Genomic DNA, 60948 nt, shown 5'->3' with positions numbered 1-60948 from the left:
CCAGAATGGTCAAATTCTCCCTGACCCAAAGAAAAGGAGGTCTTTCGAGCACAGCATGTGTGCAGTGTCCCAAAGCCATTTAGACTGCCATCAGAAGCACATGTGTTTAAAAGACCTGGCAGGAACATCTCTCATCAGCTCTGCCTTGTACACTTTCCGTCACCTCTGCTTTTCTGCTTCCAGACTTTAACTGTTTGCACTGAAGATTTTCCAGCCTGGGTCAGCGCCTCAGGCTGGGGTTTAGTTTCCAGTGTTTCAAAAAGGCACAGTTCAACTGTTTCACAGAACAAGGTTGGCAAAACGAGCTGTTTTCCCACAATGTGGAGAGGTTTTTCCTACCGCTCCTAACCAGTTCTGGCACCTCCAGGCCTTGGAGCGAGAACTGACAATTTGTTAGCGGGCTCGTGCGGGTTCAGGTTGGTGCATTTATCCATTCTGGGAAGGTACCATGTGTTTCCCTGAGTCCCTAAAAGGTTACCGCTCCTGAATGCTTGTTGAAGCATTGCTGCTGCCTTGTCCGAAGTGATGCTCTGAGCATGGTAGGCACAGACCATACTGGGCAGCTCGTGGGGAGCTGCTGCCATGGTCCTTGTGCATTAGGGGAGCACAAGGACTAAAAAGAGGTGCCCGGAAAGGAGGCTTCCCCTAGAACTGGGAAAGTTGTCTTAAGTTCATACCTGTATTACCATTTTTCTGGGACCCCTGCATCAGTCCTGCCCATGGAGCAAGGCAGAGGGTGATACCTGAAGGGAGGTTTTCACGTGTCTCAGAAGTGTGTGTGGTTGAGGGTTTTTTCCCCTGGTTTTTTGGTCCAAGATGCATGGCAGGGTGCTTTCTGTGCCCTGCTCCCCTTCTTCACGCTTTCTATTGTAACTAAAGCTTCCTTTGATACATTTTTTCATTAAATATGTACTATAAAATACCCATCTAAACTGCAGCTGTAGCCGAACTGTCTTTTCTTAAACAGAAACACAGACTTCGGGGAATTGCCCCAAGCAATCAGAAACAGAAGGGCTCCAATCTCCCAGATTGACCAAACTGTCCCTAGTTGTGATCAGTAGGGTCATCTTGCCCATCTTCCTCCTCTGAAAAGCAAGAAGGGAGAAGAGGGAAAAACGCATCCCTGCGAGTGTGGTGGCGTGGGGTAGAGACCAGACCATGGTGCCAGGGGAGGACAGAGCTTCCAGCCAGGCAGGACGGGCTCCACCGCCGACCCTCTCGTCCCAGTGCACGGGAACTGGCTGCCCAGATGCAGACTGGTATGTGGCAGTCGAAGCCCGTTCACAAAGAAGTGGCTGGCACGGGGACTCATCTTTTGTTTTCTAAGCAATGAGAAAGATCAAGATTTGTGCTGCTGAGAAAGGCTGGGAGATGTTTAGGATCCTTTTTTTTGGCTGGGGAGAGGAGGCACTGTATCAAATTAAACTTGAAACAGAGACACAAACGAGGTGATTAAGGCATTTCCGCCATGCTTCCAGGGGAGCTGCTGGACGGCATCCAAACCGGGGAAAGGAACAGCCTGAGTTTATCAGCTGAACTTGGAGGTTAGTACAGATACTCGCACTGCAGGGCAGCCGAAGGGCTGGCTGACCGACACGCTGGCCCTTGGCCATCCCTGCACCAAACCTATGCCAGCCAGCGCAGAAGGGAAACTGAGGCACGCCAAGGGGAAGCGGGATGCCTGGGGCCACGTATCATCCAGCAGCAGAGAGAGGAACATTATTTAGATCTCTTCTCCCGTCTGATGCCCCTGGCCTGCTGCCTAGGGCCACTGTTTGCTTGTTACGTGCACTTGGCTTTCAGTGGGAACAAGGACTGGCAGGAGCTGGCGATACATCAGGAGTGAGGCTGATTAACCCTCCTCACTTCAAAAAATGAGCAGTGAGAAGAGCATAGCAGAAGCATCTGCAGGCAGATGTTCCCGCAGCGGCTCTCCCCCGTGCTCTCACTCACAGCACTGCATGGGGGGGGTGCAGGTCTGTCCCCACCCCGTGGGAGCCCCGGGGACCTCGGCCAGCCCGGGCATTGCCTCCAGGACTTGCCGTTAGATGACAAATGCTTCCTTTTGGGGATGGGAAGGGGTCTGTCCTCTGCGCTGCCGCTCTGCTGCCTGGCAGGTCTGGTCCCCAGGCGTCACCCAGCATCTGCAACAGCATTTGTGCTGCATCCCACCCTCCCGCTTGGGAGCAGCTTTGCTGGGCTTCCTGCGAGGACCGCTCCGCGGGGATGTTCGCAAGCTGCCCATGGGTGAGATGAGGAGCCACCGCGCTGGAAGGAGCACAACAGTACGAAGTACCTGCAGGGCTCAGCCCTGCTGGGATCTGTCCTTAGAGCCGTGCCCCGTGCCAAAGACACCGCCTGACTCTGCACGCTGCTGCAGCACCGCCGGCCCTTCGTTGGCTTTGCTCATAGTGGGGGCTGCAGGAAGGCCGCGCTGGACGGACGGATGGACAGACAGACATGCAGCGATCCGGGCTGCTCGCAGGGATGTGCAGGCTGTGGCTCACTTGGCCGCGATGGCAGGGAACTCCCTCTGTTGACTTATCCTGAAGTTGCACCCCTTAATCCAGTGGTGTCCCTGACTCCGGTAATAAATAGCACCTTCCGTAAATGTCTTTAGCCCTGACTAAACCGCAGACTGGACTGATTATTGCTGGTTTTGTAGCCTTTACAGAGCTGTTTTTATTTATAATTGCACCCCGCTGGTGTGTTCATAATGATTTTCCCTGCTGCGTCCCATGCGGTCCAGTGCTACAAAGCCACATTTTCATAGTAGCTGTTGTTGGTTTTAATCACTTGTTATTCGGATGATATATTAATAGCAGTATCTCTGTGAGGCTTTAGAGTGTTTTCTTTTTCAAAACATTTACAACAAAAGCTAAGTGTTAGCCCTAATAAAACGTGTGTTTCATTTGGCTCCCTCCTCCAGCGATGAATCCAATTAAATGAGCGCTCAGCAGAGAGCCCATCTCACCCCATCCCATCCTACCTCAGCCCCAAAACCTGCTCCTGAGCCTCTGATTAAAAGGTGTTTGAGACTCCAGCGGGAACAGGGGTGCTTGAAAGGCCCCACGTGGTTGGAGGGCTGTGAGTTTGTAATTGCCTACGTGTAGACTGTAGAAGCCTGTAATAAACCGAAATATACTTTGCAGATGTTCATTTGCGCCTTGCGATTCTCCTAAAACCCAAATAACCCATTATACCTTTTTTCACAGAGAGAAGGGGCAATGAGGCTGGGTGGTTTGATGCTCTTGTGACGAGAAGCCACTGGTGAAAACAGAAATAAAAGCAGAACTGCCTGTTGCCTCCTGAGCAGGACACTATCGCCGAGCTTGGCATATGGATGGGGAGGAGTGGGGCAGTGCTCTTTATTTTAGCCATTTATGGGAGGAAAAAGAACACCCAGCAAAACTTATCTTTGCTGGAAGCGGTTTAAATGAAACATTTAACTAGCTGAGGCCGCTGCCTTTAATTTCATTCAGAAGGGGACTGTGAATGGACTCCTCGCCCACTTCAAAAGGCCGTGGCAGCATGTCCTCTGTGGTGCGGGTCATTCATGGACACTACAGGAGATGTGAAAACATCTGCTAGGTCCATGCCTGCTCCTTTCAGTACAGTTACTCCCCTTGCTAATAATTGTCTGTGTTCTGTCATCTAGAAAGGGACTTTGTGTGCCTCCCAGGTATTCTAATGCTAATTTGTTTAGTTAAAAAGGAGAAGAGGCTAAACAGATGTGAACCATTTGGTTAGGTTGTAGTTCATTTGTTAGGAAGTGCAAAGGATTCTTGGCAGGATATTAAATATTACCTTGGCTGCTCACAAACACTTCATATTTCAAGAGAGGAAGGGAGGTAGGGGCTGCACTCCATAAATCAGCCTTTTCAAAGAGACAGAAAAAGGCAAACATTTGATAAATCTGTGTCATTATACTTAGAGATCAAAGGAGGTTTTACATATGTATTTATGCAACTGGCAACCTAGGAGACAATAATAACAAACATAGATCTCTGACAGCTTTACAAAAATAAAAATTAGCCGGTTCTAATCTGTAATTATCTGGGAACTGAGCGAGGTAGGAGGTTGCTAGCAGTAGAGCTTTAAGTTGCTAATGTTGAGACAGTGAGCGAATGTTAAGTCATTCATAAATACATTAGGAAGTTCTGTGGGCAAGAGATTGCAAAAGCCACCGGGTGGTAGCTGGGCATGCCCACTGCATGTGCAGACCCGGTTTTATACACCGAGCCCAAAATAGGCAGGCAGGTGTTATCAGAACCAAAAGTCAGCAGGGAAAGCAGTGTTTCACCATGTGCTAATTGCCTTTATGATTTTCCAGCAGATGATCTACCAGGAATCTACCTGAACGATCCCTGAAGACAGGAAGATTTTCATCCCTGGTCTCTCTCCTGCTTGCCAGAAACTTACAGATCCGTGTCTGATAGCTTCTGTAGCCCGGCATGCCTCTGTGTTGGCCCGGATGAGCCTCGCCACTATTCTCAAATTAGACTGACTCATTTTGTACAGCTACATAAGTAAAGAACTGGAGCCAAAGACTCAGGTGAGTCAGGGAAGAAGCTTGAAAAGACCCCAGAAGAGGTTTGCAAGCAGCAGGAGTAACAGGAGGACTAACAGGGGCTGCAGTGGGTATTGCTTTAATCCAGGACAGAATTTAGCAGAGGAATTGAAACATCTCCAGAAGCAGCAAGGGCCGTCTCATCGCTCAAAAAACAAGGAGAAATCCAGTTACATGAAAATAATTCGATGGACAAAGCAATGCAGCCACAGAAATTAGAGAAGGAGAAGTAACATTATGTCATCTCGCCTTTCCTTTTGGCCAGTCACTGGGCTGATTTCCTATTCTCTTGTGCTGTTTTAAAATGACTTCAGCAACTTGGTTTCTGCTTGTTCCCATGGGAAACTTCCACAGTCTATAGATTTCGCTGGTAGGAAACTCTTCTTGACAGTCAGACTATATTTTCCTTTACTCAATTCCATCACATCACTCCTACTTACGCCTCCTTGGAGCACCCTAAACGCTCTTCTCCATTGAAGTCGGTGGAGTTATGCGAGCAGTAAATTTGGCCCGTGGCACTTGGAGAAATAGATATTAAAACCCCAGGGACGAATTAGGGGGCGAGGGGAGGGAGGGCAGTGGGGGAAAGGAAATGGTTTCAGGTTGAGAGAAACAAGATCTCTTCTTACATCTGTACAGCGGTGCTGCCCGCTGCCCCGGTGGGAGCACGCCCAGGACTCAGCAGCAAAATGCTGCAAGAGGCAGCGATGTCCCTGGGATGTCCCTGAGCACTGGTGTGGTTACAGAACCACATCTGAGGGCTCCAGAGCAGTACGTGGCACTTGGGCTTATGTGCAGAGACATTGAATAAAGCCCTGGGCGCTTTCCTTGCCAGTGGCTGACCTGTTTTGAGTCCCAGTGATGCCACCTGCAGTCACCCCACTGCCTTTCACCCCCAGGGTAGCCCAGCCTCGCCATTTGGCTCTTTGCAGCTGGGATGGTCACTGGCTGCCGGTCCAGCAATCCTCACCCACGTAACACTCGCTGCAAGCTCTGCCTCCGCGGGTTAATATTAGCGCATGCATTTTTCAGGATAAAATCCCAAATGCTCTGGGCCCTTTTCCCCAGCTCTTACCTCACTATCGTGACATTAATATGAGTCCAGCAGATGTGTGCAGTGATGGAGCTGCTGCAGTACAAAAGGAGAGGAGGCTGCTGACAGACGCACGAGATTTATACATCGGCAATCCTCAGCTCCCTTCTGCTCCGAAATAGCTACAGTCCACCAGCCCACAGGGTCCACTCCAAAGGACACACATGACAGAGAGGAAGAGAGGGGACAGCACCGAGGACTTCTTAGGGTGGAAGAAGTAGAATGAAGATATGCGGGATCTCTCATCCTGGGACCCTGCAAGAGGGCAAGGGCTGGGCACATGGACCCATGACTGGGGAACATCTCAGAGTACTGCAAAAGACCAATGAGAACAAAAAAAACCATTATAGGTATATACACGTGGCAGAGGACACACGATAGCATGCGGAAGCCCTATATCAAAGCCCTACTTCTCAGTGTGCTAGGTGCTGTATGTTCCCAAAAAGGAGGTGGTATTGGCTGGTCACCTCCTCTCTGGCCAGGTCACTGTATACCGCAGCACTCCAGGGTTACACGCTCCAGAATGTCTTATTTTCCCGTGAACATGCACTTGATTAACATCATGAAATGGTGAATTTTCTCCAAACAGAACTATGACCATGTCATGGAAAACACCATCCTGTCTGGATTGGGACCGAGAGCACTCTAGTTTGATTTTGGGTACCTGCTCCTATCTCTCGCTCCAGCAGGACTGGCCGTGTCCAAAGCTGTGTGTGCCCTCTCACTGACATACAAGTCTTTGTACTTCAGAAGAAAGAAAGAAGATGCTGAGCATTTCAGAACTGGCCTGTTCAGTGGCAGGAAAATAACGGTTGCTAAAAGGCTGTACAGATTTTCTCGTTGGGAAGAGATGAGGCAACAAGGTGAAACTCAGCATCAGGCCAACAGGATAGGATCAGCACTGGGAGATGCTGCCTTGTGTCAGACTCCAAGAAGATGCTGGAAAGCACATGACTGCAGCTGCAGGGCACATGGCCTGGCAAGAGTCAGCCAGGGGGGATGCTGGCAAGGTGAGCCCGCAGACCTGACCCTTCCTCTGTCCTCACTGGGGACTTTGATCATCTCGGCTTGAAGGTGTGCTGGGCTCTCTGCTTTCTGCCCTGTTTTAACAAGTGTGTTTTGCAGAGCTGGGCACCCTCCAGGCTTATCTCAGCGGTGCTCCACTAAGTGCCACCATGACCCCTTGTCAGGAGCTGCACCTCCCCAGTGCTGTCTGTGTAATGAATCAATCATCAAGAAAAGGGATCCAGAGACCGTACTGATGCAGCTCAATTAGTTTATTGATTAACCAGCTAGCACGACAGCTACTATTATGATTCAAGGGCTCTGCAGCAACAGCATGTAGCAAACACAGTCTTGCATTTCTGTTTGTGCCCATTTCTTTCCAACCCCGATTTCTTCACAGTCTAGCCCCTGTTGCTCTGTTGCCCTCATCAGTGGGGCACAACACACGTGCTCCTGCAAAAACTGCTGCATGTGGGACATTAAACAAATTACAAGAGCCAAGAGCAAGAGTGCGAGCCTTGCCGGAGCCCTGCTCTTGAGGTGGCAGCAGGTACGGAGGAGACCTGTGCCCTGCCGAGCAGACGTGCAGGCTCCAGCTGGAGGCAGGTGGGGCAGTCTGGAGGATGGAGCCATAACTGGTTCCCAAGCCACTTGCCAAAACCTGCCCCCCTTGTACCCTCTGCTCCAGGGAGAGCTCAGACGAAGCGATCTCAGCCATCCTCCTGACCCACCTTTGCTCGGATGCTGTTTCTGTTCACTTACCTGTTTGGCATTCCTAGTGAAAAAACTCCTGACGTCCAACTGTTGAAGATAAAATTACAATAAAACCTATATTAGGGCTATTTTTGTTAAAAAGCCAATCCAACTTTTACAAGCTACAGCTGACATATATTAAGGGCTTAAACCAAACTTTCTGTGACATTTTGTTGATGTTATCCTGGCTGGTGCTGGTGGATGTAAGGAACAAGGAGAATTATTCCATCTGAATGGTTTTCCTCTTACCTCGTGGGTGTAGGAACTTGCAATGGAGCAACCTCTGCGCACAAGCAGCAGGTTTACTGTTTTGAATTGTACAAAACACTGAGTAAAGAGATGAGTAAATCCGGGCCCAGGAGAGCCAGCCTGTGTCACCTGTGGAACAATTGCTGCCCACAACTGTGATTCATGCATTGCCTAGAAGTGTCCTCTCTAATTCTCTTCACAATTACCAGTCTGGGCCAGCTGGCAGAGCTTTACCAGTACACAGAGAGAAACTAGAAAGCAATTCCTCCTGCAACTGCGTTTCTGCTTGGTTGGTATCGCCCTTCATACCACAGAGAGCCCAGCAGTGCCATCTATTTTATCTCACAGCAGAGAAATGCTTTGGAATTGTTCGCTGTTTGATTCCATAGCTGAAGCACAAAAGATCTCTTTGTGTCATTCCAAAATCTGCTTTGCAAGTATCTGGTCCCAGGAAGGATGGGGACCAGTGGCACTGATGGGGGTTTGGGTGGCCCAAGCACTATTCTTAGCTCTGTCTTAACCCACTGAGCAGCTTTTGGAGAAGTCATACACCTCTCAGGGTCTTATTTTCCCTCTTCAATCTGCCTGGTTTAATTAGTTTGTAAACTCTAGTTTGTAGTTTGTGATTTTACAAGATGCTCACACCACAGCCAGTGTGATCGGAACAAGTCACTTTGGCGCGACACTTTTCATGAATTGATGTAAAGCTGATATATGAAGAAGTCAGCATCATGCTGTCGCTTCTGACACACAAGAAAATCAAGGCCCTTGGTGGGGAAAAGATTTGCCTTTTGTTCAGGAGCAGAAGTTTAAAACAAAAGGCAGAGTTTCCAGCAAAACCTGGCTCTGCACTTAAAGCAACAGTGGTCTGAAAGCAGGCTAATTCAGTACAAAAATTTATGCATCTTCTGACAAAAACATGGTAGAAATGCTGCACGTATGCATCGCAGCTGCTAAGTTACATGTTTGCTGGATGAATGCTGACTAAGGTGCTTCCACAGAGTGTGCAAAATCCCCACCGTTCCTTGGAAAACACTGGCATGATCCGGTCCTGGAAAGGAGGGTCCCAGAGCTGATGATGTGGTGGGAAGGGTCTCCTTGGCCAAACACTCTTAATTCAGCTTTCACAGGCTGTTGTGTTGTGCTTGGTCTCTACATGTTACTCCCAATATGTGGCCTGTGACATATCTCACCAGGTATTTGTACAGGCAGGGATTTCAGAAAATGCAGCGCTATGAAAGGTGTGGCTCATCAAAAAGCCAACACACATCAAAAGAATAGGTAAATCCAAATACTTTGAGGAGGAGGAGGAGGAAATGACCGAGATGCCCCCAATACAGTGGTGTCCCAGTGCCCAAACCCCAGCTGGCAAGTCCCTGCAGCCGTGGAGGGAACGGGGGCGGGGTGGGAAATCCCAGCCTGGCCAGGGACAAGGCAGGAGTATGTGGACTTTCTTACTTCTCTTTCTGTCCTGCAGCCTCCAGAGGAGGGACACAGCCATCGCACCGGGGTGTGCAGCTGTAAAGTCTTGGGGACATGCCTGCCAGGTGGGACAGTTGGGTTGTCGTCATCCTAATCTAGCTGAGACACGAAAGGAACTGGGGGAAAGGTGGATTGAAGGTATAATCCAGAATTGCATTATCTTGTCTTATGGTTCTCTTTTGTGTCTGTACAGCAGCTAGACCTCTGAACCCCTGTCTTTAGTCTAGCAATTAAACTTACTATTTCATCATTAAATCTTGTTTAGCGATAAAGCCGAGTCTGATGAACATTCTCGAGTGGAAACCGTGGGGAATGGACAATGCATGGGGTGCCTCAGCCGAAGGCCACAGGAGCCAGAGTGCTCCCTGTGTGAATCCAGGGCCTGGCTCACCCAGGGTGGGGAGAGAAGTGCCCGTTAGCAAACATTAGCCAGAGAGTCTGAGAGCCCAACCATGGTCTGCAAATTGAAATGCTCACAGATGTCCCTTCCTTTGTGGTTTTACAGCACTAGATGATGCTGGAGACCCACTTTGGTGAGGCGGAACGTACACCTGAGCGAAGTCTGCTTAAGATAACGTATTGGAGCTTGATAATGCTCCACCGTCGCATTGGATAGAGGTGCTGGGCAGGGGACAGCGGCTGATAAAAGCCTCAGCACCACCGCCTCGCCTCCAGACCTTTCATCCCCAGGTACTTTCCCCATCACTTACGGGGATCCCGTCACCCACCCCCAAGACGCAGCCACCGATGAGCCAAGAAGGTGAGTAGCAAGAACATCTCAAAGGACTTCTGAGCTGGCCGAGGACCCTTCCGTGATGGTGTTTTAGCCCGTGTTGGATTAACGCTCACCCAAGCTGAGGGCACTGCTTATGCCTGAGGTGAGGGGAAAGGGTGACAGTGGAGAAACGGGGCGGGGGGGGGGGGCTGTTCATCTCCAAATCCGTGCTTTAGCACCATCGCAGCGTTCCCGTCGTCCTCCCTCGCCCCCAGCGCTGCCCGCGGGCCCGTACGGGCCCCTACGGGGCCCGTACGGGCCCGCGGGCAGCGCTGGGGGCGAGGGAGGACGACGAAGCCGCGGCCCCGACGGTGCGAGCCCCGAGGCTGTGGTAAATGGGCACGCCCCCCTTCCCGCGCCCGCTGCCGCCTCGCCAGCCAATGAGCGCTTCTCCTCCCTTCCCCCGCCCCGCCCCCGCCAGCCGACCGCTTTCCCGATTGGCTCCTCCGCCCCGGCTCATTATGCGGCGCAGCGCCGTCGCGATAGGTTGGGGGCGCTGCCCGTCGGGCCGGCCCCGCCGCTCCGCCTCCGCCGCTGCTTTTGCCTGCGCTGCCGGCGGCGGGAGAGCGGCGCTGGGGCGGGCGGGCAGCGGGGAGGGCAGGGCGGCGTAGCGCGGCGTTATGGGGCCGTGCTGAGGCTTCGGGGGTGCCCATGCGGCGCCGGGCAGAGCCGAACCGAGCCGGCCCGACTCCAGCCATGCATCCCGGCGCGCCCGCGGGCACATGGGGCAGCGCTTGAACCGCTGCCTCGATGTCCCCGTCGCGCTGCCGCCGCTGAGGCGGAGGCTCCTGCTGCTCTTCATCATGCTCTTCCTCTGGCTCTATATGTTTTACTCCTGCGCCGGCTCCTGCGCCGGGCTGGCGACCCGCGGTTCTCCCGCGCCGCCCCGCGCCGCCCCGCCGCTTCCCCAGCTGCTACCGCCGGTTCCGGGGGAGCCGGCCGAGGAGAGCAGCCTGGAGGAGCAACGGGCAGCGCCCGACGCCGTCAGCCCCATCTCCGCCTTCTTCAACGGCTCCGGCACCAAGCGGCTGCCGCAGGCCATCATCATCGGCGTGAAGAAGGGGGGGACGCGGGCGCTGCTGGAGTTCCTGCGGGTGCACCCCGACGTCCGCGCCGTCGGCGCCGAGCCCCACTTCTTCGACCGCAACTACGAGCGGGGACTCGCCTGGTACAGGTAGCCGCCTCTCCGCCTGCACCGCGGGGCTCCCGGGGAGGAGGAGGAGGAGGAAAGGGGGGGTGGGGGGGTGGCGGGAGCTGGGAGAGGGGGGTGTCCCCCGTTGCGCCCCGGCGGGGCGGTGCGCGGTGCGGGGGTTGCGCGGGGGGCGCCCGGCTCGGGCTCCGGAGCAGGTCGGGGGGAGCGCCCGGGGCGAAATGTCAATGTTCCGCTAAATACAAGCACCCCCGCCCTCGAAAAAGCAAGCCCGAAAAAAAACCCCACCCAAAAACCCCAGCCCCGGCGCGGAACTTGCTTTCCCCGTTAGCCCAAGCGGCGGCGGGGGGTTTGCAGGCTTTGTGCTAGCCGCAGCGTATTTCATCTTGAAATAAAGGTTAAATATTAATTTAATAATTTATTTTTTTTTTTGTAACACTCTTATTTCGTTGGGCTCCCAGGGCTTTTGCTGGAGCGTATGGTTTTTTCCCCTTCGGGTTGGGGTGTTGCTGAGGGAGGGCTGGCACGTCCGAAATCCCCTTCGGGTCGGGGGACAAGGCTGGGCAGGGTCCTGCCCCCGGCAAAGGCAGGTTTTTTGGGGGGGTTGACCCCTTCTGGGAGCGCGACGGCAGCTCCGCGTTCGAGATGAAACTTCCTCGATCGCTTCGCAGGGCTCTTTCCCCGTTAAACTTTCTCCTACCACTATAATCAGCTTTATAGCTGATAAATTGCTCAGGCTTGCAATTTCCAGCTTAGCGCCGGGGATGAGATAGCGGTGCGATGTGCGACGGTGTAACGTGTGCTCTGGGGACGGGATGAAACTTTTTTGGCTGGGGATAAATTATAAATTACGGGGTTGCATCCTGCAAGGGTGGGTGGAGAAGGAATTTTGCGAGGAGCAGCCCCACGCGTGATGGGATGGGATGTCTGTGCGCGGGAGGCGATGGGTGCCCCTCAGCTCTGGTGGGACGCCGGGCACGGGGTTGAACCGCATTTACGTTTCTCCTCATCCTTTTACGAGTGAAGTTCCTTTATCAAGAATATTTCGACTATGTCTTTCTGCTGAGTGTTTACAGGAATACTAAACGAGCAGAGCTGGAAACTTTGAAGCTAGATGGGAGCTGTGAAGTTCTGAATTTTAACCGCTTTGTAGTCTTGAAACTCCCACCCTGCAATTCCAATTAGGTTTATGTCTCTTTTTTTAATGTTGCCATCCCTCAGCAGTTAGTGAAATGAATGCAGGATAAGATCTGGCGAGGAGGAAGTCGTTTTTGAAAGCACTTTCGTTTTATGAAATTCTAGAATTTTGGTGGAGGATGCAGAGCGTCGTCCCGTAGCAACCAAGATGAAATCTTTATAAATTCAGTTGGTTTTAAAAAAAATATTAAACTCGCGTTTTGAAAGGAGAACTTGCATATAACAGAAGACCTGTCAGGATTTATTAGCAAAATGGTGTGTACGTGTTGAACTCTGTTTTTAATTAGGCACCTAAATTAGACCATAAAATGGTTGATTAATCTTTTACAAGTAAGAGGTGGAAGGGGAGAAGGAGAGAATAATGCTTATGATTATGTTAATCTGTTATCCCAGATGCAGTGGGCGAAAGTCAGTATTTTAAAGGCTACTTGAAATTTGGAGAAGCTGGCATCAAAGTTGCATGTAACTTCTTAAAGTTTCACCTTATCAGCTGCTTAATTTTAAGTAGCGTGGGCCCTATCCCTGCAAACACACTGCTATGTTATTAGATAGTGTCTTTGCAAAAGGGGTGTTTTAACTGAAATCCGACAAATCTTCAGGTCTGAGTGCTGATGCTCCCAAGCAGAGAGCGGTACGTGATGCTGAAGGTCTTGAAATCACTCGGGTACGATTCACCCTGAGGATCGGAGCATGTTTGTCTGTCTGCGGGACCGGGACCTGGATTGATTGCGGGGGGGGGGGGGGGGGGGGGGAGGACTAAATAATGCAAAATATATGGGGGGAGGACGTATTTGCTCAAATCAGCAGACAAGTTGTTTGGTAATTGTGCGTTATTTCTAACTTCAGTTTGAATTAGATGGCAGAAGTTTGTTCCTATAAACTTCAGCGCTAGAAATCAGAGACTATATAGCTCAAAACTCCCACTGACTTCAGCGAATCTTGGCTTCTCCACACTCCTCAAGGGTGTGCTTATTTCTCCAAGCTCTAATGAGACTTTTATTTATTATCTTAATGTCAATAAGGAGATGTGTTTGTATTTTCTTTTTAATGGCCCAATAAAATCAGATTAAAAATGCTATAAAATATCTGCTGTGCCAGCCATAGCGCAGTGAGCTGGGCAAGCCTTGTCTGTTTTCAGAGGATTTTGCACAAATTGACTGAACTTTGGAACGGGGGGAGTTACTTGTGTTCTCAGCGCCCGGTCCTTGCAGTTTAAATGCAATTGCCTGGCTTCGAAAAGATGGAGATGCAATTTTTTACCCACGTCTCAGTGAAAGTATATTTTATTCGACTGGTTTCCGGCTAAATTTGGTCATATCTGTTAGGAGGTTTTGTTTGTTTGTTTAAGTTGTTCCTGCCATATAATGAAGTGTTCTAATGTAACGTTTTTTTTTTCAGATTTCTGAGAGGCACAAGGCATCACAAATTTGCTTATTTAGCTTGATGAAGGCTTATGTTTTGGGCTATTTGCATTTCATCATATTTGTTAACTACTTATCTCTGTCTAAAGTTTTCATCTATAGAAAATAACTTTTGAAGGAGGGAATGCAAACTTTTTTTCTTGCTCCATTTTCTGTCAAGTGAAATGAAATCTGTTTGGTTTTTTTCCCTTTGTGTGAAAGGCAAAATAGCATCAAGTGGTGCTGATCACAGTTCCTAAAAAGCAGAGGGAAAAGAGGGAAAAATTAAATTGATTTTTCAATAGTGAGATAGCTAGAAATCTAATGGAAATAACTTCTGTACGCACATTGCGGGGTGTTCCCCCCGGTAATGAATACAGCATGTTAACTGCTTCAAGTGAAAATATGTACCATGACAGAGGAGAAACGGGATCCAGCCACTATTGCAAACTAATTTTAAGTAGCGCCTGGAATTTTTGGATAATAAAGAAGTTTCCTCTTTGCAGCAGTAAGAAGCTCAGCTCTGTAGCCTGTGCGCGCATGTGTCCGGCTGCCCGGACAAACAGCCTGCCTGGCAGCCCGTTGGGAAGTTGTTGTTTTCTTAGGGGTTTACTATATGGGTTGGGGGGGGGAAAGTGTTTCTTGCAAGCCTAGAAAATCAGTTGTTGAATTTTTTTTATTTCCTTTCTTATTTCATGCAACAATGATCCATTTTTAAATATACTAGAGGCTTGAAAGCCAGTTGTCCTATAATTAATATAAGGTAAGAAAAAAAGATCATGTCACTAGTGTTATATGTGTGTGTGTGGGGGGGTGTTCTTTTTTTTTTTTTTTTTTTAAATCGTTTTAGGCCCAGTGGGCTGTAGTACCCAGTCCCTCCTGCCATGGGCTGAGCGTTCCCAGCCCCACTCAACATCATTGATTTATATTTCAAGTCTGAAGCCGTCTGCTATGAAACCCCATGCCATGGCTACGCTGGCTGTAACCTCGATAGCAGTGCTAGCCTGAGCTCCTCTGCCTCTAGCCGCACAGATGGGAGACCTCTTTTTCTTTTGCCTTTTTTTGGGTGGGGGAATTCTTAAAATGCTGGGGCTCCCATCTTCCTGCTATTTCCAAGCTGCCTTAATTCATTCTCCATGCTGAGACTGGGTGGTTTGGGTCAGCAGGATCAGGCCCCACGGCGCGGTGGTGTACAATAAACAGCTTCAGACACGCATTTCTTAAACTCCCCAATCACCTAAATAAGCACTGGGGACCTTAATGTGCAACGTGTTGCTTCACAGCAATTCCTGAACCATGAGAAACTTCCTCATTTTTTTATTTTTCCCCAGGAGCCTCTTTTTTTTGCCCCAAGCAGCGTGGGGCGGTGCAAGCGGTGCAGTGCTGATGCTTGCAATGGGCCAGGCTGGGAGCAGGGGAACGACAAGGTGATGGTGGTTAAAAGTTCAGGGGTGAAAGCCTTGCTGAACCAAGGGCAGATCTTGAGCAAGACAGGATTTTGCCCCTGCATTTGCCCGTTTTTCTCTAAATCCCGACTTTACAGTGGTAGCGAGGGTTTAACGCCTGCCATGTAATTGCCACTGAGCTTCACAGTCTCCCTGGTGGGACACGGATCCGGCAGCACGGAGGTGTCGGCACGGACACAACCAGGTGCTTGCAAAACTCGACGTGTTGTTTCCGCCGGGTGTCGCAAGGTTCATTGGCCCCAGGAAGTTTGGGAACGGTCTTGATTCTCCCAACCAGACTTAGAGTGCAAATGACCGTATCTGAGCAAAGACCGGTTCCTCCAGCGCATTCCCGTGAGCTGCGTTGGGTTGGAATGAGCGTATCCTAAAGGACAGTTGCATTCTCTGGGATGGCTTTGCCAAGCAGCTTTCCCGTTGAGATTTTGTTTCCTTGATGTAAAAAAAAAATTAAAAATCAACTACTGACCTTGCATTGTGTTGCACTTAAGTGAGTGGGGACTTTTAACGGTCCCCTTGACACTTGCACAGTGTTCAGTGCCCCCTTGGCCGTTGCAGCAGCTCCCCATGACATTGCCTTAGCCGCTGTGCAAAGTTTGGAAGAAAATGGCCCCAAAAAAGAAGGGCTGGGCTGTTATAATCAGTCAGCGAGGCCCTTGTGTTTGCATGGGATCATTCCTTTAGATCTGAGGAGGGTTGAGTTGTTCAAACAGATGGCAAAGATTATTCGTGTTGCTGGGGTTTCAGTGCGCTGCTCCGTTTCAAGCATGTTGCCCGATATGACGCACGTGACAAGTTCTTCCCAGCACGACGCTGGGGGGGGGACGACATTGTCTGCCGTGATCGAGTTTCATGGCCTCACCTGTTGAGCTGCTGAACTTTTCGAAGTTGACCATGCATTGGGGGTGACTTATGTGGATGGTGGATCTGCCTGGCTAATCGCGTTAGCGCAGCACCGCGCGGCGTGCCGGGGAACGTTGTGCTTCTTCTTGGCATGAAAATGATGGGAATGAAAACCCACGGGCTTGACTCTGGGTTTGGGATTTATTATTTTTTTTTCTTTTCAAGTGGGCTATGGCAGATGTCTGTAACACACACCAAGCTTTGGATACCTCAAGGCGCTTCCAGTGAAGGCTTTGTTTTTAAAAGCATCCAGCAAGCCCTGGATGCCGTGGCTATAAAAACTCTACCCGAACCACCATTCTTTTGAGCTGTATTTCCAACCTGGCCTGATCATGGACTTGTCTTACCATCAGACCTCGCTTGCTAAACTGCTCTGTCTGCTTGAGCCTGGATTCAGTGCTATTAATCCATCCCAAGTAGGAAGAAGTCTAATTTAGTGATCGTTCAGCATGAGTGTTCATGTCTTCTGGTGGTATGACCATGGCTGATCAATGGGTTCAGGGGATAATGAATCAGCCAGGGCCGTGCAGGACAGTTAACATATGGGCTCAAAGAACAATAAATAGCAGGGCACGTTATTTCAGTGGTGTAATTAGGAGGTCAGGGGCTATCGGCTGCTACCTGTTGTCACCATGTGGTGTGCGAGGAGGGGCTGGAGGAGAGGCTTCTTCCTTGGTTTGTGAAATGACTAAGTGCTGCGCTGGGTCCTGACTTGCTGCTGATGACTGTACCGGGGCTTGCCCACGCCATTGCAATTTCAGGTCTTTCAGCAGCTTGCTGTGTGTTTCTTAATTAGCTCGAGAGAAACACCATGTGCTTTTTAAAGGAGCTCAGCCCAGCAGCCGTCACCAGCAGCAGCTGGAAGGCAACTGAGTAAATGGACCTTATCTTGACTTTCTTAATAGAAACAAGGGCTCCCATGATGAAACGTATTGATTATCAGCAGGGTCAGAGGGAAGGGGGGTTAATTCGGGGGGGGGGGGGTGTTACTGGTGGCATAGCTTTGCCATTACAGAGTTGCTCCTGGACTGGAGGTGGTTGCAAGGAGCCCAGAGGCAAGTTGGGAAGGGCATTGCATCGTGCTGTGGGTCAGATGAGAGGAGGAAGCCAAGGTCAGGACCGCATCTTTCTGCCTGGGGATGGCAGGGACTGCTCAGACATGATGTGCAGTAGACCTTAGTTTGTCCATAAAAGTGATGGGAAGGAGGTAACCTCTCCTGGTACCACGTTGGCTTCAAGCATTCCCCGTGGTGATTTTCCTATTGTAATAGCTCTGTAGATGGAGGAGGAAAATGGACTCGGTGATGGTGATTTTGCATGTGGTGCCCTCATACTGGGAGGGGGCGAGGGCCATTGCGGGGTGAGGAGGGGTGCATGGGAAGCTGTGAGCTGGCTTGTTTGGCTGCTGACCTGCAACACCTTGTGTCCCGTCTCTGCAACCACGTGTGGTCCTGTCTCAGGAGTCATTCAGAGAGGACCAGAAACTTGGGTGGTTGGGGGTTTAGATGATGCTGGTGGGAATGTTAGAGGAAAATAAGTGTAGAAGTGCTGCCGGCAGAAGACCTCACTCTGACTTCTAGTAAATGAATTATTCAATTTTTTAAATTTCTTCTGTTAAAATATGTGAGCATGGCAGCGCCCTGCCACGTGGTGAGCAGCAGGGAAGAGAGAGCTTTATTTAGAGAAAAATAATGCCGTGTTCTGCTAAATGCTTTACATCTGCGTTAACCTCCTCAGAAATACCCTGGAACTAGCCTGCTTCAAAATCAGTTTTGTTTCCTCCCCTCCCTACAGAAAAGGGACAGAGAAAGAACATCTCTACTGAGGGATGCTGTGACTTAGTGCTGGCTTCAAGGGAGTTGTGGCACTTTATGGCAGCAGAGGATCTGACCCAGAATTTAATTTGCAGCCAGTCTCGGATGCAGGGCCACATGAGGCTAACCCTGCTCTCGACGTGGCTTTGTACAGCATCACCCAAGGAGCTTGGCTCTGCTAACCTTTGCTGGAGGGGGTCGAACTCCCTTCTCCTTGCCTTCTTGTAAATCTTGTGCTGCTAAAATTCGTAAGACCAGAGCTGTAATCTGGCCAGTCATCTCAGCTAGTACTGCTGGGGACTCCTGCAAATCCACCAAAGTGGTTAGTTTATAATAAAACCGAGCAGTTGTAACCTCTTTCTTGAATTGGCACGGCCTTTCCCCTCCGGTGTGCGTTCCTGGCAGCCCAGCAGGCAGCTCTTCCAGAAGAAAGTGAGAATTGTGCATGGGCTTTCATTTTATATGCCGATGTGTAATATTATAGGTGGATGTATATATTTTATACATCCCTTGCTGAAAGTGAATGCAAGGCCAAATCCTTAGTTGCCACAACCACAGTCCGGCAATACCGAGCGCAGCTGGAGTAGAAACACTGATTCTCTTTAAACAATGCACTTTTCATGTGGGAGGTTGGCTCTGATGAGGAGATGAGTCTTCAGCAGCATGCTGGTGGCCAAGACTGGACTAGGTCCCCAAACTTGGCTGTGTTTAATGCAGTCCAAAGCCCTGCCTGGGGAGGGCTCCAGGATCAGGTCCTTGGCATCTGTCCATGTGCCTGTGGGTGCAGAAAATGTCTCCACAGAAGCCAAAATCCACTACAATGATTAACTTTGATAAAGCAGCTAGACAATCTCTATATTAAAGCCCCCAGCTTGCAGCCTGTCTCGAGTATTGAATGCAAACTTGTCTTAAAGCTTGAAAGTCTACAAAGTACAGGCGAACAGCACGTGGATGGGTAGGAAATCTTTAGAAAACTGCTGATTTGGTGAAAGAGTGATTAAATGCGGGAGAAGCAGAATGCACTGGCATTGCACTGGGGTTAAATTGCATTAGTATTTTTGATTTGGAGCTGGGTCTGTGGGGCTGCAGCGGGTGGCTGAGCCTGGGCGATGCTGTGGCTCGGTGCAGAGATCTTCCCGTCACTAGGGGGAGGACGAAACCCCGGCGTTTTATTAACAAAGTGCTTTGCTGCTTCATTGAGCTATTAAATATTTGTTTAAGAACTGGCAAGGCCTGCTGCTTTGGCATGCCTTCGGTTTGTTTTTTTTTACAGGTGTATTAGACTTGGAATGAAAGCAGGAGGTGCTGGAGTAAACAGCAGGTGTGTCTCAGCCCTTTGGTCCCGGCAGTGGCTGTACGTGGTCCTCAGCTGGTTTATATGCAGGGCTGAGAATGCAGCTGCTAAATGTGAATTGTAGAGGGACCCCATGGCTTTGCTGTGCCCTGTGTCGCTGCGCGTTGGGGTGAAGGCAATGCCGAGATGCCGTGCCTCTCTGCTCCGAACCCCCTGCACCCGCCTCCGGTGCCGCGTTTAAGGAATTGTGCTGGAACGCAGCCGGATCTGTCTCCATCTTCCGCAAGTGGGTTGAGATGGGGGAAGTTCCCGAAGGTCTCACCTGGGAGCAGCAGGGCTGTGGGCTTGGTGGGTGCCCGTAGACATCCCTGAACATCTGCCCTGGCTTCACTGCAGCTGGACTGAGCAAAGTGAGCTGCCTAAGAGCCAAACAGGCTGAGCATTGCCCCTTCTCGAGGAAGGGCTTAGCAAGTCCGTCTCCTTCCCTCTTCCCCAGCACTGTGTGCTGAACTTGTTGCAACTTAAGACAAAGCTTGTAGGTTTTTGGTTTTGGTTTTTTTTTTTTTTTAATTTCCCTCTCGAGCTGGTCTGGTAGCTAATGAGCCTTGGGCTGTCTGCATGGCATTTTTGAAAAGCAGAGGGAATAGCTAATAGGGGGTGTTGAGCAGCGAACGAAGCCTTGGGAGAAGATATCAGCCTTGCCAGAGCAGAAGTGGAATAGCCGGTTAGGGTTTCAACCTGGGTTTGCTGCAAGCCGAGAGGGACTGGGAGCCGCTGTCTGTTCCGAAGCCTCGTAATTACAGGCTGGCGCTGCCCGGACAGCCGGACGCGCGGGAGGAGCAGCCTGCCCCGCGCGAGTGTCTCGGCACACACCGGCGCCTTGGCTGGCTGCCCTGGCTGCACCGCGGCTGCTGGCTCCCCCCAGAGACGATTTCAAGGTCACACTGCTAAATGCAGTGTAATAATTAATTAAGCTATATATAAACAGCAAGCTCATGTGGTCCTAAAGCAGATTAAGAGCCCGGGAGTTTCCTCTCGCCTGCCTTCCTCCCCACGGTCTTCTCCTTCCTCGGTTCCTCTGCGGGTGAGCCCTGCAGTTGTCACATGCTCAGCCATCCCAGCAAGGCTTACCAGTTGGGTTATGCAGCTGCACAACTGGGTCTGAGCCCAAAAATGATGGGGGCAGAGCAACGCCTGCTCTAGGGGATTCCCTGGCTCACCCAGTTCCCCCATCAAACCCAGTCCTCTTACTGGGGCTGGAGGAAAGTACACATGCAAAGTCTCTGCCCTCCCGGTGGGGATCGCTTCACTCTATATCGGTGCCTGATGCTGGGAATAGCTTAGTGCTGGGAATAGCTACTGGGGTTTGCCTTTGGCAGCAGGCATTTTCAAGACTCCTGTTGCTTTGAGGCTCAGTATAGCAAGAGTGGAGCATCCCACATGATGGTGGGGAAACTTCAGTGTGGGGTTAAAACCTCTGCAGAAAGAACGTTTGTGTGGGGTTTGCAGCATGGAGGTGGAAGAATAAGCTGGGCTGGGTTTCCTAGAAGAGCTACAGCAACTTAAAGTTTGTAATGAGGCTTGAGACAACCTGAACAAATTCTTGCCTTGCGACTCCTGTGGATCTGAGATTTGTGTGGTGTCAAAACTGATGCTCTATGGTTTTTTTCTCTTGCATCTATCTAAAACTGGTCAAAACTCACTCCAACCCCAAAAGTAAAAATTTACGCACAATGTTTAGTTTAAACTCCAGGTTACTTTTAATGTAGCTGCAGAAACACCCCAGGAAAATTTAAAATTGTGTTTCTTGATCAAGCATAGGTGATATGTGCTGTTGAGGTAGTTGGAGAAGAGCAGAGCAGCTTTCAGCACTTCCAGATCAGTCTGGGTTTTGCAGTTGGGGCACGTGCATGCCACAAACCCATCAGCAAAGTCTGATCCTTGGCTGTGCACGGTGAAATCCTTGGAAAACTGAACACACCCCAGGACCGACTCTGGGAGTAGCGGGGGAGTGAGCATCCGCGCTGCCCGTGCTTGCTCTGGGGCCTCTTCTGCTGCTCCCCTGGCCATCTCCTTCTGCACATCCAGTTGAACGAGGGTCACCACCAGGGATGGGGGCTGGTGGGAAGAGGTGCCCAGGGTTGATGGGCTCCATGCAAGAGGTTGCGTTTGGGTAATGCAGGTTGTCCAGCTCCAGCTCCCTGGCTCTCTGAGGCAGAGCTGACTTGTCTCAGTTTCCAAGTGCCAGGCTGTATCTACATCCAGGAGATGGAGGCAGAGAGAAAAGACTTTGTGAGGGCTCACAATGGAGTCCTGAATCAGTTCAGTCCGGGTCGGAGGGGGCTGGGCTGTCTCTTTGGGAACCCAAGAGTGTAGAGATCAAAGGTGCGAGTGAGTCAATTACAATTCACGATTGGTTCATCCATATGTTTGGGTATTTGAAAGGCTTCAATGGTAACCCATTTTATATCTCTTATGCCCATTGATTTGTTAATCTGACACTTGGTTTCATCTGAATAACAATAGCTCTCATTCAGAGTCCTCAGTGTTCAGGGAAAAGTCATTTCACTTGGGTTGTGCTCCAAGGCCTTAGCAGACCGGCCCACTGTGGTCTTTATGTAGTAGGGCTTGAAGGACTACGGGATAATTCAGCCCTATCACCGTCTCTGGAAGGAAATCGGCTCTCAATGGAAGCAGGGTGGGATGCTGAAGGTCGATGCTGAATTTTGACATGCGTGGTTTTGCTCCATAAGGTCCTTTCTGTTTGCCACAGTAGCCGTGGACCTGCCATCGCAGCCTGTGGGGTGTTAAGAGGTGGGCAGGGTTACAAAGAAAGATAACCCAAGTAGTCAGAAGTGGAAAGCAAGCATGGAGAGCCCTCTTAAATACAGCTTGAGTGAGTGTGCTGGACTAGATCAAATCATTGGTATGGCAATGTGAAGTCTCTAATTACATGAATACCTTTTTAATTAGAAGCAGTGCTTTGCATCTGTTGTACTTGCAGCAGAGCATCTCCACCAGCTGAGCCTGCTCTTTAAAGAGCTCTTGACTGTATTTTGTTGACTGTTTATGACTACATCATGATCCCATGTAATGACTGGGGCAGGAGGGGAGTCTGCAGACAGACCTGCTCCTTCATGTTTCCCTAATTGGTGCCTGTCTCCCTCCTTTGCTGGGAGTTTCACTCCTTCCCAAGGCTGGTTTGGTTCCTTCTGCACTACCCCGAGTCCTGCAGCATCGCTGGGGACCCGCATTGGGATGTGGTAGCACCATGAACCTGTAGCTCAGTTGCCTCAATGGGCATGCTGCTTCTTTGTCCTGGAAGTTATTTTATTTTCTGTCTTTGATGTTTGGTGTAGGGGGTAAAAAGGATAGGGAGAGACTCAGGAGGTTCATACTGGCCTGATTGGAGATGTTGGGGAAAAAAAATCCCATTCTGGACAAATGCTTCTTACTCACAGCCCTGGTCTGTTTACTGTGGAGCAATCTTAATTTCCAGTGCTACTCCTTTATGAGTCTAAATCACTAATCCATTAACAAATGAGTTGAGGTGACAATCCCATTTGTGTTAAAATGCATTTAGGGATCAGTACTGAGAGGATCACCCGTGTATTAATTTGTCAGGCCTTTTGTTCCAGCGGGTGGCAAATATAGCTCATCCCAATGGGAGACATGCTGACTGGGCCAGTGTCCAGATTGCTGATGGTTCGGGTCATGGTTGGTGCCACCCTTCCCTTGCTGGGAAGGAGGCAGAAGACTTTCATAAATTAATTAATAGAATCATAGAATGGTTTGGGTTCGAAGGAACCTTAGAGATCATCTACTTCCAATGCCCCTGCCATGGGCAGGGACACCTTCCACTAGAGCAGGTTGCTCAAAGCCCCATCCAACCTGGCCTTGGACACTGCCAGGGATGGGACAACCACAATATGTCTGGGCAACCTGTTCTAGTGCCTCACCACCCTCACAGTGAAGAACTTCTTCCTTACATCTAATCTAAATCTACCCTCTTTCAGTTTAAAGCCATTACCCCTTGTCCTGTCACTACACGCCCTTGTAAAAAGTTCCTCTCAGCTTTCTTGTAGGCCCCCTTTAGGTACTGGAAGGCTGCTATAGGGTTTTTCCCAGAGCTTTCTCTTCTCCAGGCTGAAGAACCCCAACTCTCTCAGCCTGTCTTCATAGGAGAGGTGCTCCAGGCCCCTGATCATCTTCATGGCACTTCTCTGGACTCACTCCAACAGGTCCATGTCCTTCTTATGTTGGGGGCCCAGAGCTGAACGCAGTACTGCAGGTGGGGTCTCATGAGAGCAGAGTAGAGGGGGAGAATCCCCTCCCTCGACCTGCTGGTCACGCTTCTTTTGATGCAGCCCAGGATACGGTTGGCTTTCTGGGCTGTGAGCACACACTAGCGGGTCATGTGGAGCTTCTCATCAACCAACACCCCTAGGTCCTTCTCCTCAGGGCTGCTCTCAATCCATTCTCTGCCCAGCCTGTATTTGTGCTTGGGATTGCCCAATCAACTGAGTGGCTCAGCTTGGAATAAAGTCTAAACCAATGTTAAATTCTTGACCCACTCAATGGGATGCTCAGGGTAATAAGCAGCCAGCTGGTGAGTACAGGACATGCTTACTTGGTTGGGCTCCTTCCCACATAGCTCATCCTCTGATGAGTTTGTTCTTTACTGCCATTACTGGCCACCAGGAACATGACCCGTCCTCTGATGGTCAGAGGAGACATTGGCTTATCTTTAAGACAGTCAAGGAGGAACCTTGGTGCTGCACAGTTACGTGGCTGGTTTGGGTGTTGCTGAAGAGGCAGGTGGAGTCATGCAGCTGGGGTTTGGCAGCAGCTTGCTGGCATCACTTGGCCTGTGTTAGGAACATACGTGCATTATCAAAAAGGGCAGAAGAAAATTGTAACTTTCTTTTCCCATAGTGAAAATGGAAAGCTGGCTGCTTTCTGAGCTGTAGTTTCAAAGGCCTCTGCTGTTCAGGTGGTACTGGATGCTCACAGGATCCCCTTAGGTGCAGAAGGTGGAATCCTAGAGATCCCACATGGCTTTTTTGAAGACCTGTAGATATATATCTGTCTCAAGGCTTGTTTCAAGCTCCCCTCCCACGTGCTGTGGAGGAGCTAGCGGGCTCTGGCTCAGCCATCATGTGGAAGATGCTCCAAGAGCCCTCAGTGCCAGGAGGAAAGCACTGCTGGGGAATAAAGCAGTTTCCCTGCTCCCCTCTCTGCTTTGCTATGCTCGTGGTGAGGAAGAGGAGCGGGAGCAGGGCTGTCACACCAGTCCCTTTTGGGGCTCTTAACCCAGCACAGTGGCTTAAGCCCCGCTTTGGCACATCTTACCCTGAGGGCAGATGAATTGCTGGTGTGCTCCCCCAGTATCGGTTATGAACCAAGGGCTGCAAGCTGGGGCGTCACTCAGGGCAGAAAGGGGCTCCGGGGCTTATCGGGAGGCTTTTTCCTCTAATCACAGCTGTAAAGCCCCAGCACAGGAAGGCTGGGCTTGATTAGGAGAAATGTGTGTCAAGGTGGCAAGCAAAGACCTCCCTGTGCAAACGCTGGGCTGCTTGCACGGGTGTTTAACAAAGGGTGGCATTATCAGCGTGACTTGTTACCTGCCTGTGCAGACACACAGATTAGGGCATTAATTTCTGTGTTGGGGGAAAACACAAAAGACCTCTCAGCGGGGCTGTGATTTATGAATGTGGCAATAGGGGAACGTGGTCCTGCCCGTATCCTGCTGGTTCGGTTTTGTTCAGTGGCTGTTGACTTGTGCAACATTTAGTTTGGGGTTGGCTCTTTGGTTTGTGGATTGGGTTGGGGTTTTTTCCCCCCTTCTAGCAAAACTGGAGCAGGTGAAATGCAGTGGCTTGGCAGTGCCCCAGGGGAGCAGGACAGTGTGGGAAGGGGTGATGAAGTTCATCTCCTTGTAGTCCTGTCCTGGGCAGAAATTTTTTAGGTGTTTCTGCACATTCAGCCTTGGTGTACCAGGATTGGCCACCTGCATCCAGCTGCTTTTGGTGGTTAGAGAGAGGCTGCTGCAGTGGTCACTGTGTGCTTACTTAACCAGCAAGTCAATTTATATGTGCCATAAAAATCCATATCCATATAGACCCTATGGACCCCCCACCCTAGAATGGACCCAACCAGGGGTTGCTTCTCTTGAACCAAAGCCTTTTCTGGGAAACTTCTTCCTGTTGCAGCATGGCTACAGAAATACTGCAGCAGTGCACAGCTGGCATACAGGTGACTAGGGGGTACATGAAGTGACCATCTCCCCCTGCATTAGACGTGTCCTTTGGGTCCAAACCAAGACGTAGTCTGCTCGCTGGGCTCCCCACCACCAGCATATGGCATAATGGGTCCCTGAAGAAGGGCCCTGAAGAGCAGGTACTGTAGGGCTGAGGCTGATGGGATAACCTCCCACGGGCTACCTGGGTTAGGAATACCTCCTGGTGTCCTAGCCGGGGGCAGGAGCCCCGGGGTGCTCCGGTGTGACAGGTCATGGGTAGAGGGGTGTCCTGTGCCAGGTGCGGGGTCCAGCCCCACGGTGCATCCCTTTGGGGGAGCCAGGAGGGTGCTCTGCTCCATGTGCAGCGATGGGCGGTTTGGCTCTTTGATGAGTCAAGGTGCTGCTTGGTTTGGGCATGTAATTCTTGAAACATGTGCTTCTGGGACACCAGCTGAAAGCCGACAAGCTGTACGCAGTCTGCAGTGCCAGCTCTCTGCACCTCAACACCCGCTTCTGCCTCCCCCGAATCCCCATGTCCATGGGGTTTAACCTGATAGAGATTGTTCCCTTTGCTGCAAGGAAGCATTTTCCCAAGACCTATGAGGAGGAGAGATGTCTACAAGACCAGTGAGTAGCAGTGCCTGTGGGCTCGTAACATCTTTGAGAGGATGAGTGCCATTGCTGCAAATTAAGAGAGCAAATTGGTGGGTGTTGGAGCAGTCTGGGGCTACGGACTCTGGGCTGGGCTGGTGGGTGCGTTGCTGATGGCCGAACACTGCCGGCACTGGCTGATCCTCCTGCCGTGTTCATGGTTGTGGCTGAGCCTTGATGGCAGGGAAGGGTTGAGAGGGAAGAGGCTGTGGTGTGAGCGGCGGGCACTGGTGCCACTTGGACGTGGCTGAGCCGCTGTTGCGTGGCGAGAGAGCTGACGGCAAGTGGTGGGTTTTGTGATGGGAGCTGTGGGGAACAACCTGGTGGTTCTCCTGTTGGACCTGAAGCCAAACCCCTGTGATCTGGGTCCCTGGGGTTGGCTGAAGCCAAGTGATAGCCGTGTTGGCCCCACGTCCTCTGCTGCAGGAGACACTTCTGTCACCTGGGTACCATGGATGTGTTTTGGATGTCTCGGCAGTTATGATTTCTTTATCGGCTTTTAAGTCTCTTCCAAGCCAGGCTTCCTTTGCTTAAGCCTACTCTGAGGTAGCAAAAGCCTTGCAAGAGCTGCATTTTGGGTTTGGTCTTTTTTCTTTCTTTCTACGGATAAGCTCATAACTCCAGACCTTGACACTCTCTCTCTTTGCCTTTTTTTCTGGATGGGGACATTGCTTCTGTGTTCACAGGTGCTGAGCCAGTCCAAGCTCAGCAGATACTAGTTTCAGCTTCCCACGAAGGGCAGGATCAGTGCTTCCCAAGTAAAGCTGAGTTCAAGAATTAACATCTCTGGTACAAGTGTTAAACTAGCAGTCTCTGCAAGAGGCTCTGAGAGCAGAGCTTCGTCTTGCAATGAATCTGTAAGTGAATCTACCAAATCTTTGCATAGCAGGAGCTTAGTACACATAATGTTAACTCAAGGCTATAAATTTTTGAGGGAAGAGAAATGGCTGATCCTTCTGGTTGTGATAGAGTAAGAGGCAGAGGCAGTCGGGAGAATTTATTTTTCCCCAGGAGTGAGTTGTGAGCACTGAAATCTCTGCAGATCCCTAAAATTCTTCCTCTTTCCTTCCTTTCAGGCTGTTGTCTGTTTAATTTATACAGAAAAATGTTTCTACTGCTTTTCAATAAACTCTTGGACACTGTGAAAGTAATCTTAGCTTGTTCCAGACCTGCATCAGTGCCAACTCTGGAGTAGCCGCTGACTTACATCCATGCCAGGGTGAGCAGAGCTGAGCTACCTGCTTCTGGTGGAGGTGGTGAGGAGTTATACTGGTGGCCTTCAGGTGCCGAAAGAAAGGGAAGGAGATTACACTGGTGCAACTGGGGCACTCCTGCGGGGATACGCTCCAGTTAAACACTCCAGCGGGGTGTAGTAAGAGGCAAAGTGGTGCAGGAATAAAATACACAGTTTGGCAGAGACAGTTGGCCCTGCGATCTGCTGGAAAGAAGTCTTTAGTCCCAGTTTGCCAGTTAGCTCAGTCAGGTGTCCTGCTGGGTTTAGGGTTTTTTCTCCCCCCTTAAATCATGAGTTTCACAGAACTGCCCCCTCCCTGTTTTGATTTTAAACAAAACCAGTCTTTTTTTCCTTTTTGGGGGGAAATAGAGACAGATTAGAGTAATCTCACATGACTTGACCAGTGGGCAGTGAAGTCCAGTGATGCTGGGCGATATTCTAAAGAACTCACCCATAAACAGCAATTAGCTTTTAATCGCGGCGCTGCTCCTGGCCCCCCACGCCCGCCAGGAACAGCAACGTGTGCTCTTTGTTGGCCGGAGCAGCACCGGGGGGACCCACAGCAATGAAAGGGAACCAGGGGGTGACCGAGAGGAATAAGATGCTCATTTCAGCCCCACCCCCTTACTGCACTCAAAAGCTCTTATTTTCAGAGCAAAGCACTATTGAAGCATCGGGACAATGGAGACCAAATCCTTCTGGGGGAGGGGAGGTGCTGGCAATTGCCTCTTTTGTTGTTTTTGCTTCTTTACTTGCCTATGGCCTCCCCCATCCCACCCCTCCAAGAAATCCACATAGATGCTCGCTAGATGATAATGCAGTCACTTTCTTGGGACCTTGCTAATAGGATTATAATTATTACTGGAGATGAACTGGAGTGAATAGAATATTTACCACTTCATCTTAAATTATTGTAAATCCCTCCAAAGCAGCCCTTTGATATGTAAAGTGCTGCCCCTCTCCCCCCAGTGAAGATAATTATTTAGTGGAAGTTCAGAGCTTTTAAGTACGATGGGGGACAGAAAGAGGCTTCGGTGTTTACATAAAGAGGAGGGCCTATATAATGAACTGGTGAAGTTGATGAATATCTTGCCTGTCTCCAGCAAAGGAGGAGGGAAGGTTCTTGCTGAGCGGTTGTAACATCTTGGGCTGTTGTTGGGGGAAGAGAGGAGGAAATAATCGAAAATTTGGCCCTTTCTAGTCCAAAGAAAGCCTCACGTCCTTGCAGCCTGTGTTCAGTTGGTGCATGAATCCACCTGGTGACAGTGGCAACACTTTGGGTTTGTTCCTTTAGGGCTGGAGGAATTTCTGTTTGAGGAATGACCAAGTAGGCTGGGAGACCTCAGCCTGGCAAAGAGATGTCTTGGGGGAAACATACGGTACTCTACAAAGTCAGAGCTAGACTGGAGATAGAGGGAGGGATGGACTGGTGTGACGGTGCAAGGACTGGGGCTATGGCACGAGGGCAGGAGCAGGCGCGCAACAGGTAAAGCGAGGACCTAGAGCAGGCTGTGCATGTGGAGGGTCTGCGTGGGTTCAGGAGGAACCTGGACAAGGGGTTGGAAGAGAGATCAGTTGAAGGTTATTAGGTGGACAAACTGCATCAGGCCCAGAAAAGCGCCTGAGCTGAATTTGGATGGAGGCTGGAGAGCAGTGGGGGACAGGTGGTACTGCTTGCCCTGTTCTTGCTCTGCCCTAGTCCTCCTATGGCCAGGGTTGGAGATGCCTGGGCTTCAGGGGCTTTGGCCTGAAGGAGAGGGCTGTACCCTGCGGGCACATCCATGTGAGCATCTGCAAGCAGGATACATTTCTCGCAAGCTTTCAGGCTGGTCCCATTCCCTTGAGCCCTTCCTCCCAAAGTCTGCCAGCATGGACCATCCACTCTGGGGTGAGAAGGGGGATTGCTCCAGCCAGCTGCCTCCAAGACCAACTTCATGCCTTCGCATCCATTGCCAAGGACGGGCATGTCCCAGGAGTGATGGCTGCGTCACCCATTGGTCTCAAAGGGGGGTTTGTGGCTCTTTGGCCTCTTTATTAGACTCCCTTGGAGTGTTTCTGCTGCTGTAACTTATTCCTCCCTTATAGGCTGCAGCTATACAGTGCACCATATATGGCACTTGTTATACAAGGCAGCAACCCTGTGAGGGATAACATGTCATTATCTTGGTTATGAGTCTGTGCTTCTAATTAAGCCACTTAAACCCATGAGGTGGAGGAGGCATTTGGGAGGGAAGTGGGTTTTGGCTGGCACAGGGTGGGAAGTGACCTTTGCAGCAGAGGCTGGTTCAGCTCATCACACCCATTGCTGTTCCCAGAGGCACAAATCCTCCAGGTTCTGTGCATGGATCAGGCCCTTCTTTCTCCAGGTCAGGTGCTCAGATGCTGCTGCAAACCGTCTGCTCTTGGCTGCAGCCAGGCAAAGTGCCCTGTGTCCCTCGACTGCAGCATGGGGAGGGTCAAACCTCTGTGGTGGCTCCTAGATCTGATTTCAGTGCGGTGACTTTCGGGGAGGTGGATAAAGTCTTTCATAAAAAACCCAAACCAAAAAAAAAAAAAAAAAAGCCCCAGCCCCTCGTGATTGCAGCAGCACGTTGTCCCCTCCTCGAGGCACGGCTTGCTTTGATTTGCCGGAGCTGTTTGGCGCGACCCGGCTCTGCCTGCGTGGAGTGGGGGCGAAAGGACCATCTGCCAATGCCCCACGTCTCCCCACTCCCCCAGCCTTTGATGGGTTTTTTTTATCTGCATCAAAAGAACTTAGATCAGACTCCGCAGCTGGGCCAGAGCCTGTTCCTGTGGGTTATGTGGTGATGCCACCCATGGCCACCGGCTCTTTGGCTCCATTGAAGCCCCGGAGCAGCTTCATGATGGGGAGCCTTCGCACGCCGTTACCCTCCTCTCCCTCCTTTAATCCCCAAACTCCCCAGCAGGTGAAGGGCACCTGGCAGATTTGGGGGCAGGGAGCAAGGAGAGTGAGAAAAACATTAATTTCAAACCCACATACTTTTTCCCCCTTTCCCTCCTCCTTTACCTACCCCTTCCTCACCCCCAAAGTTCATTAATTCCCATCATCTGGTTTGTGTAAATGTCGTGGCGAGTGTTTGACGGAGCTGGATAGGGTTACACCCGTTTCAAAAAGGCCGAGGCTGGTTCCCAGCCGTTCCCTTTTATTGTTGTATAATTTGCCAACCCAAACAACAGGCTCCTGCTCAAGACAAAGGCGCACATGTTGCCCTCACCGCTGGTCATAAAAAGAGGAGAGGCTGTGTGCTACTGTACAGGTCCTTGGTGCAACGGCAGCCTGAGCCAGGGAAAATTTTGGTAAGAAAAATGTGATGTATCAAATAATAAACCAGCAAGTGTTCCCACCCCCAAAGAGGAATTTGCTATTGATGCTTCTCTCTCTGTTTCTTCCTCCCCCTCCATCTTTCTCCTTCCCCCATCTGGAGCTGCTGCCACCAGAAAGGGGAGTCAAAGCCAAGTGGGTAATTTTGAAGCCGGTTGACCTTGATGCTGGTGGCAGGCTCTGTGATGTAACTAAATGCTTTATTACTTTAACAGTCTTTCCCCAGGCTTGTCAGGTTCTTGCTTTTAAGGAGTATTTCTGGGATTTGATGATTTTGTGATCAGCCCTGCAGTGAGGAGGGCCAGGTAGGGTCAGGAAGGGTCCAGTGTGGTGGTATTCAGAGCTGAGCTGGTGATGCTCTCGGTTTTTGCTTCCCAGAGCATTGCAGAGCTCTTCCTCACTGTCAGGTGCCTGTATGAGGCTACAAGTGTGTGGTTTTAATCCAGCCCTTGGCTGCTCTGCTCACCACTGTACATTTTTCTGCTTTCTGACAGCAACCTGCTGCCTCGGAGACTGGGAACAACTGGGTATCACCTTGGTAGAGCAGGTGGGCTGGAAGGCAAAGCTGCCAGCAATGGAGATGCCACCCCCATCCTTTTCTGGGTGTCTACAGCTTTTTTTCAAGATACTAGATTTAGCAAGGTAGCCTAAATTTATTTATTGGGACAGGGGACGAGAGGAAGAGGCAGAGAAGCAGGGGGATTTAGAAAGAGAATTGGCTGTGCAGGGCAGGAACGGCAGTATAGCCCTCCTCAAAAGTGTGTTTGATTTAAGGCAGCGGATGGATGGACTGTAGTTTGAAACAAGCCCTTTGGCTTTGGTGGGATCCTGAGTGGAGCAAAGCTGAGCGGGACCGTGCTGGAATGGGGACAGGAGACCAAACTGCCCCTGGGGACAGGAATAGGACAGGAAAGGATGCAGCGGGCTGGAGAGCATCATTGTGGGAGGGGATGAGGCTTCAGTCTGCCTCATTTTCTGCACTTGTTTCCTTTAAAGCTTTTCGGAGCTGGTATCAGCAGGCTTGTTTGCTTTCCAACCTGCAAATTAGAAACACAGCAAAAGTCACAACAAATGCATCACGTGCACCAAATTGTACCATGTTCTGGGTCTTGCTGCTTGGGCTTGTCACCTCGGGTTTTCAAACTCCCTGTCATGACTCTGGAGGCTAGAAATGTGTCTCCTCCCAGAATGGAAGAAGAGGTTTTGTGTCTACCTTTTGCATTTCTATTCACCTTCTCACCATAAGCTTTCAATCTAATCTGTGTGGTTTCTTAGACAGCCTTTTGGGAGGATTTGGGGGCACTTTCCCCAGAAACAGTCAGGCTGCCAAGATTTGGATTTCTGGGAAGAAATCGCTTTTTTTTTTTGTCTTGAAACACCAGTTGGGAATTTGGGTAGAAACTGGCCAGAAATAGGCTGGATGCTCTGCGTCTGCACCACCAGGCTGAAAAGGAAATGGTTCTGGATTACAGGCCTGAACTCAGTGTGAATGTGGCTGATGTCCAAAATAGTTTGACTTGCTTTTTCTCCCCTTTCCCCCATTTTCCTTGCTTCTAGGGAACTGCTGTGGGGGTAAGTCTAGAAATTCTGCACCAAAGGAGGTTCTTGCTGTATCTGCTGGCGGATCTGCTGCGGGGACTGCTGTGAGCGCTCCCCAGTCTGCATCTCATAGCTGCATCCGGATGCTACAGTGTTTTATCCTGACCATAACAACGCTTCTCTTGCTTTTACAATACCCTATACACAGCTGTCCATCTCCTCTAGGAGAGTTTTGTCATCCTTGCAGAGGGAAACTGAGACAGCTCAGAGGATTGAGCAGGGGGTGGTCTGGAGGTGGAGGGGTTCGAGACTGGAGGGTGCCATCGCTGCAGCATGGGGCACCCCGATTTTAAAACTTACCAGTGGGACTTCAGCTCTTGAGCACGCTGGAGGTGGGGGGAACATCTCCAAAAGCGATGCTGGGTGACTCTGGCTGTGGGGTAGGAATGTATCTGGCACGAAACCCTCCCCAGGAGGGAACACTCATCACCCACTCAGCTCCAGGACTCCTGTTTGGCAGCAGGAGCACCTGAGTGTGCCGGGTCTCTGCTGGGCAGCCTGACGGTGACCTCCACATGGGCAGACGGCCAGGGGTGGTCATCTCCACAGACCTCCGGGCTGTGGCAGACCCCAGAGGGGTTTATCCCAGCGGGTGTTTGCGAATGGCAGGAGGTGCGTGGGGGGGACCGACAGACGTCCCCGGGGATAAAATCAGTAATGACTGCTGGGCTCTGCCCTGCGCGCTGGTCTGTCCTACCTGGGGCAAATAATGCAGCAACAGGTTGCAGAGGTCCCCTGGACCCCCCCAGCCTGCGGCCCCTCGCCGTTCCTCCTTGAGAAGTGGCAGCAGATTAGCCCAGAGCCCCTCTGCGCAGACAAAAGCTGCCACAAAGGGCATTAGGCTTCAGGATTGGATTACCGTGCGGCCACCTGTCATCCCCACTTTGTAAATTTATCTCGCTCTGGGTCCAGTTTTCACATTGGAGAAGTTTGCACTTTAAAAAAAATACAAAATCTTGCACCAGTGCCTCTCCAAGCAGCAGCCTGGCTGGGTTCGTTTTAGCATCCCTTCTTATTCTAGGCTTCAGAGCTGCATCGGGCTGGGGATTAGGGCTGTTTGAATAAAGAGAGCCTTTATTACATTAGTCTAAGTGGTTAATAGGTAAAGTAGGCCAATCCATCTTTAGACTAAGCCTATCACTTCGCCTACGAAGGGTGCAGGCTTCACTGAGGAAATATTCATTAAAGGAAAAGCTTTTCCTCTGTCCCTCTTGACATGTTAATAGCTCAGGGTTAGGGGCTCTGCTCTCTGCCCGTGGAAAATTCATAGCTGTGCTCACGCAGCAACTCCCTCCTCTTGCTGGGACCCCCGATGCTGCCGACAGCATTGCCGAAGTCAGCAGAGCAGTGCTGAGCCCTGCCAGCGCTTTGCTGGCTGGGCTTGGTGGGGAATAAGGGATGCCGGGAGTCTGCTGGTGCTCCTCGTCCTGGCTTTCCTTTTCCTGGCTTTTAGAAAGCAGGTGCCTCATCCCTTCCCGAGCAGGGATGTAGGGAGAGGGTTCAAATAACAGGTAAAAGCAGTGCTTCAGTGCTGGGACTCTCTGCTGTGGGATGTTCTCAAGGCCAGAAGTATTCATGGGTTTGAAGGGATTAGACAGTTCATAGGCACTATGAAATGGGATGATTTGGATGCAGATGCTGGCTCCAGAGGTCTTTGAACTCCAGGTTGCCAGAAGGCAGGAGGATAACAAGGCAGGAGGGACTGCTTGCCAGGCTTTTCATACTATCTTTACTTTCCACTACAGTATCCGCTACAGCCCTCGGCGGTGTCTCCATCCAGCCCTGTCCCGACTGGTGCAGCAGCTCTTGTCCAAGGGCTCAGTTGAGCTCCCCGTTTCCCACAGCCTGACTCCCTTTATCATCTCCCTTTCCTCTCCTGTATGGGCAGCGGTGGTAGCTGCACCTCTGCCATTCTTATCTTGCACCAAACAGTGCTGGCAGAAGCTGCCCAGGTCTCTAACGTGCCTGTGAACCTTCCACAGAAAGAGAGGACTCCACAGCTGTCATGAACTGCCACAGGGCTGAACTGTGCATGCACCATTGAGTTGAATGTGGGTTTCTGCTATTATTTTTTGCCCAAAGGGGTTGCATCCTGCCAGGGTGTGGTGGCTACAAGTCTTGTGACCATTACAGCTCCTCTTTTCCCTCCTTCTACAATGGCTGTTGTTTAGTGCAGCCCTTGCTGTCTTGGAGCCCCAGGAGCAGATGTCTTCAGAGCTGAAGTTTGGTCCTACTTCCATCAACATGTATGTCCAGCGTGTTGTGTTGGAGCCGCATTGCTGTATGTGGGCCAAGTTGCCCTTCTCCAGTTGTGCTCTGAATGGGAATAAATGCTTCTTGGTGACTTTTCCACTTGTATGAGTTCAGACCAGCCAACTTACCAGCTCCTCCTGTCCCTGAAGCTGTGTTGTCTCTGGCTGCCAGCATGATGATTGATGCCTCTATAGGAGATGATGGAAAGCATGAGAAGGCTCATCACAACAGACAGACCTATACAATAAAACTTTGCTTTCCTGGACGTGATGCTGTCAGAGGTTCAAACCACATCCATGGGCCACAATATTTGGCTTCACTTGCTGCTGTCTAGCTTTTATGCAGCCACTTTTCAAACAAGGCAGCGTCTGGGACGGTTTCGAGGATCTTAGTTTTGGGCTATGCCTGGCACCCGTCTGGGTACAACAAAGGAAGGGAGTGCTGGAGCTAGGGCTGAAGGCTGGTTTTGGTGGATTCAGTTCTCGTTCTTGGGTTGAAGGCTCTGTTTCTATCTCGCTCATCTTAGCCTGTGCTGACCAAGCCAGACACCAGTAGCAGTGTCAATAGTGTGTCTCGTCTTGCTTCTCTTGTTGTGGTGGGTCACCAGCGAGATGTTCTGCAAATGCCAAGGATTCAGGTTCTCTCCAAAAATAACAATTTTGGGGGGTCTAGACCTGCACAGAACTGAGTGCTCTCGGCTCTATCGGAAACAAGACATATTGGAAGTCCTCAGCCACAAATCAAGAGTGTGGGTTCAAGTGCTGACTGGTCTGGAAAAGGACTGACACTGGGCCTGTGGATGCCTCTTACTCGAAGAGGTGCTCCTTGCTGTCTTCCACTTCTGCAGAGTACTCCTCTTTGTTGAAATGCTAATTAAAAGCCTGTGTTTCCCAACCAGATCAACTGACTCAGCACCTCCACCCCCAGCAATTTCCTCCTGTTTCATGGCCCAGCCCTACCCAATGCCTCTCTTGTGCAAGGGGGAAAAACTAACCCTTGCATCATTCCCAGGAGACTGATAAATACTGACTGTAGTAGTCCTGGAGGAGAAGTTGGTCTCGAGGTGCAGGGCCCCATAGAGCAAGCAATCTGACAGACCTGACCTGAAGCCAAAGGGCTTCAGTGCAGCACGGCTGTCCTGAGCATGTCTTGGGAAGCAGTCTCCTCTCTAGGCAGGTCCCAGCCCATTAAGGACTTCATGGGTTGAAACCAGCCTCTTAAATCAAGCTGGAAAGCGGTTGGTGGCCAGCGCAGGATGTAGAACTTGGATTTAATGTGGCCGTAAAAAGAGACACCACTTAATGAGTAGACTGTCGAAATCCACATCAGCCCACGACAGATTTAAGAGTTGCTGTCTGAGCATTACTGACTGGCTGTGTTCTGCGATGGTGTTATGGGTTTGTGGAGTTGGCCAGAAAGGTGAAGGATTAGTCAGAGTTTTATTTTGGTTACTGGTGTTTTTGGCACAGGCTGGCTCCTGACTTTCAGAAGTTCTCGCTTCCCAGGTGTCTGGTGGACCAGTGTGATTTTTATCTGCATGTGAAACTCCACTTTCTTGGCCTTGAAATTGTAGCCCTGGGGGTTGCCACCACCCTTGGGCATGGCTGGGGGTTTCCACAAGCTGATAGCTCCTTCTTCCACAGTCCAGCTTGTCCATCACCACTTCTCCCAGTGACCCGTGCAGATCTGGTATGGGCACCGTCTCCCACCATGGGTCTATGGAGAAGGGGCTTTTTGGGGAGCCCCTGAGCACACCTCACGTGCAGTGCAGAGGTGTAGTCATTGGGTGCCCCTTGCCAGTAAACACATTGCATAAAGTTAATTGCAGAAGCTGATGAAGCAAAATACCAGTTACAGTGTGAGCTAAATAGCAGTTGCATAAATAGCTACTGACCAACTTTCATAGGCATGTTATGATTTTTGATTCAATCAGACCTCTCATTCCTGGTTTTCCTATTATTTGGCCTCAGAACAGATGGGTCATTTTTTTTCCCTTGGCTTCTTAATCAGGGCAACCATTGGCTTTAGCACAAATTATCAGTTGCTTTTTTAATTGCAAGAGCCCATGGTCTTCATTGCTGTAGAAGCATAAAAGCGGTAAGGGAGGAGATGGCCGTCAGGGAACAAATAGCCTCTGTGTGCAGTGTCGTACGTCTGAGGGAAACGCTGTTTGAGGCTTGCAGATCACACACTGGCTGGTTATTTCTCTGTCCTGGGTGAATGCTTTGAAAACTTAATCAAGTTTTATAGCTTTAATTTTGTGGCTGACTCCCCTCTTGCCTTTTTTTTAACTGTCTTGCAACCCAGAGCAAATGAGTCCCATTGGGTTATAAAGGGAAAGAATTGGCAAATGGTCTAAGATATTTAGGCTTGCCTAATGAATGATAGGAAAAAATTACTCTTCCTGGTTCATGCCGCTTCCATCATTTCTGCAAGCTCTCTAGTTTTTCTCCACATGGTTAGTTAGAAATAGCCAGGGAATAAAGTGAAATTGCTGAAGGCTTTAGGTTTTGAGGGTATTTTGTGAGGGTACATCCTACCCATGAGCTGAGGTTGTGTTCTCCGTGGTCATATCCTGTGTCCTGGACCTGCTGTAGCCTGTATGGCAGTGGAGGGGAGAGGTTGTCCTTGTTGGGTGCTGGACTGGGATGTGCTGAAGATGCCACCAGCAGCTCTTGATGTTCCTTCTAGTGTGTATTGGGGAACAAGTCTGCACAGTGATAAGGAATAGTAAAGCAGTGGGTGAAGCTGGGTGCCAGAGGACCCCTATGGTTGGATGAGGTCCTGTTGCTGACAAGCCAGGGACAAATTGCACCCTCTTGCTTGAATTGTGAAAAGTGTTGTGTTTGGGATGCGAACGGAAAGCAAGGTGGACGTTTTCCTGTGAGGTCCTGCTTTTCTGTTACACTGTTCTTCTTGTTACTATGGGGAAAATGAGCCCTGGGTTGGAGCTGAGGGCTCTCTGGTGTTGACCTGAGCCAGGAAAGCCACCTGGTGCAGCTCAGGACTCATCCTGACCGGTCTGGAGCCCGTGTGGTACATGTAGCCGCACTCCAGGTGCAAAGCATAGCCCAGCTAATCCACTCATGGATAACTGGGAGATTACTCAGCTGGATTTCTAATACAGTGGCCTTTAATAATAATCCCCCCCTAATCCCTAAATCAATGGAAGATGGATTTATCTGTACACGCTAAATGGCCTGTGTAGGCATTTTAGGGAGAAGAATTCTTGTGTATCTATGTGTGAACATATATTTATATATGTATGCATATGCATATTTTTGGTCCTGTTACCTGTCATTCTGACCCATGTCTGTGTGTTTTGCTGCAGGGACCTCATGCCCAGGACCCTGGAGGGGCAGATCACCATGGAGAAGACCCCCAGCTACTTCGTCACCAAGGAGGCCCCAGCCCGCATCTCCTCCATGTCCAAGGGCACAAAGCTCATTGTGGTGGTGCGGGACCCCGTGACCAGAGCCATCTCGGACTACACCCAGACGCTGTCCAAGAAGCCCGATATCCCCACCTTTGAGAGCCTGACCTTCAAAAACAGGACTACGGGCCTGATCGACACCTCGTGGAGTGCCATCCAGATTGGCATCTATGCCAAGCACCTGGAGAACTGGCTCCTCTACTTCCCCATCGGGCAGATCCTCTTTGTCAGCGGGGAGAGGCTGATCAGCGACCCCGCGGGGGAGCTGGGCAGGGTCCAGGACTTTCTGGGCCTCAAGAGGATCATCACCGACAAACACTTCTACTTCAACAAAACCAAGGGGTTCCCCTGCCTGAAGAAGGCGGAAGGCAGCAGCAAACCCCACTGCCTGGGGAAGACGAAAGGCAGGACCCACCCCGACATAGACCAGGAGGTGGTGCAGAGACTGCGGGACTTCTACCGGCCCTTCAACATGAAGTTCTACCAGATGACGGGGCAGGACTTCGGCTGGGACTGAGGCTGGCGTGGGAAAGTCTCCTGTAATTTCTTGCCCAGCACGGTTTGCGTATATAAAGAGATATATATGTATGTAAAATGTACAGAAATCTATTTTATAATAATTTATTTTTAATTCCTAAGCAATTAATTCACTAAGCTGCCTAACCGCACTGGCTAGAATGGTAGCCCGTAACCTGTTTAACATTCCACGGTGTTTAATTCTAATATGTCTCTCCTTTCCGCCCCCCCCCCCCCCTTCTGTTTTCTCCTCTTTTTGGTTTGGTTTGTAACAGACGGTGCTTCCATTTTTCCTGAACAAAATTTGTATTTAAAAAAATCAAAAAAAGCGAGGGTGGCAGGGGAGGGGCGGGGAGGGAGGGAAAGCACAAATTTATTTTTGTTACGGGTATCTGGCCTTTATAAACACTTGCTTTCCCTATTCCAGTGTCCCAGTCTCTGCTCCGGTGTTGTGCTCCCTTGTCCCACAGCTTTACAGTTAGTCCCGCAGCCCCAGGGGAGGTTTCTCTGGGGCGGGTGGGGAGGGAGGCTGGTCATCTCCCTACAACCCACATACCTCTGCGTTTTACTGGTGGCTGTCAAGCGCAGGGAACCCCAAGCCATACAGCTCCTGCTCTGCAGCCCAGGACTCTGCCAGGAGGGTAACATGCTCGTTTTCCAGCGGAGAAGCCGCAGAGCCTGTTGCATGGGCAGAGCTGTCTCCTCAGTATACTTATCTTTCTTGCCTTTTGTCAAGGAGACTCTTTCCCACGATCCCTCTATGCATTTTAAATCTTTACTGCAGGACAAATGTAAAAATACATGTATCTGTATGTGACATGCTTGGCACTGGTCTGAATGACTTGCAAGAAGCGTTGCTCCAGGAGTTCTTGTGCCGCTGCGCCGGCAGTGCGGGGAGCAGCATCCACCCACCAAAGACACCAGCAGAGTTGCGGTGCCACGGGAAAACCCCAGGTCTCTGCTTGGTGCCATCCCCAGCATGGAGGGTGTCCCAGGACACGGCGCAGGCAGCACTACCATCTCCAGCCCTGCAGCCGCTGGAGCAGCTCCCAGTACCTGAGGCTGGGGAACATCAACCTTGGCCCCCTTGATTCCCGTTACGTTTTGGTCCAACACCCTATCCACGGTCTCTCCCAAGGAGCAGCGTTTGCCTAGAGCCAGGAAGAAGTGCTGCTTTGCCAATAAGGATGAATCTGTAGAAAAGCAGGGGGGAGTCTGGGCTGTACTTGGGTTGGGGTGTTGCTGTCAGCCCAGGTGTAGCCCGGTACACCCCACACACACACCCCGATGCCCCGGGCAAGCGCAGGGGTGGTAGCCAGGCAGGACAGGAGGCTCTGAGCACTTAACCATCAACCCAGGTACAATAACCTGGAGATCCTTCCCCTCAGGTGGAACCAAATGCTTTGGGGCATTAGGACAGGTTGGCAGGGCTCTCCTGCGAGCTCTAGGCACATTTTGTGTGCTCAGGACGTTTTGATAAGCACCGTGTGTGCCAATGCCTTATCGTTGCTGTCAGGGGTTCTGCTAGCTCAACTGGAATGTTTTCAGAGCAAGGTGGCAGCAGAAGTGATTTGCTCCTTGAATTTTTAACAGAAGCAGGGCTATGTTGTCTTTGGGCAACAAAAACCCATGCACCTCACCTGCAGCGCTGAAAGGATGTACCGCACTGAGCGTGGAGCTTGCTGGATAAATCTCATGACATTACCATGTAGGCACTTGCATAAAGCAGGCGGTGTAAGTAAAACTCGAAACAGCAAATGCGCCAATGGGCAGAGCATACGTGAGTTGTGTTAATGCTCTAGTTTCATATGCATTGCCTATATAAATTCACGCCCTGCACACCTCCCCAGTCACCCATAGCAAACCACCTTTGAGTACCACATTGCTGAGCCATGCCCAGCTGCGGTGGGGTGTTTTCAGTGGCATTTCCCAGATGTTTCTTTTACTTTGCAGCCTCCTTGCTCTTGCCTGCTCCTTACAGCTCTCTGCTGCAGCTGTTGGGTGATGAAAAGGCTCTTTGGAGCCTGGACTGCGCTCTCCCTGGGTCTTGATTTAGTCCTGCTCAGGTGGATACCCACCTCTGGGGCTGCTGGAGGGATTTGCAGGTAAAGTGCTGCCCTTCAGTGCTTTGTTTGAACCTAAGGGCTCTTGGCTTGGCTCAGCGGTGTCACATCTCCAAAGGGATTTAGGGACTTGCACCTCCCTCAGTGCTGGTGAGGCGTGTGTGGGTTCTTACATGGGGTGCAGTGCACTGGGGTGTCCTCGAGCAGAGGTAGATGCTAAGCATAATGTCAGGACTGAGCTGCCTAGCAAACCTGCTGTGGGCAGGATGTAAATCCCTCCTTGGGGTTTGCCTCCAAGCACATCATCCTACAAACAGGAAAGTTGGGCAAATCCTCTCCTTTTTGCCCTGGGCCATTTCTAGCAACAAAGCGATGCTTTGGCCTGATGGAATCCCACTTCCAGAGGTCACAGGCGTGAGCATGGGACCTGCTGAGCTGCTCAGGTTGACAGAGCACACACACGACGCCCGTCCGGTAAAACACAGCTGCAAACCTTGAGTGGTGGTTGGATCTATGCATGTTTGGGGGCTTTGGTTTTAGCTCCAGCCAGGTCCCTGGCTCTGTTCCCTGCTCCCAGGACAGGCGATGAATGCACGAGCGTGTCTGCTTTATCACAAACCCTGCTGCTGTTGGGTGACTGAGGGGAAGGGGCTGCGGGGGGTGAGGGGTGGGGAGGAGAAGAAAAATACTTCCTGGTGGAAAAGCGTGGGGTTTGGTTCTCAAAACCTCAGTCGTCCTACTAGTTGGCTTATGCAATGTGTGGAAAGACGCTCATCCTCTCCACTTGGCCTTTGGGTAAGCTCCCAGCCGCCACCGCGCCGCTTCCCCAAGCGGTTTTGCTGGCTGAGCCCTTCCGCTGCGTGGCAAGAGCCTGCGGGATCTGCCGCGTTGGCGTGGCTGCCTTTCCGCGCGGTTCCCTCCGGAGCACGTGTGCGTGCCTGCTTTTGAATGCTGGAAGATTTCGCATCCCCTACGTCTTCCTTCTTCCTTTCTTGGAAACAACTTTTTAATATCCCAATGCCTTCCTCAGCTCTACAGCAGAGTGTGGGCTTAATTTGTATAATCAAGCCCTGCTGAAAAACGCTCTCATGAAGCAATCTTGTTGGAAAGTAGAAATACAGAGAGTGAATAATAACTCTTCTAACCTTAAGCAAATTGTTAGCCCTGGCTCAATATCCTTCGTAATGAAGTCTGCACTAGACTTTTAACGTAAAGGCCTTACCTAGCAAATAAGACAATGAAGGTGAACTTCCCGTGGTGTACATCTGGTTGCTAATACCGGAATCAGTGCTATTGTCATAATTTTAAAAAAAAAACCAACAACTTTTTTTGAAGTTAAGCTTGGAGGTGTGATTAGAAGTTCTTTTTTTTTTTTTTTTTCCACATAGTAACATTAATTTATGGCTGAGTTTCATTCAGTCCTGTATTCAGAAGTGCAGTACAGATATTAGTGACGTGTTGTCTGTAACATGGTACTATAGAGTAGCCAATTTGTAAGAAAAAGAAAAAAATGGAAAGAAAAAACAAAAAAACGCACAAAAAAGAAAATCCAAAAAAAAAATGTAAATCGATTATTTTGTGGTATGTACAACACAAATTAATTTTACACAGAGAAAGATGTTTCTAGGGAAATGAAATTCTGGTAATTCATACTATTTGTATGAACGAATAAAAGCTATATTTTACCAAGCAATGGACACAGTTGTATTCATTCAACACTGCAGAGGTAGAGGCGGCCTCCCCCCGTGGGTTTGGTGGTGCTGACCCCCGACACTTGCATGTCCACCCCATTAATGTCCAGCAACTGTGCTGGCCCCACAGCAAAGCCCAGAAGCGTGTGCTGAGGCCAGCAGGATTTAATCACGTAGGTGAACTCCCACCCAGCACAGCGCTGTGTTTGGGAGCCGGAGGCTTCGCTGGGCGGTGAACGTGTGCGTGTTTTGCTCAGTCGGGTTCTGTGTGGGCTGATCTGTCCTGTCGAAAGCACCTTCATCAAACACCATTTCAGGGAAGGAGACCTGAGGGATTGCCCTCAGCCCTGCTGCAAAAACTGGATGGTCTTGGTGGTTGGTGAAATCATCCTCCTGCATCAGGGATGCTGGAGGACAAATTCAGTCCTTTATAGCGGGTGGTGGGGAACCTTTCCAGTGCCAAGTTTCTTTTCAAAAGCATTGCACTTACAGTAGTGATGCTGATCCATACCTCTGGGGCCAGTGGTTGCTATTGCTCCCTACACACTCAACACTTTAAGATATAAAAATTCATTATCATTAAATTCAGAAGAGTCCCAGGCCAGTGCTATACAAAGCAGTGCTTAAAGAACATTACAGATTTATGTAATGTAGCAATTGCCACTTAACTAAACTGAATTAAAACAATTTAATTTTTCTTAGCAAGTCTTGCATCCGGTGCAGAGTAATTGATGGGAGTCTTTCAGATTGCCCATTTTTCAGAGACCTTCTAGAAAAGGAGTCAAAAGTAAGCACAAGATTTAATATGGCGATTTAGCAAGAGTTCAGCCTGGAAACCTCCAGCTCATCAGGATTGTAATTAGCTACTCCCAAACTCTGGCAATGCCTAACCTCTGTAGGTACCTCATTTTGAAAATATATATGTAGATTTTATTTTAAAATTCCCATGTACCATTTGAGCGGCACAGCTGGATGTGCTGCGAGCTGACCTCAGCTTGATGGAGTTGAGCAACTAGTTACCTCATTCTCACCTCACCTTGATTGCATTCAAAACCAGGTGCTCCTCTGCTAATTCCCTAGGAGATGTCAATCCTAGGTCTGAGCTCAACCTGGTTTTGCAACAGCTCATAGAGTGCTGTCCCTCATTCTTGTATTTTATAAGAGCTACTCAGTTCTGGGATGTGGGTGCTTCTTCACAGGGCGACTGGTGCTGCACAGTGGAGGGGAGGTAAGTTATGTCCCTGTGAAATGGCGTTCAGCATCTGTACTGTCCTCTGCATCTCCCTGTAGGCTATTCCCAGTTGCACCTGGGCTTGTGGATATTGGGGAGTGTTTCCCTGCTCAGTTTGGACTGGGCCCCATTCTGAGATGCTCTTTTGACAAGACCGTCTAAAAGATAAGAGTGTCTGTGTTGTTTGTGGGATCGCATCCTGAATACAGAGAAGTGTTTGCCCTGAAGGAGATGGCCTGAAGGGTCTTCTAGTAGCTTTGGGGACTTCTGCTAAAGGAGGAAGCTCTTGAAGGAGAATGGTTTGATGAAGAGGTAGGTGAGGCAGAGGCAGCCAATGAAAGGTTGTTGCTAATGATGGTGATAACTAAGGTGGATTCAATTTTTCTCTACGTTGGTGGAAGAAAGGTGATGAGCTATGGCTTTCATCTAAAAATCAACCAGGTCTCCAGGTTGTGCAAGTGAATGTGGCGTTTCTCGTGAAGGTGCTTGGGGTCTGGCACTGAGATAACCTCCCAGATGGGTGTCACGTTGCAAAGGTGCTAGGGATGAGAAAGCACAGAGCAGGGAGGAATTTACCTGAAAGGGAAAGGGCCGCTGCTGTGAGCACCTACATGTGGCACCTGGAGGGTGTGGAGACCTCTTTGAGGAAGGTGAGGGAAGGTTAAAATGAGGAAGGTGAGGGAAGGTTAAAATGAGGAAGGAAAGAGCTGGGGTAGCTTGTAAGCACTAGGGAAACATCTGGGCAGGATCTGCAAAGGCAAAAAAGTGCTGTTAAAGCTTGGAGTTGAGTCCGTGCTAAGAAAGCCATTGAAAAAGTTGGTGGGTTTTGTAGGTAGTTCCATGTTTATTGGGCTTTGGACCAAAACAATGCATTTGAAACAACCTTGAAGCTTGAGAGTTTGTACTGGGGCCTGGTTTCAGGAAGAAGTCATTATTGAGTGCTTTTTTTTCCTTAGGACTGGTATACAGATGGCTGAGAATTTGTGCTGCTGGCAGTCCCAGTTCCCTAACCACCAGGATATTGCAATAGGAATTGCTTTGCTTCCCTTTCTGAGTTTTTGTTATTTTTTCTCTCTTTCAAAAATCTTACTTAGCCACTAGATCTGTCTGTTAATAGCTTTATTTAAAGCTAAAGTTTATTATCCTCCAATTTCTCTCTGTGGTTAAGAACCATGGTGTTAACTCTTTTCTTAATGCATATATTTAAAAAGGTAATAATACTGACTAATTAGTTATAAATCATTCAAACATTTCTATGCAAGGTAAGTGTTCAGCACCTTGTTTAATGGCCTCTTTATTAGAGAGAGGAATTCCTGTGTCAAATGTTAGTGTTGGTAGCTTCAGCTTGGATAAAACCTCATGGCCGTCATGAGTCCTCAGATCTTTCTGTCAGTCAGGATTTCCCCCATATGCAGATTATAATTAATTTCATTAAAACACCTATTCCAGATCATTGCAGGGTCCTATACCCTAATTCACGGGGAGGGAGCAACTGGTACCAGAGACAGGGTAGGTTGGTTGATCTTGCTGTTTCTAAACTCTTCTCCCTAAGCTGTTTGCTCTGTTTACTGCTGCTTTCCCTTATTTTCCAGCAGACCATGATTCAGTCCTGCAGGATTTTTAGATCTTAACTTCTGCCTCAATTTCCTCCTCACCCTGAGAAGGGGCTTACAAACATGATTGGAAGAATCAGCCACCATCACTGTAACAATTTGGTTAAAAACTGAAAAGCATCCTCCAGGAATATTGTCCGCAGCTATTTATATAGCCAGCTATAATTGGGAGGCTTAATTCATGCTCATTAACTCCTCTGAGATGCTTGATGAGAAGCACTGCAGCAGTGCTAAGTGTTACTGGTTATTCAAGCTGCTTACAGCGATGAAGGCATCACCATTTGTCTTGGCTTGATCTTTTCCCTATCCCACCAGGAGCTGGTAGGGAGGACATTGGTACCAGCTGTCCTCAGGAACAAAGTCCTGTCTGGATATTGGGCTCTTGCCAGAAATTACATGCTGTGCCCTGGTAGCAACCAAAATTCTGAACAAAGGAATCAAGTTTTAAAATAATATGCTCAAAAAATGGCTTGGCAGAGAAGATGCAACTGGCTGCTTTGACATCTAGGTTATTTAGCTGGGAATTTATGTGTCAAAAGCTTAAAAGCTTCACCAAAGAAAATTTAAGAAAGCACCATGTTTCCAACTAATTAAGTAATGTCAGCCAAATATAATTTATTTCTTACCATCACTCATGTCTACAGCAGAATTATCTCATTTTTGATTTCTAATGACTTTCTCTCTTGCATTAATCTGGCCATGAATTATTTTTATATAACTTTTTGGCATTGAAGCAAAGAAATTTTTTTTTCTTTTTTAATAAGAACAGCATCCCTAGATAATTCTCCATCACCCTTGAAAGGGGGCAGGGAGTCTAGCTTGGGTTTCATGGCATGACTGTAGCCTCCCTCCCCAGGAACCCTGGTAGGCTCTACCCCAGGTCTTCCCCAGGCCCTCAGCTCGTCCTTGCTCTCTGAGGCCTCCCTTATTCTTTTTACTAGTACCAAGTTGGATGTACAGGTTCTGGTTTGGCCTTTTATTCTAACAAAAAAAGAGGCTTTTTCCTGCAGTTCCCAGGGAATTTTGTCAAGTGCTTTTCACAGAGCATTGCTGGCTTTTCTGTTTTTCACAGCATCCCTGGCTTTTCTCATAGATAGAAGCTGTTGCAGAAGTTTTAAATTTGGTTCCTCTACCTATCATCTGCGGCTCTGTTCCAGGCATGTGCGTCCTGGTTATTGGAAGTGTCAGTCTTCCTGCTTTACTGCTTTGGTTCACATCTTGTTTTTCATTAATGGTTTGTTACCCGAAATTCGGCTTGTTTCCAAGTCCCTGGAGCAAGCTCTGAGGATGTTCCCATACAGGACTGGATCAGACATGTAGTTTGCATCCAGTATCCCATCTCTGAGCCCAGGTAGCTCCAAGAGCAAAGAACTGGAGATGAACCTTTCTTTTTGGCTGCTCATAGGTGAATATGGGTGAATCTGTAATTTAGAGGTCCATGCTCTACCTGGGTTTTCTCTAGCAGTGCATCAGATTCCCTTCTGTGGTCAAGGCAGACCTTGAACATAACCTAAAGAGATTAGCAAATACCTGTTCTTATGAAACTTCCAGTCCCGGCTGCAGATCAAAGTAACTCAGGTAATTTAGAAAGGCATTTAAGTATTGGGTGCTTCTACATATATTGGCCTGAACCTCCAAAAAATTCCTTTGTTTTCAACCACTGCAGAAGCAGAGCCTACTATCCACAGTCACCGAGAGCTATCCTACTGCATCTCCCGTGGGAGGAACGCCGTTTTCAGCCAGCCTGGGTTGCTGCAAGGTAACCTGGTTGGCAGATGACCCGGACAGACAGCTAGAGCTGCTTTTCCCTTGGGGAAAGCAGGAGGGAGCACACAGCCAGAAATGCCAGGCAGGCAGAGCTCAGCTGGCAGAATTTCACCACCTTCAAAGGGTGAGCCTGGGAGGAAGCTGCAGGCAGTAAACAGATTGCTGAAGGGTGATATGGAAAGTGGGTAAGGTAACCCTGTATAGGGATACCTCAAATATTGTCTTTCTGTGCCCTTTGCATGGGCTGTGGTTGCTTAGAGGTACTTGATATGTAAAGTATTTCTGAAACCCAGTGGGTCATGCCCACTGAGACAATAGATGCATAATTTAAGTTGGATAAGGCTGACTAGCCGCAGCTCTTTAAACTCTCATCAGGACTGAAATTGTACTGCTGGTTAGTTTGGGATGAGAAGTCACCTACAGCTCAGTGTTTCCCTAGTGCTTCACCAACAGCTTTCATGGGGAATAGAGATACAGCTGGCTTGGATTTATCATAGTCTTCCTCTCTCATCTGTGTCCTCTTGAATGACCAGCCAGGCTCCAGTGCTGAATTCCCAAAATTGAGCTCAGGGAAGAACAGGGGGAAAGTGAGCTGGTGAATCACATTCATGTGCTTGCAGCCCATAAAGTTGGAGGACTCTGGTTGCTGCATGACATGTCACTGCTGAGGACTGTGAAAGGTTCTGGCCAACCTGCTCTAGATCCAGGATCCCACATCTCAGTGGGCACAGGAGAGACCATGTTGTTTACAACTTGCTGTAGAAGATGCAGAGCTGCTCTACTCCGTCTTACTCTTCCCTCCTCCTAAGCCAAAGCAAAACTTTAAAACCAAAAAGCCCAACAAGGAAAACTCCCCTAAAACACAAAGGAGTTTTTTGACTCACTTCTCCTCCTCAGATTTTCATTATTTCCCATGGAAAATCCACTTCGCCTGTGGAAAACTGCTCTGCAGAAACTTCCATGTAGTTAAAAACTAAGAAAACAACTTTTTGGAAAATGGAGTGGCACTAACACTTTTGCTAATTCTGACCCAGCATAAGGCAGCCAGATGGGGCAGTGGGGATCAGAGCAAGGACCTAAACAGCTGGATGTGCCTCTGCAGCAGGAGGGGAGGAGAAAGCCCAATGTCCCAGCTTATATCTGAGCAGACTTGCAGATAAAGGTCTATCAAGCAGATATGGAGATGTGCTGGGGCCACTGGGCTGTACTGGTATCCAAACCCATGCTAACTGCTGTTCAGCGATGGACTAAAACAGAATCGACAGCAGATGTGTCAGACTGTACTTGGCTTTCTTTAATCACAAGAATGATGGAAAAAGTAAACTTCAAGCCAAGTACTAACACAGGTCTGCTAGGGGGAAACTCCAAAGCCCAGATCTCCCAGGGCCCACAGCACCAAGAAAGCATGGGGAGGACAGCCCTGCTGAAGTGCGGTGTCAAATTTAGCAGATACCTACCCAAAAGCTGGGGGCACAGTCATGTGCAGCTGTAGGTGTGTTGCATCTCCATCTGCAGTATGGGCTGTGGGCTGCTGAGGTGATTCTGAGACCTGGACAATTCAGGATCGTCATAGAATAATAGTGTATTAATTTTTTTCAGGTCTTTGCCTTAAATTCCAGCGTGGAGGGCCAGATCCTCAATTCAGTGTAAAACAACCTCACCTAGCACACTGCAGCTGAGGTTGTCCAAGGGACTTCAGTGGATCCACAGGGTTTATGGCATCCAGTGGGATCTGCTTCTACAGAGCTTTTAGGCGAAGTGCAAGTCTTCAAAAGACAGCAGCAAGTGCCTGGGCAGTCTGGTACTTCCCTCCCACTCCATCCTGAGTAGCCCTGTGCTACTGGTGGAGATTGACTCTTATTCCATCTACCTTGACATGGCCACAGATGCATGAAGTGATACAGTTGTACAAGAAATCCAGCTGGCTGTCAGTCCTCAGGAAATTCATATGCCATTTGTTGGGCTGTCATTATTCATCCCTGGAGGGGTAACAATACAGGGATCTCATTACACTTCCTCTGTGTATATTTGCTTTTATACTCCTTTGTTTGAGAACATGCTTGGCAACTCAGTTGTTCAAGTATTATGCTGGAAAATACACAGTATTTATGTATCAACAGTGAATAACAGTCTCCAGAGAATCAGAGGGATGCAATTCCAATGGTACAGTATGGGGGATGCAGGGTGAGGGGTCTTGCACAGGACCCCTTGGCCTAAGGAGGTCAATGTGCTGGGACTGGGGGTATGAAGACTGGACTACCTGTGGAAAGGGAGTATATGAAGCATTTGTTGAGTGTCTGTGTTGCCATTTGTAGTCACCAGTGAAAGGGATTAACCCTTGTGCTCACCTGTAGCTCTCTAAAGATGAAGCCAGCAGTCCCTGTTTGGGTCTGCACAGAAGACCAAGCCAGGATGTCATTGCAGAAGGTCACATTCAGAAGTTCTGGCTATTTCAGGGATTCAACTTCACTTTCTGCCCTTCTCAAGGAAGAATAATGGTGGAAGACTTTGATCTTCTGGGTGTTTCTTGGCATTTTGCAGGCACTCTAAAAGATTTATAATGAGATGCTTTTCCAATTCTGTACAATCCCATTTTCAAAAGCAACTTGGGCTCTTGGCATTCATTTTCCTACAGAAAGCTGATGAGAACTAGGTTCCTATGGCCTCTAGCTTCAAAATATAAAAACAATTTGCTTGCACTGGCACTGCTGGCAGTTAGATGCCTAACAAGGATCTGGGCTTCTGGACCAATCATTTCTGAAAATGTTACCCCAAACATTTAAACCCCAGGTGCTTGGGCAGTTTCTCTGGTTCTTCACAGGTCCACAACCCTGTTAGGAGGTCATCTAAAAAGCAGAAACAAAATCCTGCATTTTGGGAGGCTTGGTTTGTGTTCCTGGATTGTTTGGATGGGGTGGTTTTGGCAAGTTGCTTACCATGTCTGCATGCCTCTGTTTTGTTTCCATCCTGAAAGCAGAGCTCCTGGTTCTGCCTTAGCTTACCCTGATGGTGGTGTTAATTCTGGTGCAGCACTTGGATACTACGGCTGGATGCATGTGTATCTCTCTTGCTGTTCCCCACCTTCATTCTCCTGTTTAAAAGTGTAAATAATGATGTGTCCTGGGAATAAACAGTAAGTTCAGGAAAGCTTATAGGTTAGAAAAGATTGACTAATTCTTGGCAAGGGCAAGTTGGCATAGCTGTGTTGACTTCAAGGGAGCTGAATTGATTAATGTTAGCAATGTGGCTGGCCCTGTTTCTCCAGATGTTCTGGTGAATGCCTGTGGATAATGAACCCTGTCTGGAAATCTGCAGAAATGTATGAATATTTTGGGGGCAAAGGGGGTGCTATATGGGTTACTATGACCAGCTCCAGGCATGGCTCAATGCAGGGCAATAAGCAGCCTCACTCTGCTTGCCGAGGCACAGAATGCTGCCAGAGAGACCCTAATTCAGCTGTGGACAAAGCTGTTGCAGCCACTGCTGAAGGTGGTTTTATCAAGTAAGTGATCGTAGCTTGCTGCTTCTCAGTGTGTGTGTGTGTGACATAAACATCTATTATCTTCATTTGTAAAATTTCTCTGTGGCTCACCTCAGGGCAGATACTTCTGAGAGCTCAATTACAGGCAGTTAGTTGCTTGACAACACTTCTGGCAGATGCTAGCACAGTGCAGGCACTGTATCCCTGTCAGACAGCAGATCTCTGTGTTTATTAATGTACTGTCATCAAGCGGTGCCTAAAGTCACCTGGGAAGCTGCTAAGTTTCTCAACAGGATGGAAGGAGATGCAGCCTAGAGCACAAGATCCTTGTGACTGTTATAGAAGGTCCCAAGAGGTCTTTGGCCATACTGGGATGGAAGGGCAGCATCCCCGTGTAACGAACAAGCCTTGTCCCTGAAGATTCTGCCATTCGGACACAAGAAACTTCATCCCTGCACTACAAGTGCAAAAGGTGAAGCGACTTAACCAAGGACATGCAGGAAGCCTGTGGCAGAGCTTGCAATCAAAGGTGGATTCCTGGCCCTCAGCCCACAGTTCTTGTTTACAGCATTAAAGCAGATACAAATCCCATCTGAGGACTGGACCTCTGCTCTCCTGAGGGATCAGAGAGCAGAAACTCTCTCCCCGTGCCGGAGCCACCAACTGACACAGTCCCTCTGGTGCTCGAGGGGATGGTCCCTGCTGCCCTTTACCTCAGTGTCTCCCCACCTGGTGCGTGACTATGGCAAGGAAGGATCTCTGTGGGCTTACAGCACCCAGATGATGCCTTCTGAAGCAGCTCTCTAGCAACCTCCTGCTCTGCTGACTGACACAATGAGGGTAGGAAGGGGCTAAGAGTCTCCTGATAGTGATCTGGGATCTTTTAAAGTTTTATTTATTTAAAGAGACTTTCATTCCCCTTCTAAAAGGCAGTGGAAGGGCTCTGCATGGCCAAATGGCAGCTCCAGTGATCAATCAGTTCCTCCTAACGACCAACATCCTGCAGCGGTGAAGGGTCACAATCAATCACTACCTATTATTATTACATGATGAAATTGTAATTATGGGAGGGAAACACTGCATTACGCTTTCACATCAGTCATCCCAGAGCTGCACGCTTAGTTGGCACCTTTCAGTCAAGTTCAGCGAAGTACTTAATGAAGGTCTATCACCCAGATTTTCCCTCCCTGCCAACAGGCATACCTGCCTTCTGGTTCGACGCAGGCAGGAACTGAGGCAGAAACAAGGTGAGGGGAAAGTGTGCAAAAGAGTTTATTGCACCAAAACTCTTCCGAGCAAATCCTTCAAGTGTCCTTACTGTTTCACTGGTGCCACAGTATTAGCCAACTTGTGTCCTTGGTTCTAGACGAATGGTCCTCGCATCTGTGCAAATAGGAATTATTTCTTTTTGCTGGCAATTCTAAACAATTTTTTAAATGAAAATAACTTGAATTTCTTGGCAGAGCATAAAGCTTAAAAACAAGAAAAGAATACCCCCCTGGAGTTCTTGTTGTCCCAAGATGAATTATTTTGCTAGAAACAACCTAAAGCTCAGAAGTACCTCTTTTGATCAGCACAGTAAAAAGAGTTTAATTCTGTTTTGAAAATACCTGAAAAAATTGCCTTTAGAGACTTTTTATATATGAGAGAAATGAATTAAGTATTTTATAGTCAGCCAAAGAAAATTTTTGCTTAAAATATTGGTCAGAAGCTTCCATCTTATTTCGAGGGGGTCAAATATCTGTCAGAAATGAGCCCTTTGTAGGGTGGTTGGATGGATTTAGATGACCTCAAGGTCCCCTCTAGACTATCTTCTGTGACCCCGTGACATTAATCTCTGTTCTAATGGCCTGATCATCAATTATCACTGGAAAAAGGAAAATGTCATTTGATAATACCTCCTTGGAAGCGTTTGCACAGGCTTCTCCCTCACCCTCACCCATGCAGTGCAATGCAGGAAAGGGATGTGGGGCACACCTGTACTGATTTTTTGGTTTCCACTGAGGATTGTTGGGAAGTTGCTGCAAATTATGTTGGGGCTGGATATGTTCCTGTACTGCCCTGGAGCACAGGGAGAATAAAATGCCCATCAGCAGCAAAACCAGCAGTAACTTGAGAGCTGCTCTGGTTGCATGTACATGAGTAATCCTTTCTCTCTTCATCAGAAGACCACAGCCAATGTAACATCTCTCTTTCTCTCTCTCTTAAAGGAGAATTTAGTCTCCAGCCCCACTTTTCCCCATGGAGAAGGCTCCTAACAATGGCAGAAATCTTCCCTGCCCTGGTGGGGTGACTTTTTTCCTTCTCTTTCTGCCCCCAATTGCTTTTATATTCACATGATCAATCTTTGCACTGTCCTGTTAGGTGCTTTTGTGATGATAAAGGGTAGAATCATTTTTTTCTTATCTTTTCTTGATTGTTTCCTCCTATCTCCCTCAACTGTAATTGAAGAAAACTTGTTTGTGAAATCTTCAGCACAAAGGTGGCAAGGCTGGGTTAGAAACAGTGGGTTTCTGCTGCAAAATATCCAAAGTGTCCCATGGCTGTCTGTGTGTGGAGTAACCATGCACTGTGCCAGTAAAGCTAGTACTCAGGCACTTAATCTATCTGTCAACTTCTCTTCATCCTGAAGACTGGACTCATGTTGAACTCCTGGTAAGCTCTGCCTCGGGGACGATGCCATCGGGCTGGAGAAGGCCCTGAGCTGCTGGTCCAAAAAACTTTCAAAGTGTTTCTTATCAGAGGATAAGAAACTTTCTAAGCACAGAACAAACCAGGAGGAAAAAAAAAAGAAGCATCATTGAGACAATCTTCCTCTTGCAACAACTACTGGCAGTTATCATGTCCCCTGGCAAGGGAGTCTCTCCAGTTATTCTTAGACAGACCTTGTTTATAAAAATGTTAGTACGGAGTTCACAATAACAGAACCTTAATCGACCTGGAGTGTGTATTAAATAAATAATAAATGGAATAAAGTATCAATGAGTGGTGTCTATAGCAGACATCTGTTTTCTCACTGGCCTGCAGCCATACCTTTCTGGGCTGTGATCTCATCAGCCAAGTGAGATCAGCCAAGTGAGGTCAGTGGAGTTCAGCTCTTGGATGAATATAAGCATGTGGATGGCAATGCTAATGGGAGTTGTGTGCTGGTAGGGCAAGCATCTGGGCTTGCTGTTCACCAGTACCTGCCCTGCCTGAAAGCAGAGGGAATGACAGGCAGGTCATCAACCTCCTAAGGATCATCTCCTTGAAATCCTAGAACCACTGACAAAATTCAGTGGGTTAGGTGTGTGCTGCACGTGGATTAGCAACAGCTTCTGTCTAAAGATTGTTCCTGAAAGTTATGATATACTTCAATGTTTTTATGGGGTGCTGAATGGCAGAAAGGTGCCAGAGTTGTTTCTTGGCAAGTGAACAGCATAAACACCCAAACAAATGTCGATCAGGGCTATTCCCAGGAAGGAGCCAGCGGTGTAGCAGATTTCGGAAGGGTTTTAACAAAAAGGAAAGTCAAGGTGTGTTTTCATAGTGATAAAGCAGTTTCAGATGGAACTGACTGATGTTAGTGGGGCTTTGGCAGTGAATGAGAGGAAAGCAGCCCATAAGATGACCAGATGTGGGCTCTGAATCTGCCTGATCTACAGGAGGATAGTTTTTGGTTTGGAGAAATAGATTCTCCTGTCTAGAGCACAGGTATGAATAGATGCAAAGGTCTTCCTTGAGGTGAAAAAGCAGTTTTTTCAGTTTTAGCCCCTTATTCCTAAAAGTAGAGTCAGCTTTACCTTCAGTGCCCTTAAAATTATGGAATTGCCCATTGTAGGCGGCCCATAGCTGTCAGTCCAACATCCCTATTCTCTGCATGCTGTGAGCAGAACTGAACACATCTTGCAATGTGAAAAATAGTGTCTGGGTTGCAGCTGGGGTGGGTGGGGGGAAACAAATCTGCTGTCCCAAACAAAATATCCCCTTTCAGGCTAGAATTTCCCTTCCCTGGCTCCCACAGCTGCCCACTGACTGTGCTGGCTTGGGGCTTCCCCTGGGCTGAGCAGAACACTTTGCTGCTTAGCTGCACTTCAAAGTGCTTTTCCTTCCTGCATCTGCCCTCTGCCATCCCTAGTGCCATCAGCTACTCAAAACCAAGATTTCTTTCCCATCACAGAAGGCTACTTGGGAAAAGTTGCCAGAAAGGCAGCATTCACTGGGCTCAGCCCCTTTTCTCCTATCTGGTTATCTCTCCTTTCCACTCCTTTGACTTGCTGGCATGGCAGCTTGCCCAAGGCTGTGTTTCCTGCATAATGCTTGTTTTTTGGGGGCAATGGATAAAACACCTGGCATAATTACACTCATTCAGCCTCTTTGGAGGAATGCTTTGGTTTTGTGAAGAAATGAGGTTGTCTTGTCCAGCCAAGCTTGGACTCTTGGGCTGCCCCAGCACACAGCAGGATGTGTGAGATGGTATGAGGTCCCGCTGTGCTTTTGGGGGTTTAGTGCTGCTTTCAGTGGTTTAGCTGGAGCCAGAGCCTTGTTCCTGACACATCATTTGAGCTGAGTAATATCTTAAGTGATTCTGAGTCTATCTTTGCTGTTTGAAATGAAGGCATGATGGCAGGGTGTGTGTCTGTTTTGCTTTGGATTAGCCTCTACTTCTGAGGCCTTGATTACACGTGGGTCATGATTTCTAGAGTCCTTTTTTTTTTTTTTCTTGCAGGCTTTAATGCTAGAAATGGAGTTAAATTAGAGAGTTGAGTTGCATATATAATAGTGTGTGTCCTTGTGCTAGGGACTTAAGAGAAATGCCAAATATAATGGATTTCATGATAAAAACTGCAGAAAACAGTAGTTCTGTGTGTTGACAGCTCCTGGAGTGGAGCAGAAGTTGGGTTGATGTTATCATCTACTTAATTAGATGTTTTGAGCCCGAAAGACTTCACACTGGAGATGTCACTGGCTGCATGTAGTTTTAAGGGAGGGTTCATAAGTAGTATTTGGCGTTTGAAAAAGGCCAATTAGTCTAAGTGACACTTCAGCCAAAATGACAGAACATGAACGATTGCTGGGAGACGGGTTGCTAATGGGTGGCTTTCAGTTCATGTATGTCTGCTTCAAAGCTGTCAGAAATCTTATGTCGAGATGAGCAGTTTCTTGTTTCCACCTCCTTGGTGTATTGTGGGGAAATGGCCGTTCCTCTCCGGTCTGCTCCAAAAGGTGCAGACACATACCTGCCCCGAGTGGGTGGAAATGGAGCCGACCTGCTGGCGGTGAAGGGTCAGGACAAGCTCCAAGGGGCTGAGCAGAGAATTATTCAAAGTTCCCTCAAACCCAGGGTCTACCCACTACTGTCATGTTGAAATACCTTCCCTTTCTCCTCCATGGTTTTCCACCTTCACCCAGCTTCTGCAGCCCAGATGGTCTCCCCTCCGCAGCCCCTTTGGTACTCAGCACTAGAAGTCCTTCCTCGCTAGACATGGGGTCATTCTGCAGCGAAGTGGCAGGGCACATGGAGAGCAGTACCTAGGCATCAAAGTCCTCCTCAGGTGTTTATCCCTGCTCTTGTTGGAAGAGGTCAAAATGAGACACCTTCATACCTTGGAAGACCTGGGTTAGAGCCCATGAGCGGAGCGGGACTGGAGACTCTTGGGAGAGCTGGTCTCTCCTGGCTGCTGAGACAGGTGGCTCTGGAAGTTTTGAGTCTTGGAGATGGACATCTAGGGAAAATGCAGGTCTTCGTTTTGCCAAACTGATGAGAGGCAGAGCAGGGCAGCTCCAGGTGTTCTATCTACACTGCGCGTGGGGGTGAGTCAGGCCAAGAGGTGTACCCACGTCAGGCTTAATTCGATGTAAGGAGCTGTGGAGATTCACCAGTCTATGAGGGAACGTGAATGCTCTTACAGGATGCTCACCCACAACATGGCCACTGTTTTTGGAGGAAAACTGTCACACGCTGTGTCACCTTGATGGGAAACAGCAATCCGGCAGGACCCAGCACTGGAGAGTCCTCTGCAAGAGCCATGCTTCAGCTCCTAAGCGCTGCAGAAGTGAAAATTAATAGGAACCTCAGGGCTGATGATGATCAGCTCTTGAGGCTGATAAAACTCCACCAAGGTTATAACCCAGCAGCCAGGAGAGACAGCAGTGAAGCCTGGGGGGGAATAGAGATGGTGTTCCTCCAGCACAGAAGTAACAAATACAGCTCAGGTGGGTCCTTTACCTTCCTATGGCACTGCGCTGAACTCCATAACCTCCCACTTCTCCAGAAACTTCCATTCAGGCCTAATCTTCCTTTAAATTTATCTTAATTATTAATGCAACACATCTGTTAGAAATCATATAGGCTCAGAGTAAGGGAAGGGATTAGGATAAGGTTTTGGGTACATTCAAAATGCTTCCTGTATTTAGTATTTCCAGTACTGAAATGTTTAAATGAACAGAAAGGTTTTTCCAAGGCCCTGAGTCATCAGCCCATTATTGAATTTAAGGTACACTATGACTAATTAAGATTTAGGATATTGCATTGTATATATAAGTCCCCTTCCTGTGCTTGCACGTAGCAAGAGACACCGTGTCAGAAAACCTTCACGGGTCTCATCTGCCTGGGCTGTGTGCTGCGGTTTCTGGACAAGTCCCTGAGCCGGGATCAGATGCAAACCCCGAGGGGTTTGGGTGTCCGTGTGCACACACCGAGGCAAGGCTGGGGTCCCAGGGAGAACGTTTCAACCCCAGATCTGCCATTGGCCTTAGCAAATGTCTTACTATTCCCAGCCCTGCAAATGGGAATCCTTTTTTAGGCTGTCACAGAGCTTTCAAAGGCTCTTGCCTTTTACTAGTGAAAAAGAGCTAGAGTGTAAGGGTGGACAGCACGACCGAAGAGGAATTGTACCTCCAAAATACCAAGGACTGAGCCAGAAGCAATTTTATACAGCTGTGGAGTCCTAAATCCATGCTTAGGCTCCCTCGGCAGTCAACGGAAAACTGGGGATGCTTCCAAAATGTGGCTGAGGTTAGCTGTCTGTGGAAGCATAGACCCAAACGTTAGGTATGATACATCTAGGCCAAAGCTAATTATCTCAAAAGGAGTAATTCTGCTGGGTGTAAGTGAAATACTGTTTGGCTTGCATTTACATGTTGTCTGAAATCATTTGTCAACAATCTTCTGTAATTAGATCTTGATTTAGGCTAATCATTATATGCCTTGTTAACTCAAAGCGTGTATTTAAATCCCGATTGAACATAATAGGACACAAGCACGTGCTAAAGAAATACAAAATACTTTTAGTGGCTTCACAAAAACACCGAACTGAAATACTCAGCCTTTTTACTGTTTCAACCATTCTTTCCACTGACAAAAAAAAAAATCCATTAATCAAATATCATGAGCTGTCTCCAATTATTTTGCCAAGCTGGGAAATTAGTGAAAATTCCACTCTGGAAATGTGAAAGCAAAATGCACCAGTACATTAAAGTGTTTTAAAGCCACTGCTGAAAAAGTGGTGACATGGTGGCTTTGTTCCAATTTTCTATCTATGTGTTGTTGGTTTTTTTTTACCTTTTGTCCCTACAGAAATTCCAGGACTGAGTCAATTTTGCAAAAGTCACTTAGATTCCACCAGGACTGAATTTGCAGCCTTACTAATGTAATTAACAACTATTAAGCAAGTGTGTGCCCTGAGCAGCTTAATAGGAAAATCTAATAATGTTTCCTATTGGAATGTTCCCTGTTAAATCGTCAAAGTGCTTTAGTGTATGTTTTCTGTAGGCAGCATTGTTTAATGGAAATGTTACACAAATTAGTATTAGGCCCTTGGTGAAATGGGATCTTTAATTTAATTTGATTTTACAGCCAGGATGCAGAACGATTGCTGCTTTGGCCTTGCCAGCGTGCAGCCAGGCAGAATTAGGTTTTGCTGGGATCACCTTTGTAATGACTCCTCCATAGTTCTCGCCTACAGAGCGGCCGAGGCTCAGTTATTAGCTGAGCTGTAAATGGCATTAATAATGTCCTTGTGGAGCAATAGCATGGCAGGATGGTCTCCATAAAAATAGGAATCCTGTGGCTGACCAGTGTTTTATTTTTTAAGGTGGGTAATAAAAGAAGAAAATGGAAAGCTTGTGCCTTTGTTTTTGTTTGCCCTAATGGGTGATGGGAGCGGAGGTGCAGATGTTTTTATAAAGCCCCGCTTGTTCCATGGGAGCTGCTGCCCGCCCCGCTTTCTGCTTGCTGAAACCCCTGTTGAGTTCGCTCGGGATTTTAGCAGTGGTGGTTAATGGAGCAGAGCCAGTGCCGGAGCTCCCTGGAGACCCTCGAGCAGAGTTCCCTCCCTGACGTTGTCCGTGTCCTGAGGTTGCAGAGAAAACAGCTGGATCTCCCGCCGAGGAGGGACAGGCAGGACAGGAGAATACAGCCACTGTCTGCACTGCTTGTGTGGTTCCCATCACCAGCCGCGAGTGCCCATACCCGGATAATGTCTCTATCGTCCCTCTTTTACCCCTGGGGGGACTGAGCTGCGAGAAGGGCGATGCTCCCGGCCCCTCGAACCTGGCAAAGTGGTGAAATCCCAAAGAAAAGGAGCTGCTTCTCTTTTCTGTAACTACACAGTCTTCTTAGGGAGTCGGCTGGATTGCCGGGAAGGATGCCAGGGCTAGTAAATGCCCAAATTTAGCCTCTTCCCTGCAAAATCAGTGTAGCAAATGTTCACACTGCAAAAGGGAGATGCTGGGATTGGCTCAGGCTGGGGTGGTGCAGCTCTGAGACTTCAGTCTCGGCAAAATATTAACTAAAAAGGCAAGGTTTCTTCCTCTTTTAGTTGTTTCTCTTCTGGAGAGAAGAAGGGATGAACATCCCCCCGGATTTGAGGAGAGCAAGGAGGGCCATTTGTTTAGGAAACTCACTGAGATGGTGCAGCGTATCTGCAGTTTATATGTAAAGGGAAAGGTCTGCCTCTCTCTTCTGGCTGCTACTTTAACTCTCCCCAGGAGGAAACTGCCAGGCCAGGGGTTCTTAAATTTTTCATCATGCAGGCAAAGCTGTTTCCTTCCCTAGCAAGGAGAATATCTTCTTCAGAGCAGACTGATTAATTCTCTCCTATGCGCCATCTTGTACTTTGGGTCTCGCAGCACAGTTCCTGCAGTCCCTTGTGCAGCGTCGGGCGCTTCACAGATGTGTCTGAAGTCAAGGTCTCCTCCAGGAGCGGCTCCCGGTGTAAATCAGGCTGATTGTGCCGCAAGAATAGCAAATTACTGAACACTTTGCTGAGCAGCCCCCTTCAGCTCTGCTTCCCTTAGAGCACCAATGTGCATGCAAGCAGAAAACCCTGGGCTGTCCAGCCAGTATCCAGGCCAGCCCTGAGCCCAGGATAGCCAGGTTTGGTTAGGATTTAATTGCAATTTCCCCTAAAGCACTGGCCCACCAACCCACCCCTACATGCTATAGTGTCTGAGATTCTCTGGGACTGTCTGTCTTCCCGAAAAGCCCTGTGAGCAAGGCAGGGGGTTTTCTGGGTATGCGTCCCCTCCTGAAAAAAGGAGCTGAAATGAAGCTGCGAGCCCAGGAGCACCCACAGGTTTCCTGGCACAGCGAGCTGGGGGCTGGGAGCCAGCTGCCCTGATCTGAAAGAAAATCGGACTTTTCTTTCAAAAAAAAATTGATCGGTGGGGGAATTCTGACAGACAAAATTTTCTCGCTGGCTTTCAATGGCATTTAAACAAAGCTAGATCTAAATCAATAGCATTGGTATGTAAGGGCAGGGGAATAAGAAGGGGGGTAGAGAAGGCAAATTATTTTGGTAGTTCTCGATGGAAAATGGTTTTAACAACAAACCCATTCTGCCTGCTTGTAAAACAATGAACTTTAAATCCTGGTATCCTCTGAGACAAAAGCCCCTGAGCAGGGGCTACTTTGACCAAAATTATCAAACAAGGAACTACACTTGTGTTGTTGCCATTACCAGCTATGAGTGCCTGTAGCCATATAATGCCTTTACTGTAGACTTCTGCTGTTGCAAAGGAAAAAATAATTGTTGGTTCCTCATACTGATGAGTCTGTAAGACCTTTGCTTCTTTTTGGTGGTGGTTTTTTTGTTGGTCGGGTTTTTTTCCCATGAATATTAAAGCAGTTTTCAGAAGTTGGCTGGGATCACTTCCACTTTAAATTAGGGAAACTGAGGCAAAAATGGGGCTGTACCTTGCAGAAGATCATAAAATGAATAAATGACAGAGTTTGGGGTAGAACCCAATTTTTTCCTGCTTCAGGCTGGCTGTGCAGAGACTTGAGAGGGCACTAATGGTGCTTCCCTGGAAGCACAGGTCAGGACCATTTCGCCCACCTGTGAGCCAAGCTCTCTTCTAGCAGCAGGGCCATATGACCCACTCCATATCATTTAACTAACAATTTATGTCTTTGCTGAAATGCCTTACACACAGGCAGATCTGGCAGTAATGGTACTTGATAAAATCCTTCAATTTTCTTGATTTGGTAATTCATGTTAGCAGTTTAATGCCTTCATGGAGCATGTTTTCATACTGTCAGCATGAATCATGTGGAAATGATGGATGAGATGTTGGGTCCTTAGCAGGAGTAAGGGCAAGAGAAGAAGCTGCCTTTCTTTTGAAGTATTTGGCTCTTATTTGCTACCTGCAAATGCAAATAGTCATACTGGGACTTCACTGGTCATGAAACGACTTGGTCTAG

The 60948-nt window shown here is 48.9% G+C and overlaps 1 protein-coding gene across 1 annotated transcript; it reads left to right on the top strand.

Moving 5' to 3' along the window:
- Nucleotides 1–10513: 10513 nt before the first annotated feature.
- On the top strand, nt 10514–39320 carry LOC142038490 (heparan sulfate glucosamine 3-O-sulfotransferase 3B1-like). The gene is made up of 2 exons (XM_075043943.1): nt 10514–11101; nt 37801–39320. The coding sequence occupies exons 1-2, from the start codon at nt 10650–10652 to the stop codon at nt 38417–38419; spliced, it is 1071 nt and encodes a 356-aa protein (XP_074900044.1). The 5' UTR covers nt 10514–10649; the 3' UTR covers nt 38420–39320.
- Nucleotides 39321–60948: the final 21628 nt, after the last annotated feature.

The sequence above is a fragment of the Buteo buteo genome, chromosome 13 (assembly GCF_964188355.1).
Source record: "Buteo buteo chromosome 13, bButBut1.hap1.1, whole genome shotgun sequence".
Taxonomy (NCBI): domain Eukaryota; kingdom Metazoa; phylum Chordata; class Aves; order Accipitriformes; family Accipitridae; genus Buteo; species Buteo buteo.
This window is presented reverse-complemented; position numbering and strand designations above follow the sequence as displayed.

Coding starts and splice junctions, on each gene's coding strand:
- LOC142038490 (XM_075043943.1), top strand. CDS start 10,650: ATGGGGCAGCGCTTGAACCGCTGCCTCGATGTCCCCGTCGCGCTGCCG. Junction 11,102..37,800: donor CGGGGACTCGCCTGGTACAG/GTAGCCGCCTCT, acceptor GTTTTGCTGCAG/GGACCTCATGCCCAGGACCC.